Here is a 70693-nt window from a genome sequence, read left to right on the forward strand (position 1 = left end):
GCACCGTGCGTTAGCTTTTCGTGCTAAAATGTGGACTTGGGCTGCTGGCGTTCCCTGATGGCGTTGCCACCGGTGCTGGCTGAAAGTCATACAGAAGTAGCTGTCGCTGCGTGTCCTGTGTTGCGAAGTCGAGGTGCTTTCTGTGTTACATAGGCAGCTTGTAGGCTAAGATATTTCTGTTGAGCGGGATACTTCCCCCGTGTTGAGCACTATGGTGCTTTGTTGTGTGTGTGTATTTGGGAAAGACACTGTTCTCTGGTTGACTTTTGGTCTGTGAGGATCTGATGGAGTGGATTCAGAATTGCCATCCTGTGAGATGTGTAACAAGGACATGCAGGGGAGATGGAATCAAGAATGCCCTGATTGAGCATTCTTGAGGTTTTGAAGTTTACTTTTTATGTTGCCATTTTGCTACAAGTTGTGTTTCAGGAAGTACAGTTTTATCCCTTTTGCATACTTGAGTTAATGGCTTATTTTACAAGCTTGTTCATGAGTAAGTGGAGGCAACGGTTTCCAGGTTACTCTTGGCTTTCAAGCACAGACGTCTGTAAGGACCTTGATGCCAAACCATTGAGAGTCAGACTCCTAGCACAGTGCCTGGTACACTGACTATATCCTAGAAGTCTTGAGTGATTTAGCAATCCAGCTGTATGTACAACTACTGATGACTAATTTCTTTGAGACTGTAAACATCTGTGTAGCTGTGGTGTTGCCTAGTGTGAGTAACAGATCCAGTGGATACCTGCCTTGAACTTTCGTGGACTTTGATCGGCTAGATGAAAGTGACTTGTGCAGTGCTTCAGTGTCTGTCCACAACGCGTCCTCACCCTGACCCTGACCTGTGAGTCCTAGGGCATGGCCCACATTGGCATGCCTGTTAACTTGGAGTGGCTGCTCTATTTCTTGTAGAAATAAATGTGAGGGAGTCATGCTCTTTACGTTTTTCCTTCTTTAAAGTTGTGCTTGTGGGAGTTCTCTGTGAAGGTGGATTGATGGAAGAACATCTGTGTTTTCTGAGATAGAATCTCAAATCTCAGAAGCAATGTAGGTCTTGGCTGGTTTGGAATTTGTCACAATTCTATTTCCTTTGGGTGCTGGGATTATAGGGATGCACCACATACTACTCCAAGTCTTAGGAATAGTTTGTCAGTACCTTGTAACAGTTTTACAGAAACAAGCCAGTGGTGAGCTCTTACTCTATTCCTAAAGATTTGTACTGAGAGAATGCATCCCTTTTCCCTTAGGAGCTGCTGGAACTAATATGTTATAGCATCTTGGTCTCCTCAGGAGCTGCAGCTCAGATTGGAACTGGGCTGTTTGCTGCTAGTTCTCAAGACAAAGGCCAGCCTGCTTGACTTGCCAAATGTGCAGGGTATTTTGTCTTTTAGTCCCACATGGCTTAGGAGCTTCAGAGGGCTGTATGGGTTCTGTGTACTTCCTCCCAGCTTGTCTTAAGTGGGAAGGGGTGGGTGGCGGGGGCTGGGGGGGCGACCCTTGCAGAGAAGGGCTAGTTAGTACCTCAGGACAGTGCCAAGGGTACTCCTTACCTCTAGGAAGTCTGCTCGACAGAAGAGCCACGCCAGCCCCAAGTTTTATTACTGATTTGGTGTTTTGAAAATAAATCTAGTAAATTGGGAGTTCAAACTAGTTTTATTTAAAACAATACTAACAATGAGAGGACTCATCAAAAAAGTTCCGAGTATTCTGTGAAGTCTTGTACAGGTGAAAGATCTGGTTTGTGTGGTCTAGAGACGCTGCCATGAAACCAGGCATTTATTTGTATGTTTTGAGGAGTGTAGTTCCAACGTGACAGGGACAGTGAATAAATCAATAGTTTGGTACTTACCCATTAACGCCATGGTTTTGGTGAAAATTTTGTGAGTTGTGTGTGCTAAGGTTGGAGGTGGAATTTCCTTTAAACATTGGTAAGAAAGTTAACAGGAAGAGCTTGGTCATAAAGGTGATCAGAATCCAATGCTGCCTTTCACTAGATTTTATGAAGGATATCCTGTTGAGGAACCTCTTAAATTAGGACAATGTCATGCTTGTACATATTGGACGTAAGAGTGTATGTGGCATGCCATGCCCTCTAGTGCTCTGAGACAGGTCATACCTTTCTGTATGGTCCAGAATGCCCTAGAGTGCACTATGTAGAGCGAGCTAGCCTTGAACTCAGAGATGATCTGCCTCTGCCTCCTGAGTGCTGGGATCAAAAGGCTTGTGTGCTAGCTTTCCTGCCTCATGCCCCCTTTTATATAGTACACTTAGCATATAAGTCAGGAAAGATACATTTTAAAGCCAGGAGTTTGAGGCAGCAGGATTGCTGAGTTTGAGGCCAGTCAGGGTTACAGAACAAGACCCACTTTTTTTTTTTTAATATTTATTTATTATATATAAGTACACTGTAGCTGTCTTCTGACATACCAGAAGAGGGCATTAGATCCCATTACAGATGGTTGTGAGCCACCATATGGTTGCTGGGATTTCAACTCAGGACCTCTGGAAGAGCAGTCAGTGGTCTTAACCACTGAGCCATCTCTCCAGCCCAAGACCCACTTTTAAAACAAACAAAAAAATCCAACAAACCCCACAAGTAAAGCAGTTGAAAAAAACAATTTGAATTTGTTGTATTTATCTCATTGGCTGTATCACAGAAGTGTTAGGAACTACCAGTTAGTGGTTGATTGTTACTTACATCACTGTCCCTCAAGATGAATTCCCTATGCTTCATAGTGTGGTTAAGAGTGCTAAGGTTAAGGGCATGCAAATCTGTGAGAACTCGCTAACTGTAATGCTAAGAAATGATACCTTTTTAAAATACTGTGTGGATATGCATGTGAATTTGCTGTAGCCCAAGTGTGGAAAGCAGAGGAATACATGGGTCCATCCACCTTTAGGGTTGGTTCTACAAGGTTGTGGGGCTTTAACTCAGTTCATTAGGCTTGCACAGGTGCCTCTGTCCTGCTGAGCTACATTTTACATTCTCTGTGTTTTTGTGCTCACTGAAGTCTAAGGTGTCAAGTCTCTGGAGCTGAAGTTAGGGAATAGTTAGCTACTTGCTGTGGGTGCTGGCAACTAAGTTGTTCTTTGCTAGAGGATTCTGCACTCCTAACCTGAGCCATCTTTCCTTATCTTTTAAGGGTCTCATGTATCCCAGGTGGGCCTGGAACTTGCCATGTTCTCTGGAATATTGGATCTGCTGGCTTTACTTTTTCCCTAGTGCCAGAATTAAAGATGGATGTTATCTGTAAAGTTGATAGGGCTTATCTTGCATTTACTTTATAAACCCAGATGAGAAAGGGATCAGAGTCCGAGGAAGCATTAATTTTTGCTGCTAAACCAGCCCAACATTAAGGTGATAGTAAGGCATATATATGTATCTCAGTTTTTGTGGGTCAGGTATCAATCAGCAGTGAGCTGAGAGAGAGGCTCTGGGACAGGGTCTTTGAGTTAGTTTACTGTGGCTGCTGAATCTGCTTCCAAGGTGGTCACTGTCTAGCAAGTTGTGTTGGTTGGCAGGCCCCAGATCTTCATTGGATTGCTAGGTGTCCTGGGGTGGTTGGTGTCCCCCAGAGCAAGACTTTCAAGCCCCAGTGAAGAAGCAGCCATACACTGGTAGTGACTGTTGAGTGCCGCCTAGTGGCAGTGCAAAGGAAAGCCTAGCCTGACTGTAAAGCGGGAAAAGGCTTCTCAGTGGTGGAGTAGTTTAATAGCTGGCTCAGTTGTGGGTTTTTCCAGCTCCTGGATGTACTAGGATGGGATCAGAAACCTGAAGTCAGTTCGGTGTGTAATTAGTTGATTAAGCCAGTTTTTCTTTTCCGTTAAGTTTCTGGTTTCTCTGCTCAACCTTAACTAACTGTAAAGGGAAACTCAACAAAGCTAGTTACCTCACCTAAGGTCTGATCCAGTCTTTGAAAACTAAATTGTTCTGACCTTTATCATGAATAATTTGTTTGTGATGAGAAAATTGGTTGGCAAGTTTATTCATCTTTATTAAACGAGGCACAGGGAAGATCACTTACCCAGTCTTTCATTGAAGGCTTCTGATGTTTAGCTTTGAGTGTGTGTGTGTGTGTGTGTGTGTGTGTGTGTGTGTGTGTGTAGAATGTAAATACATATAATTTAACATATACTTAAATGACTTTGCATAGTCCTTTTAGTTAGTTATGTGTGTGTTTGCATGAGTTTATGTGCTTGGGCATCTGGTGCCTCTGTAATCCAGAAGAGGGCATTGGGTTCCTTGGAATTTGCACTACTGAACCTTCTCTGGTCCCTGTGGATTTTAAAGAAGGATTTATTAATTATGTCTGTATGTGTCACTATCCTGTTGCTGTGATAAGATACCATGACCAGAACCAACTAAAGGAAGAAAATTTATTTTGGCTTAGGGTTTCAGAGGGAGAGTTTCTGGCAGCAGGGGAGGCACAATGGCTAAACACTGGAACAGGAAGTTGACAGATCACATCTCAGTTACACACAGAAAGCAGAAAAAGCAAACTGGAGGTGAGGGGGAAACTGCTTGCCCTTAGCCAAACACTTCGTCTAGCAAGACTCTTATCTAGAAGGATTCAAAACTTTCCCAAACAGCATCACCAGTGTGACCACTTGAAATACATGAACCAGTAGAGACACCACCACAGTGTGTGTTTGGGTGTGAACATGTGTGAGTGCAGGTACCGTCAGTCAGAGCCCAGAGGGTGAAGGACGAAGAAAGCTATGGTATTTACGCTGACATGATTGGTACTGGGAATCAGCGTAGGGCAAGTGTATGTTACAGAGATAAACCCCTAGTTCTTTGACTTTTTTGAGATGGGGTCTTGCTAATTTCTTCCAGTCTCAGGTAGCTGGCAGTACATGATGTAGGTTACCAACCCAACTTTACACGGTGTGAAATTGTTATAGAAATGTTTTATTTGTTAATTAGTTGATTTGTTTGTTGACAAATTCTCATGCATCTCTGGTTGTTTCCAGGAAAGTGCACCACCATGCCTATTGTAAACTTTTACCTAGAAGACTTTCTAGGACTGGCTTTTGTTTACAGGTATAAAGAAAAGGAGGAGTAACATAAGTGTATCTTAGTCCCTCTTCCCCAGTTCTCTTAGACTTCAAAGTGATACATGGAACACTTGGTGGGTTTTTTGTTTATTTATTTGTTTGATTTGGTTTATCTGTTAAACTACCCTGACTGTCCTGGAACTTGCTGTGTGGACCAGGCTGCCCTTGAACTCAAAAAGATCTGCCTGCTTCTGCCTCCCAAGTGCTGGGATTAAAGATGTTTGCCAGCACCACTGGCTTCTTTTGCATTATTACATGAATAGGCTGTTTGCCACTGTGAACCTTGCCTGCCTGCCTGCCTGCCTGCCTTCCTGCCTTCCTTCCTTCCTTCCTTTCTTCCTTCCTTCCTTGTTTTTGTCTTTTTCATGTGCCACCATGCCCAGTGCTTTTTTTAAAAAAAGGTGAGATGGTTTCTTAGTAGCCTGGCTGGTCTGGGACTTCATGTATGGGCCTGTCCTTGCCCAGGAGTGTTGGGTCACTGTTAGGGTCTGCCACACTTTGTGAACTTTGTGGTGCCTGTTCCCATTTACTCCCCCCCCCCCCCCCCATGGTTCAGGTGGCTTGAACAGGCATTGAAACTGTTGGAAAAGATGACCTTGGACTCTGAAGCTTCTAATCGTGCTTCCACCTCCCAAGTGCTTAGATAACAGGTGAACATCACCACCCTCACCCCAGCTTATAGGGTGTTAAAGATCTAACAAGGAATCCTTCCCTTCTAGACAAACTCTCCACCTACCAATGGAGAGAAGTCTCCACCCCTAAATGTTGGTTACTTTGTTTTGTATTCTTTTATTTTGTAACCCTTGCCTCCTCCGTAAAGGTGACTGAGCTTTTGTGAACTGCTCCTTTAAAGGCTTGCAGTTTACAGTGAATTTGTAGTTGAAGGGTTAAGGCTGGGGGATCTAAGATGATTTTTCTCACAAGAGCTGAATGGAAGAGTGATTGTGGTAGAAAGCATCTAGGTATAGTTTATAGGTTTTGTGTGTGTGTGTGTGTGTGTGTGTTGCATGTGAATGTGTACTCACTTTGTACACATGTATTTAGCCTTGCTCTTAAAGATGCATTGGGGAGAGACAATGAGAGAGTATAGTGCATAAATGTTTCTAGTCTGTGGCACACTAGATAAAGCTAGAATGGACACTGACTCCTGAAGAGTGGGTGTGCAAATGGAGTTTTAGTTGGGCAACATCTACTTTGAGTTGTGTTCTTTTATTGGTGTAAGTTGTCATCATAAGCTACTTGGTCCTCTGGGATATATATTTCTGTGATTTCTCTAGGTCCAATCAAGTCACACAAGCACAAGCGGCAGGACAAATACCACAGCATTTTTACCACAGCAATTCCCCTCGCTGTGAAGCTGTGTATGGCTCGCCTGTGTTTTCGTGCTCTCCGTGTTGTTAGGAATAGGACAAAGGCGCTGTTCTGGGAAGGGTAGTGCTTGGTGTTTATGAGTAGTGGAGCCAGCATTTTATGTGTGGTTAAGGCTTCCTGGGCTGGGTAGGAGCCTCAGTGGGCGTCTGTGCTGGCGTGAGGCCTGTGGATCTGCAACACCACCCAAGGCACAGCCCTGGCCAGCCACTCTGCCTAAGTCGACCATTTCATGAAACAAGGTGAAGCGCCGCTGCTCAGATGGCTCATCAGGTCAAAGCTTGTTGAGCAAGCCTGGTGAACTAACTGAGTTCAATTCCTGGATCCCATTTGAGATGGTTTGTATATGCTTGGCCCAGGGAGTGGCACTATTAGATGGCCCTGTTGGAGTGGGTGTGTCACGGTGGTCATGGGCTTTAAGACCCTTATCCTAGCTGCCCGGGAGCCAGTCTACTAGCAGCCTTCAGATAAAGATCTGCCTGCACCATGCCTGCCTGGACACTGCCTAGGTATTGGACTGAACCTCTGAGCCTGTAAGCCAGACCCAATTAAATGTTGTCCTTGTAAGAGGTGCCTTTGTCATGGTGTCTGCTCACAGCAGTAAAACCCCAACTTAAGACACCAGGTAAAGGTGGAAGGAAACAACTGGCCCTACAAAGTAGTCTTCTCACCTCCGTGTGCTGTGGTGCACAGACGGCACAGGAAAGCAAGAAGGAAAAGGCTTTGCATTTACATCTGGTCTGTAAATGGGAGTTGCTTATCTAACATCAATAAGTGATAGTGGTCATTAATATACATCTGGAATAGATGACTTTCTATATACAATAAAGTTGGTTGCCATTGATTGGTAGAGTGTAGAAGTAATTTTATGGGGGAGGTTTCTGCCCCCTCTAGCCCATACAGCTGAATAAAAGACAACCTGGTGTTTTTTGTTAACAAGCTATAAGCCTAAATGGCTAGGTTCCTGAGATATTCTCCTAAATGGGCAGGTTCCTGCGCCAACCTACAGCTCAGCCATAGGTCGGCCTCCTGTTACACAGCAAACTGAGTCTTGTTTTATCTATTTCAGCGGCTGCCTTTCCCTTCCTTTTTTCTTCTAGTGATTTCTCCCTGAGACCCCCTGCTCCATCTCAAGTCCTACCTTTCCCTCTCTCCTGCCCATTTACAGGCTCCAGCCTTTTATTATCCAATCAGATTATTGGGGAGCATTCTTTACAGCACATCGGCCAATACAGTGCCCATGTCCAGACTGCAACCTGAACTTGGACACAACTCAGCATTTGGATCCAAGCACACAAGACAGAGGCATCATGGTTGTGACTCTGTAGCATTGCACCAGGGCTGAGTTGACAGGTGGCTAAGAAAAGGAAGTGAAGATGGATGGGCCAGTAGAGAGTCCCTGCTCATGGGAACCTTCACTCCAGGACAACCCAGGATGGTATCGGGTCACACACACTATAACTATTAGCTGCCATGTGCTCTTACCCTGAGCTATCTCTCCAGCCTGGAATCAACATTTTTAAAGTATTTTATGTATATTAAGTGTTTTGCCTGCATGTATGTATGTATACATTGCATGCCTGCCTGGTTCCTATAAAAGCCAGTAGATGGCATAGCATCTCTTGGAACTGGAATTAACACCCCCAAGTGCTCTTAAAAGTTGAGCCATCTCTCTGGCCCCAGAACCACAGATTTCTGTTCTTGGATTATATTCATAGTTAACATGATCATAACTTCATATTGTACTAACCTTACAGGAACTTGTTCGTTGAGACAAAGTCCCAGGCAGGCCTTGTGTGGTCTTACAAATGTATTACCTGGCTAAAATGACTGAAATGTACCTTACTTTTGTTAAATCCAGGTTTTTTTTTTTTTTTTTTTTTTTTTTTTTTTTTTTTTTTTTTTTACAGAATAGAGTTTATTCAAGTCATGGGGGAGTTAAGAGGGTGGTAGAGGCAGAGAGAGGAATAGAGTGGTAGAGGCCGGCCATGAGCACGTGGAGAGAGAGGGGGAAGGGGAAGAAGAGAGATGGTGGGGGGGGGGAAACAGGAGCAAGAGAGCTAAATCCAGGGTTTTACATATGCTAGGAAACTACATTCCCAGTGAGGTAGTTCTTCAGCAACCCATTTCAGGGCAGGAGAGATGGCTCAGAGGGTAAGAGCACTCATAGGTCCTGAGTTCAGTGTTCAACACCCACATGGCAACTTGTAAGATCTGGTGTTCTCTTCTGGCCTGTAGGTATACCATACATGAGTAAATAATAATCTCAATCTTTTTTTTTTTTTTTTAAAAAAAAAACCTACTTGAGAGATGATAGGGTCCAGAGAAGTCTCTTAACTTGCCCAGGCAGATGGAAACACTAAAGCAGATATCTAAGTCTGTCGGCTGTTAATCCTTGAATTTTCGTGGGTGATACAAATGTGATATTGTCCAGTCCCAGAAAGGCTTTATTTTTTGGTTTTGTTCTTGCGGTACTAATTCTAAAGATGCTTGTGGCCTTGGGTGTTGTAGAACTTGACTCTAGTGCCTCAGTTAAAGGTGTGCATCGCCACCACCCATCAGGTCAAAGTAGTTTTTCTTTATGAGCACGTGTTAGACATCATAATGGTTGCACTGTGACATTTTTACTAGGTAAACAGTTTGTTTTGCTCGTGTATAACTAAAACTTTTAAATACTTAGTTGAAAAGACACTTGATTTTTGTTATCACACTTATGGTCTGTCAATACTGCTTTTCTGTGTCACCTTTAAGCTGTATATAATGATGTAATACATTAAGAAATTGTCCATGGTCTACTGAAATGCAGGAAAACCAGTCTGCACTGTTTCTTTTGCTACTGTTTTTGCATTATATTTTCCTCATAAAACTTTATCCTAATAAATGTTAATGAAAATCTGTTCGTGTTCTTTGTCTTTTTGCAACACTTATATTGTGTAGGCACCATGGTTTTTCTACCTTATTAAAATTGTTACCATTTTTTGTTTAGATAATAGCACCTGACATTCACTGGGATTTGAAGTTAACTCTTGAAAATGTCTTTTAACAGGTAGATTTAATTAATGGCCTTGTCCCTTCACGTGACTTGTCTGGAGTTTTAAAGGCTGTTTGACCACAGCAGATGTAGGGTGGCTGAGATGCTGTTTGTAACGCCATGGCAGTCTTGTGACAGCTGGTTGATGCAATCTGGTACCTACTCCTTGGGAAACTTGGGTTCCCTTGGGTTATGGGGATTGCAGTGGGGACCCAGCTACTACATCTTTGCAGAGAGCTGGAAAAAAGGCCACACACTCACCTTGGCAGTACTCGTGAGCAGTAGTGTCAGCAAGATGTGACTAAACGTGTATTCTCTGCTGTAGTTGACCAAGGCACAAAATGAACATTCCATTCCATTTTAGTGTATGCAAAGTAGTACTGGATGTACACGTGTACACACACACACACACACACACACACACACACACACACACACACACACACACGGACTTGGTAGAGTCAAGGGGTGGGGGTGGGGTGGGCAGAACTATGCCTAAAAATAAGACGTAATCTTAGTGTCTTTTAAAAAAATTTTTTTCTGTTGGTGTGAATGATGCACAAGTCATGCACATGTGCTTGTAGGGAGACTTTATCCATGTTACAGATAGAAAATGTATTAACACTTAAGCCAGGACCATGATTCCGGAGTGGTTTCCAAAGTTGGCCTACATAGTCTTTGCTAAGATACTCTGTATGTTCAGGTGGTTAACTGTTCTTTAAATTATGATGGAATTCTTTTGAACTTTGAGTATGTTGATCCAAACACCATAGTCAGAATTTTTATTCAGGTAGCAATATAATTAAGAGCTGAAAGGATTATTATGACATTTCCATTTGTTTATTTTGAGTCAGTCCTGCTGTGTTTTTGTTGGCCTCAAACTAGGAAGTCTGCCTCTGCTTTCCCAGTGCAGAGATGGCTGGGTTTCCCTACATAGTCCAGAGCTGGTCTGGAACTTATAATCTTCCTGCTTTGGCTTCCAGAGCCCTGAGATTCCAGGTGTGTGTCCCATGCGCACTGACAGTTCCTGGATTTAAAGGGTTGAATAAGCGCCACCAGTAGGGAATGCTGGTTTTGTTGGCTGCAGACCTTGACTACTCCCTTGAATTGGTGCTTTCATGATCACAAGATCAGAAGATGACTCTCCCCAACTCGAACATTACCTGAGGAAGTAGGAAGTGAAAGTTACTTTCCCGGTAGAACGGAGCTTCTAAGAGAAAAAAGGGCCATTTTTACTTGGTTTACAACCCCCTGGTGATTCTTCATGTGTCAACTTGACAAAAGTCAACACCAGCAATGCAGGCAACTGATTGTCCCTGGAGAAAGCACTGCCTTTCTCACAAGGCTGCAGGGCTGAGGCACAGGCAGGTGAGTGGATGTTACGCTCCACATGGCAAACTTAGAATTAAAAGGAGCCAATGCTGTCTTTAAAATACGGGACCACACTTCATGCATTTACAAACGTCATCTAAAGCAACTATGAAGTAAGAAAGTACAGGGCTGCTCCTGACCTCAATGGTGATGAGGATGACAATCATCCACTCCAGGCGGAGTGCTCGCTTCTCATTGAGGTGATTGCGCATTAGGTCTGTTAGTTCCATGCAGTGTTGAAGTTTCTCATTCATGACCTGCAAGAGAAGTCTTAGTGTCATACACTTATATTTAAAGATAATACAGGTAAGAAAGATGTTAGGGGCTGGAGAGATGGCTTGGTGGTTAAGAGCACTGACTGCTTCCAGAGCTCAAATTCTGGCAGCCTGGTGTGTCTAAAGACAGTGACAGTGTACTCATACATAAAAGAAATCTTTAAAAAAAGGACAGCTAGGTCATCAAACTCTTGCTGCTTAGTCCTCAAAGCTGTTAGCAAAGAATGTTCAGTGGCTCCATCTGGAAACATCTTTGCAATACAATCTTGATTTATCGTGTATGTTTATAAGTGCATACGTGTGTAGATGACTGGTCACTCAGAGCTTGGACTAAGCATTTGTAAGCTAGCTATATGATATGGCTGCTGGGGTCCGTTTCTGGATTTGTTTCTGAGAGGGTTTCTCTGGCTGCCCTGATGCTTCCTCTGGTGCACCACCACTGCCCGGCAGGTGCTGGCATCTTAACTCTGGTAATCATCTCTCCAGCACTGTTTTGAGTTGGGGGGGGGTCTCATGTAACTTGGGGTGGCCTGGAGTCTTCTTGCTCCCACCTCCAGGGATGCTGGTATTCCATGAACCACCACATCTAAAGAGTGCTGGTGACTAAACTTGAAGCTTCATGCTTGATGGGCAAACAACCAAATGAGTTTTACTCCTTGGTCCTGTATTGCAGGTTCAAAGAAAAAATACTTTGCATTTTAAAAATAGGGTTTCCTAGAATTTTGTTACAAGAATGGCAAAGACTGCTTTGGCACAGGGGCCGTGCTACTCTCTAGTTTGAGTTCTGGTATGCTTGCTGAAGATAGCTTAAGCTACCTTTTTAGTGAAACATGTAGTGCCTGTAACAGAAACCTGCCACTAGATGGCACCACTAGCTAGCTGAAGTGCAAAGGTTCTGGGTTTGCCGACTTGGATAAGCTGGTTGCAGTGGGGTGGATGGGTGTTAAACCAGGTAGAATCTGACTTTAAACCTGGCAGCTATGTACTGACCTGGAGCCTGTGCACTTCTGGAAGGTGTGAAGTCAGGGAACGTTTATTTTTATTTTTTAAAGATTTATTTATTCATTTTATAAGTACACTGTAGCTGTCTTCAGACACACCAGAAGAGGGCATCAGATTCCCATTACAGATGGTTGTGAACCACCATGTACTTGCTGGGGGTTGAACTCAGAACCTCTGGAAGAGGAGCACAGTGCTCTTAGCTGCTGTGCCATTTCTCCAGCCTCAGGGAACGTTTATAGTCAGTACAGTTAGACATGGACTATAGCATGGCACAGTGTCTAACTGCATTACCAATGAGGTCAACTCACAGAACGCACCAGTTGATAGAGCCACCTTGTAGTCCTTACCTATAAATGTTTAGGATGGCACTATGGTCCGTCTACTGCTTCGTCTTGGTATAATGTACGTATTCATGTTTTAAGATCCTCACTCCTGACAGTCCTCCATTTCAAGTGTGACCACAGAACAGAGAATGTTCTCTCCCAACTTTGCTTTAAAAACAATTTGTGCAGTGTTGCTATAACAACTTTAAAGTCTCCTGGGCCTGGGAAGGGCTCAGCATTGGGAGTGATACTGCTCCCGCAGAGGGCAGCCTAGGCTGTTCCGAGTACCAGCTTGCTCACAGCTCCATTCCAGGGGTTCTCATGCCCCCCTCTGGACTCTGGGCATCTGCATGCATGTGTTACATAAGTTCACACAGACAGACATAAAACAAACATGAGAAACTTTCCTGTAGGTGAATATTATGAAATCCCAATACCCAGAGCAAAGGCAGGTAGATTTCAGAGTTCAAAGCCAGCATGATCTACATAGCAAGTTCTAGGTCAGCCAGAGGTATATAGACCCCCCCCCCCCATTTTAAAAAAAGAAGTCTCCTAATTAAACTAAGTTTTCTTTGGTTCAAAGCTGAATTAACCCAAGCATTTGGCACAGGCCAAAGCAATTCCAAAATCAGAATGTGTTTCCTTTTGAAATCTTAACCACCTGTTTATTCTACAAATACAGTAGTCATAAGGTTTACACATTAGTGGGAAGTAGCACACTGGAGAATGTCAGTGGAGGGCCTGGGATCACTTGGAGACCCAGGAAGGGAAATGTAGCTGGAGTATGGCTGCTGAAAATTACCAAGGAAAGGGCGGGGCCGGGGTCAGGAAGCGTGCTGGCGCAGGCAGCAGTAGACAGCCCTGAGCTCGTGGCTATAACCTCATCGGCTCTTTGAGCTTCTGTGGGAATGGCTGGTTCTCAGAGGAGTGACAGTCACACTGGCTCATTGTAACTACTGCAGTGAAGCCCAGGGAGAGACTTCAGAAGGGAAATCGCAATACTTGAGTGTGGCTGTGTCTAAAAACTTGTCAGAGACATGATTTACATAACATACACCCATTCTAAAGAAACCATGGTAACCACTTCCCAGCACCAGTTCACTTGTCCTCTGCAGCATGTTATCCCACCTGCCAGGCTCCCTACCCTCTGGGACCAGGTCTCAGCCTAGCTCACTGTGTGGCCAGGGTCCTATGGAGAGACCTAGGTGAGTGTTACAAAGTAAGCTGCTAAAACTAACTCCTTTCTCAAAGCTATTCTGGAAGGCGGATTCTAAGATACCTCTTGGAATGTGGGCGGGCCTCCTGACTGTTTTAAACAGAACACAGCAAAAGGACTAGCTGCCTGGGTCTGTGATTAGGCTGTAAGATACGGCCTCATGTGCTGTTCTCTAGCGCTCTTTCCATGCACAATAGTTGATGCTTTGTGCAGAAGCTTCTGTTGTGAGAACTGAGACCTTAGTGTAACAGCCTGGAGGGCCTGACTCTAGCAACCGCCATGTGAAAAGGTAGGAAGTGGATCCTTTCCAAGCCTGCAGCCTCGTGGGGGGTCCTGACCCATGACGAAACGAGAAGAAAGACCTTTAAGCTGCTAGTTCTGGGGAACCCTGTGTACTGCAGTTAGCACATACCAGTGCTGAAGAGGCTTCATTTGCACAGAACTGTGGTTTCTCCCTCACGTCTTCAGCCTGTGTGCTCTTCTCCAACTAGAGAAGCCGTCCTTGTTCCATTGTGCAGATGACCTGGATTAGCAAGTGTCTGACATCTGTATGTGGAACTACCTTGACCGAGCCCACTGAAACAAGCCCTCTGGCACCAGCAATCAGTCTCTGAGCCAGCTAAAAGTGGCATGGATTGTCTTTGCCTGACATTTGGCAAGTATCTCTACTCTCCTGCATTAGAAGGAACGCAAAGGAACACCAGGATGAGTGGGGGCTGTGGGCACCTTGGGTGGGAATATTAATGCAAAGGGTACGTGTCTGGGCTGGAGAAGGGATATATTCATAGCTTCCAGTGAACTGTGCAGCGTTTTTAGAAATTGCATCCTTTTCTGGGTGGCACGTGAGATGACAGAAGCAATGATGAAGGTAGAAGGACACAGCTGCAGTGCTGCAATGAAAGAAGCTCAAGGCTTTAGAAAAGGACAGAATAAGAGGAAACAAAACACCTTTCAGACTATTAAGAGGGAGCAACGGGGTAGAGGTCCTTGCTGCTAAGCCTGCACCGAACTTCAATTCCTACCATAGGAAGGAAGGAAAGAACTGAGTCCTAATAGTTGGCTTTCGACTTCCACATGCATACTCTCGGCAAGGTGTTCACCCACTGATGTGGACACTAACTGGGCAACAGAGGAGGCTCAGCTGATAAAAATGCTTCTCATACAACCTTGGGGACCCGACTTCAGGTCATTAGCACCCAGATTAAGAGAAAAAAAAATCTGGGCATAGAGCCTACAAGATGGCTCAGCAGGTAAGGGCACTTACCAGTAACCCTGCCAACCTGGATTCAAAAACCGAAGTAGTGGGAGGAGAATGTGTCCTAATCTGCATGCGTGCTGGCAGGAATGCAGGCACACAAGCAAATGCCCATAATCCCAGAGCTGGGAAAGGGGTTGAGGATGGGAAGACCCTTGGCATTTTTGCTGGCCAGCCATCTTAGGAACTAAGAGCTCCATTCACAGTGAGAGAAGAACCATATGAAGAGTATGGGGAGTGGGGAGGAGAGATGGCTTAGCAGTGAGGAATGATTGTTGCTCTTCCAGAAGACCTGAGTTCAGAGTTAGGTTCCTAGCAACCACACTGGGTGGCTTCTAACAACTGCCAGTCATCCTAACTTCAAGGGATCTAACACCTGGCTTCTCCACTCACACACTCATTGCACAGGTATGTGCACACAGATGCAAAGGTACAGACTCTTTCAAGGTGGACAGCAACAGAGAAGACTGGAGTTACCCTCTAGTACCTACAATGCATGTGCACATCTACATCTACAATGAACACAAGTATGGATCACACACATCGTGCAACACACAAACATGTTAAGCTACTTGGGAGGCCTAGGCAGGAGGCTTCCCAAGTTCAAGGTCAGCCTGGCAATATAGTGAGACTTTGATTTCCAAAACAAACAAGGAAACAAGCATTAAAGACAACAGGGCAATATCAGGAGTGAACCTTGGACACAGAAATCGGAGAAGTGGCGTCAAACGTGACTCATGTTTGTAACCCAAGGACTAGGGCTAGGAGAGAGGATCATGGAGCTTGAGGCCAGCCTGGGCTACAGTGTGACACTTCATATCTAAAGCCCCTCTTATAACTATTATGGTTCCTTCAGGTGCTCAAGGCTGAAAGGCAGCTCTAGTCCAGATTGGTCTTGAGCTCAAAAGCAACTGTCCTGAGAAGAGACTGGAAAGTGACTGCAGAGAGGAAATGAGGAACGGGATCCAAATGGTATCTCTCCAGATGCTGGAATTTCCAGTCATGCTAACCGCAGCAGACGCTGGCCTGCTTCAGCCTCCAGGGTGTTGGGATTTTAGGCCCGCACTGCCACCGGCCCGCGTACCTTAACTCTTCGGTTGATGCTGAGGAACTGGCAGGTCTTGTCATAAAGCTCCTCCAGGTTTGCTCTGTCCCAGTAGAAGTCGGGGGTGATCAAGAAGTCCGAGCTCAGGTTTATTCGGTGCCTAAATAAAAAAAAAAGGGGGGGGGGACAGCTTAGCCTCTTATTTATGAAGAATTAAAAATCAGCTACTATATAGCCCCTATTTCCACAGTGTAATGTGAGCACTCTTAAAATTTTGTCACTCTTAAAAACATACTGGAGAAGTGTCCTCACATACTCCTGTGCACCCTCAAACAAAGCCAGGAAGAAACAAGGTAACACCAGTGAACCTCATTTTCATTATTACCTGCAGCTTTCCCTTCTCACTGACCACCTTTAAGCTTCCTCTATATCCTTTCAGTCATTATGCAAACGCAAGACAGGCACAAAGACACTGGGTTCCTTTCTGCTAGCTTTGTAGGCTGGCCTGGAACTCACTACGTAGCTCAGTCTCTAGTGTATTATGTTGGGTGTGTGCTGCCACAGTGGCTCAGCCTCTTAATTTTACCTATCCTTTTTAGATGTCTGAGCTTTCTTTAAAGTTACTTAGTTTAATAGAAATTGATGTTGTATAGTGTGCTGGCTGGTTTTGTGTGTCAACCTGACACAAGCTAGAGTCTTCAGAGAAGGAGCCTCAGTTGAGAAAATGCCTTCATGAGATCCAGCAGTACAGCATTCTCTCATTTAGTGATTGGTTGATACAGTAAAATAAATACAAGTAGCTGTTCATTCTAAAATATATGTTAGAGAAGAAAGCAGAAATATAGTGGGTCTGTTTAACCCACCAAACAATGCAAAAACCCTTTACTCTCCAAGGATAAGGCAGGCCTGCAAACAATTTTGTATGGCTATTTCTCCATGTACAGATTGTATATATGTTTATATTAAGAGAAGTATTTTTTGCTATGCAAATGGAATAATACCATATAATAATCTGCAACTTGTTTACTTTTTCCTTTTTGAGACAGGCTCTCCCTTGGCTGACTTGGAACTTACTGTATATATACACCAGCTTGGCCTCTGCTTCCTCCTGCCTCCAGAGTAATAGGATTAAAAGACATGCACCACCATATGTGGTAATTTTTAACTTTTTAAAGACATGGTCTCAGCCAGGTGTGCTAGTGCATTCTTTTAATCCCAGCACTTGGAAGGCAGAGACTGGGAGATTTCTGAGTTTGAGGACAGCCTGGTCTACAGAGCTCATCTCAGAAGAAAAAGAAAGGGAGAGAGACAAGGTCTCTTGTAATCTACCCTGGCCTCAAAGTTGCTTACTAACTTAAGAATCATCTTGAACTTCTGACCCTCCTGCTTCCACGAAGTGCTGGGGCTCAAAGCCAGGACTCTGCATGCTAGGACATGCTACCAACTGAGGTACAACTGCAGTCCCAAAACCTAACTTAAAAAAAAAAATTATTTATTTTATGTACACTGTAGCTGTCTTCCGACACACCAGAAAAGGGCATCTGATCACTTTACAGATGGTTGTGAGCTATAATATGGTTGCTAGGAATTGGTCTCAGAACCTGTGGAAGAACAGTCAGTGCTCTTAACCGCTGAGCTATTTCTCTAGCCTCAAGACCTAACTTTTTACCTAAGATACTTAGCTTTGTTTTCTTTTCACAGATCATTATATCTCTTTTTTTAAAAAGGGTTTATTTTGATGTGTGTCTGTGGTCTGTGTGTAGCTATATGTCTAACTGTATGTGTAGGTGTGTGTGTGTGTGTGTGTGTGTGTGTGTGAGAGAGAGAGAGAGAGAGAGAGAGAGAGAGAGAGAGAGAGAGAGAGAGAGAGAGAGAGAGAGATGCAAAGCAGGTAGAGGTTAGAGGACAGCTTTGTGGACTGCCTCTTTGTTTCCAAGCTTTTATTTGGGTTCTGCAATCAAACTCTGGTTGCCAAGCTTGCTGGCAAGCACCTCAACAATGAGCCACCTGCTGGCCTGTTATACTCTTTGTAATAACACATAAGCACTTACATTGTAAAGATTAAAACAACAGGGTAAGGAAAGTCAGGCTTTGTAGAAACTATTCGATTTGATAATTAAATCTATTTAGTCCTAACTTTTGAGTTTGGGCATTATAATTTGCTTATAGGTTATGCGTATATTGAAGAATGGGGGAATACAGACTGTCTTCCTTCTCTCAGGACATAAAGTCCGTACGGCTCTATTGGACGCTTGTTATGAATGGATATGAATGAGCGTTCCTGCAATGAGAAACGGATGCTGAGTTGCTGGACCGCTCTGCTGTGGTTGGTCAAAGCTTGTGGGAAGACAGTTCTCAGGAAAACATGGTCAAGGAGCTTTGGGCACTCCACAGCCCAGAGAGACCTCTGCAACAAGGATGCATCCCTTCACAAAGACAGGAACTCGACACAGTTAAGTGACAAGCCCTTCCTCACCTGTACCACTGTACCCTGTCAGCCTCAGTAAAGGATAAGACTTCCTGGAACTATTGTCCTGTTTTCCTGGGGGTCTTGTGCTGATTGACGAGTTTAATGTAGATGAGTTTTGCTCTTTGGAACCCATCAGGTTTCCCGAAAGTCCTAACAGCCTGCCTGCTCCTCATGGGAGTTGAGGCTGGAGGTGGGGGGAAGGACATTTTTCCTGCTTATAGTAAATGCTTTTTCGAAAAGGAATTCTTTCATTTACAAGAGAACATTTTACCTGAGGGCAAAGAGCTCACCCATTTTCTGCATAACTTCTTTATGAGACAGTTTGACTTTCTTCCCAGCTTTTAATGCCTGTTTGGAAAAACAAAACAAAAACCCAAAACCACATACACAAGGTCCGAGTATGTAGGATGTGCCTCTGTGGATCCCATGAACCACGGTCAGAAAGTACTAAAAACCACACCTCTTCCAGCAGGCACATAACAACATCATAGCAAAGACTGACATTTTACACAAAGATGCCCGTGCAAAGCTTTTGTACCCTGGGTGGGGAGGACTCCTGGATAGTCTGTCAGTCCTCCAGGCACCAGCGGAACACCGCACAAACAGCGTTCTGATAATGCTAGGTCTAAGTAGCCAGTTCCCTGTGAATAGTTTAGATGCCTTGCCCAGGTGAAATGTCTTAAGGCAGCTCAAGAGCTCAGGCTGTCCATCCTTTCTGAACTGCCCACACTGTGAATGGCCACAGAGGTCATCTGCCCAAGGCTTTATCCACAAGCTGTGGCTCTGGAGAATGGAAAATGTTAGGCCACTGGCTCCACAGCCTTGAAGGGCTACTGGGATCCTGTGCCTCCCTTCTTGCTGCTCCCTGGCCACTATGAAGTGAGCACCTTGTCCCAGTAGGTGCTCCTGGCCACACGGTGCTACTTCACCAAGGCCGAAACCAGTGCACCTACTTCACTACAGAATGAATCTACCAAACTGAACCAAAATAACTCTTTCTCCCTAAAATGTTCCTTTTCCTAGGTTTATGTTTACAATAAGAGAATATTAATATTATCCTTTTTCGCTTTTCAATGATAAACATCCTTCATCTCTCATTTTAAAGAGATTTATTTTTATTTTATGTATTTGCTTGCATGTACATCTCTGCATGACATGAGTGCCTAGTACCAGTGAACGTCAGAAATGAGTACTGGATTCCCTGGAACTGGGGTTATAAGCAGTGTGAGCCGCCATCTGGGTGCCGGGAACCCAGGTCATCTGCAAGAACAGCCAGAGTTCTCAATCACTCGTCCATCTCTGCAGCCCATTCTGTATCTCTTGACTGAAAAGTGGGCTTTGTTCCCCAACAGTGATTAGTCCTGTTCTGTATGGTAAAAGCCTGGGACTGTGTGCTGTGCGACTCACAGGGTCACAGTGTTGTCCCTTACCGAATCACTCCGAAAACATGGCAGTCACAGCAAAGTAACTTTAAATTTTCAAGTCAAGACCAGTGTGGAGTTCCTGATTCTTCATCGTTTTACATGTAACTGAAAGTGTTTTACTGTGGTCTCTGGAGCTTTTCTAGTTACTATTTACATTCAAACATGCACGTTATCATATAGAGCAATTAGTACTTTCCCTCAAGAAAGCAGTTACTGATAAAAAGCCCAGAGCTGACGTAGTTACCTCCGGAATGGACTGAATAGATTCAATGAATTTGTCCAGTGTTGCTTCCCAAATGGCCAGTTTCACTGTGGAAAGAGCGAAGGGAGGGGGGGTTCTTACATCATGTCCGCATACTCCGAGTGCACGGTGTCTCTGCTGCCCGTCACTAAGAGGCAGATGTGAGGCCAGGCATGGAGCTCATACCTGCCGCCTGAGCCTTGATAGTTCGAGCCCGACCCAGGCCATAAAAATGATGTTTTCACCATCTAAGTATGACCCAGACAAGAGAAGGCAGTGAAATGTCACATGATGTTTTACTTATTCAATTAATTATTTTTTCACTTACTTTTGGGTTTTTAAGACAGCATTTCTGTGTGTGTAGCTCTGGCTGCCCTTACTGCCTGAGTGCTTGGATTGAAGGTGTGTGCCATCGCCCAACAATGGACTTTTTAGTAATTTTAATACAAAACCAAAAAGGAAAAAAAAGCCAAAGAACTAAAACTATAAAGCTAAAGAAGATCAAAGACAGCTGTGAGGAAAAGAAGGGAGGGATTCCACTTTCCTAAGTCTGTTGGCAGAACACAGCATATCCCTAGAATTCCCTGTTTTCTCATGCCTCAGAAACCCAAAGGATGCAGGTCCCATGAGTCCTTGCAGGCAGTGCTGTGTGCGAGGCGGGGATTAGACTTTCATGGTCTTCCCTGTACTTCTCAGGACTGGGAGTGAATCACAGCACCTCGAGGCTGCGCAGAAGCAGTCCTTCCAGCCTTGGTTTCCAGATCTCAGTACACGGGGCCGGGCTGTCTCTGAAGTACAGCACTGAGTAGAGCAGCCGTGGAGAGGAGAGGACAAGGCAGCCCCAGGAAGCTTTATCAATACAGTAACAAGGAACGGCCAATCAGCTGACAATACAATTCTCACATTTTAAAGAGAAAAGGAGTATCCGGGCTGTCCTGAGAATCCGGAATCATTATCCGGTGTTTCCTAACTTGATGTGTCATCTGCACGGCAGCGCAGTTTACCTGAGAGGCAAAGAGCGTTGGAGAAAGCAAACTTCTCTAGGATGGAGTCATCCAAGTCCAGCTCAGAATTTAGCTTGATTTCCCCTCTGTGCAGTTTTGATTGTCCCCTACGAAAAGAAAAGAAAAAGCATGTTCCAAATCTTAAAGGCAGCTGCTCTTCTGAAAAAAAGAAAAGAAAAACACCTCACCATTTTACTAGAAGCCTCTTTGACGCTTCTCTGTGCAGCCCTGGCTGTCCTGGAACTTGCTCTATAGACTCAAGAGATCCACCTGCCCCTGCCTTCTGAGATTAAAGGTGTGTGTCGCCAGCCTGGCAACAGTTCCTTACTACATTTTATAAATGCCCTCCTACCCTTTGACCCACACAATTCTATCCCTAGGAATTAACCTGCAAAAGTAATCAGATAAAGCTTGTGTACTGCGAACTTTTTTACTATAGTCTGGCAGTATCACACTGTAGCCTAGGCTAGCTCAAGCATGGGAATTCTCCAGCCTCATCTTCTGAGTGCTGTTAACATGTCTGAGCTACTCTACCTCACCAATACACAGCTGTTGAGCCACTATGTGGGTGCTGGGAACTGAACTGGGTCCTCTGCAAGAGCAGCAAATGCTCTTGACCACTGAGCCGTCTCTTCAATTCCACAGCAAACTTTATTGTCAAATGTTCATCAGTAAAACATCAGGAAAAAAATGACCCAATAGAAAAATATAGTAGATGAGTAATCCCACAGAGCCAACAGACTAGACCTAATGGGCTAAGCCGGAAGTCACAGCACAGAGGCTGAGGAAGATCCCCAACTACAATGAAGAACTCAGCCAGGCTGTTGCCCTGCCTCACCTGAGAATGGCTGTCAGGCCCTCACAGTCCTCAGAATGCTTCTCTGTACCCTCATATACTCTGTCACAAAGTCAGCTGGAAAAAACACAGATTTACTTCAAAGTAAATCCTTCCTGGAACAGTCTAAAAACTCATCCTGGAGAGAATGTGGTGCTATGTTGTTAATTTAGGTGGCTTACAAAGAACAAGCTTTGAAGTGTGGAGTAAACTTCTGTTTGTTTGAATGAGCTGATACTGTGAGAAGCTGAAAACAAATCCTGTTCTTCGGTGTGGGTGCTGGGTGTGTACCAGTAGCTTGAAGGCTCTCCACAGACTCGCAATGGCCTCTGCGTGGCTTCACAGCTCTCCCACCCTCCTCATGCACATGCAGAGAAACTGCTCACTCTGTTTTTACGTAGTTCAGCTCTTCATTCTCCCAGTGAACCAGAGCCACTTCGTAGGGCTGGGTTTCGTGTCTCTCTAGAACTTGCATCACATGCTTCATCTAGGAGAGAAGGACATTTGCTTGCGTTACATCGACTCCCTCATGAACCACATGGGTTTATCTACACGTGACGCTCCCTCCACTTCAGCAGCATGTTTTCTGAGTCTTAGCTTTTAAGGAAAAGACAAGTTCACCATGACAAGTAAACTAACCTATGGGATATTTATTTATTCTGACATTTGGGAAGAGCAGATGAGCATACAAAAGAAAAGAAAAATGACCATTATTCATCAACTGAAAGAAAATCACTCCTACCACTAGTTTATTAAGTCTCTTTTAAAAAACTGTACAGACAAATTACTTGTAAAAACTAAAGCAACAGGGACTGGAGAGATGTCTCATTGGTTACCGTATTTGTTGCAGAAGACCTGGGTTCGGTTCTCAGTACCCACATCCTGATTAACTATAAACCACTATAAACCAGTTCCCGAGGACCTGATGCTGTCTTCTGACTCCCTTAGGCATCCAGCATTGACAGGACGCGTATACAAACATGCAGGAAAAACACTCACACACAAGCTAAATTTAAGAACAGCTAAAGCAACATAAAGGTGTAGAAAATGGTCCCTAGTCCTGATCCTGAGGTAGCTGTGATTAAACACTGAATATTCTTTACATATTTGCTTCTGCAGGGCTAAGGGCAGATCTCACGTGCATCCACCCGTTTTTCTATGAGCATGTGTGTAATTTGTTTTTAATATGAATGAGATTATATTGTAGATTTGTTTTTTGCTTATATTATGTTAATTGAGCTACAAAATTACAACTTGCATGTCTGCGTGTGAGACACAAATGGTCCCTGCTTTGAGCTGGTTCTAATTGGTAAATAAAGTTGCCAGTAGCCAATAGCTGGGCAGGAAGACAGAGGAGGAGAAGTAGAAGGAAGAAGAGAATTGTCATTGTCCTGAAAAAAGGTTCCCACCTGTGAAGTGCAGGGCAGAGAGACCAAGACACTGCCCACATGTTGGGGACGGGGCGGGGGGATGACATTTGAAATGCAAATATATAAAATAACCAATAAAAAAGAGAGTTGGGGATCATGGCCCATGAAGTCTACTGGCCTGGGTCCATGGAGGGCAAGATAGAACGTAGGTTTTAATAAGTCATAACTCAACAATATTGGAGGGAGCGTGTGTTAGCCATTATGCTGTTTAAGGCACATTAAAGTAGAAGGCTGCGTGTGTGTATGCGTGCATGCATGCGTGCGTGTGTGTGCGTGTGTGTGTGTGTGTGTGTGTGTCTGTCTGTCTTTCAGGAGGTTTAGTGGATAGCAGCACCACCACTCCAATACTACACACATGGACATTCTGTCCTTGTGGGATGACTTCCAGTCTCTGCCTTCTCAGGGCGTCAATCCTGAGGCTCATGTCTTCCTGCTGTGAGGTATCTCTTGAAGAGCTGCTAAGGGCTAAGGTTACAGCCCAACTTCCTAGAAGTGTGACTGTTAGTACTGAAAAGAAGGGAACAAGGGGAAGGGGAGAGAACACAGAGGGTGGGGGAGACAGACATGCATGCTTAGAATCCTGGTAAGTATTCCAAATTACTCTCCAAAGTAGCTTTTCCTTTTAGAATCTTAAATGTTCATGAGTTCTCATAAGGCGGGGCCCGTTATCAGCCTCTCTGTCTCTATAGCGCCAGCCAGCCACTTGGACACATCCTCTTTGTTATCCCGCCTTCCCTCCCCTGTGGTGCCTGTATCTCCCTCCTTTTAGTAAATCTGAGAACACAGAAGGATTGCTCTGAGACTGTTCATGGCTCCCTCTGAGGATTGGGATTTCAGGGGGAGAGAAGGGGTGTGGTCCTTTCATGTAACCCCTTCTATTCCAATTTCCAAGCGCCATGATTACAGGCATGTACCACCATGCCTGTTTTTCTTTTTGAAGGCAGATTTTCTAACTCAGGTACTGGCTTCTATCTCATAATCCTCCTGCCTCCACCTACTGAGTTCTGGATGACAAATAGTGTATCATGTATAGAACACGTATAAATAATGGAAAGTTTTGTAAGATGAGGAAAATGGGATAAGTACTGTGTGGTGCACAGAAAAGCTGTGCGTGATGTGTGGCCCTGTACTCCAGGTCAGACTGCTGAGTGCCAGTGACAAGTTAACCTTCGAATACTATAGTTCTACGTTTCTATTTATTATACTTACAGTTTTGTCTTTTACATTCCAGAACACAGCAGCTCCTTCCCTGATCCAAGAACAGGACAGTCAGCCTCAGCAAAGGGAAAACACATTCTTTTAGGTTATTTCTTTTGCCTCCCTGTCTGTATGAGCACTCTATGAGTGACTGGTGCCCACAAAGGGTCGGATAAGAGGGACAGATCTGGAACTGGAGTTATAGATGGTGGCGAATCACCAATATATGTGCTGAGCACTGAATGTGCTGGGTCCTCTGCAAGAATAGCAAGTGCTCTGAACTGCTGAGCCTCTCTAGAGCCCAGAAGACATTCTTCAGAGTCACACTGAAAGCTGTGTTTAGGTAGCTCTGTTACAGTGCTTATCAACCTCCCTGATGCTGCGACACTTTAACACCATGTTGTGAGAACCCTTAAACATAAAATTATTTTTTTTGTTGCTACTTTAGAACTATAATTTTGCTACCATTACAAACCATAATAAAAACATCTGTTTTCTGATGGTCTTAGAGAACCACTGCTCTAGAGCACACAGAGAATGCAAGTGAATAAAATTACTTGACTGATCATAAGACTGGCTTGAGTATATGGGTGTGAGTTACTGCACTGGGTGTGAGTTTACATTCTAAAGCATATCCATCTTTCTGTTCTGCTAGTTACTTGTCCCCAAATGCATCTGACCCTCCCTTTTCTCAGTTACAAAATGGGACAGCATGTATTTTATGTGGCTGCTACTGCCACTGTCACTCATTCCGATCTTGAAAAGGGAAAACTATGTGAACCAGCGTCCCTTTCTTACATAACTGACAGGCAAGCTGAAATGCCGCAGAAGGAAAGGAAGGGCCCCAGGAATGGAGCCTCAAAAGGGCAAAGATGATTTATTTGTTTTACTAAAGTTTGTTAAAACTTATTTTTAAAACTTTCATTTTATAAGATGACTTCTATCGGGGCTGGGGATGGCTCAGTGGTTAAGAGAACGTGCTGCTTTCCTTCCCAGCTCTTGTTTGAACAGTTAGTGCTGTTCCCAGCACCCACCTATCTACTTAAAATTATCTGCAACTCCAGTTCCAGTACCCTCTCCTGGTCTTCTCAGAGAGGCATGCATGTGGTATACAGACATATATGTAGGCAAAAACACTCATACACATAAAGTAATAAATAAACCTTTTATAAAAAGATGACCTAGAACATTCTACAACCTAGAGTATTAGCAATGTTGTCTCCATAGGAAGATCCCAGGAGAGGCGCACCCCATCCTAGACACTAAAGTATCTGGGTGCAAACCACCTTCCCAAAGCCATACCATTCCTGTCTTACCTGAATAAGAATATTGTTCCGGAATCACCTTCTTTTGCAGAACTTTCCACACCCATCACCAAGATATTTGCTGCATCTGTGACGTAAAACACCAGTCAAAGCTGCGTCCTAGTGACACGGGCGACTGGCAGCCTGTGCACGCTTCAACCTGTTCTTAGGATCACGTCCCATTCCCAAGTGCTCCACAGTTATCACCTTCTGCTTAAGATCCTGGGCTTGAACACGTGAACATGGTTAAACGACTGTTTGCTGTTCTTGCGGAGAACCTGTGTTTGGTTCCCAAACCATGCTGTATGGCTCACAACTACTGTAACTCCAGCTCCGGGTACTCAAGGGCCATCTTCTGGCACACACATGTGCATGCACACGCAGAGACGTGCACGCTAATAAAAATAAATGGCAGAGGGCTGGAGAGATGGCTTGCAGGTTAAGAGCACTGCCTCGGTTTAATTCTGAGCACCTCACAGTGGCTCACAACCATCTGTAGCTTCAGTCTCAGGGGATCTAATACCTTCTGGACTCTGGAGGGCACCAAGTGTGCACACAATGTACAGACAGAAAAAAACAAAACACTCACACATATAATAAGATGCTTTTTAAAATAGAAGTCTTAGAAAATGAAGAGAAGGTGAGAAACTACTTCCTCAGAACGTTCTCGAACCGACAGTACTAGCAGTGTTGTCTGCAACTGCTCATTTACATGGAGGCTGAGTCAGTAGCCAGTAGTCCAGTTAATGAGTGTCATAATTTAGTTTCAATACAACTATAGGTCAAGAATTACATATCTTTCTACAAAATTAAAACGAAATACACAGAGTTAGTACATTATTTCTTTAAATGACTTAGAAATCTCCTACTTTTTTAGACAAGGTCTCACGCGCTTCAGGTTGGCCTCCAAGGCAGCACGTAACTAATGACCATGACCTCTGGTCTTCTGTCCCCACCTTCTGGGATTACAGGTGTTCACCACCATGCTTGGTTTTTAGTGACGTTGGCGTTCAAACCCAGGGCTGTGTGCATGCTAGGCAAACAGTAACAACTGGTTTACATCCCCAGTCCTATTAACTTTAAATTGTATAAAGTTTGGACAAAAGGAAACACAAAGAAAACAAGTGTGACAATGTCAAAACCTAGCTAGGTTAATCATGAAAATTACAAGTATAGTCACCTGTAGCCATATAATTTTTAGTCTTTCAAATGTTGTAAAATGTATCAATATTCATTTTAGATATACTGGTGTAATTAATTGTTCTTATAAGCATATATTCTGTAATGTAAGCTGTGAACAATATATCCCAATTAAAACACTGTTACTAATTTATACACAGTTATGTACAATTTCTTCTTAGTTCTGGTGTGTTTGAGACCACCTAGCCATACCCCAGCCTGGCCTACCCCTCACAGTTCTCTACAGCCTCTCGAGTGCGGACATTACACTTGGTTTCTCACATCAGGATTCTCAAAGCCTAAAGTTCCTGGCTGGGTTTTTGATGGGGACAAAATCCTAACAACCTTTCAGAGCATATGCCCAGCTCCCCTAAACACTTTATACTAACAAGACAGTTTACCTTCATAGCCTCAAGTATCGAAAGCGCAATGTCAACACCAGAGCCACACCAGTGACAGCCTTCAACATCAGTCATGGCTGCCCCCGACCAGGTTTTCATCTTAGGGTTTCTGGGCAGAGCTTTGTTCTTCTAAGACAATTTGTTCTGTCATCAAATACAGCCTGTTCATACAACTAACAATGGAAACACATGTCATTTCAACCCATTATGGGTTAAAAGACCAATGAGTCTTTTTTGATTTGGTTTCTGAGTCAGGGTCTCTACATAGCCTTGGCTGTCCTGGAACTCACTGTGTAGACAAGGCTGCCCTTAAACTCCCAGAGATCTGATTTCTACCTGTTGAGTTTTAGGATTAAAGGTGTGCACCACAACCTGGCTGAACCAGTCTCCAAGGGTCCTCCAAACTTTCCTACAATACTAAGGTAGTTTTCTTTCTTATATTCATGTGCTTAACTTTTGCCTTTTCTCTCCTTAAGAGTATTAGGCTAGGGATGGAGAGATGGCTCAGTGGTTAAGAGCACTGACTGCTCTTCCAGAGGTCCCAAGTTCAAGTCCCAGCAATCACATGGTTGGTTGCTTACAACCATCTATAATGGGATCTGATGACCTCTTTTGGTGTCTGAAGATAACCACAGTGAACTCATATACATTCGATAGATAGATAGATAGATAGATAGATAGATAGATAGATAATTCTTTTTAAAAAAAGTATTAGGCTAATAATTTCTTTTAAAGCCTCTCTCAGGTCCTGTCTTTTATTTTAAAGCCATATCCTGGCTTTAAAAATAACTTTTAAAAACATTTATCAGTTAATATCATTTGTCTTAATCCAAAAATCCTCTACAAATATGTTTAATCATGTCATTTGAATAAAGGCCTTTGAGACCATTTTTCCCCCTGAGATAAAGCCTCACTCTATAGCTCTGGCTGTCCTGGAACTCACTGTGTAGACCATGCTGGCTCTAAACTCAGAGATCCGAGTGCCTCTGCCTTCCAAGTGCTGGGTTTAAAGGCATGCACCACAATGCCTGGCTAGGACTATTTTCATAACACAAATCAGAGGAAAACGAAATGGGAACAGATGTACACTAGAAACGCCATCACAGGAAAGTCGCTTCTAACACCTAGTGTACTTGGCGCTAGTTCAGGACAGTACCTCTAGGCAGGCTTGTCACTTCCACATAGCCACAGGAGACCAGCTCTTGAGACAGACTTCCCAGGTGATACTCATCTGCTGTTGCAAACGCCGTGCACTGCATCAGGTCCTGTTTTGGGGATGATCACAGACTAAGGTTAGTGAAGGGCTCAAGCACCTCCAATGGCAACTGGACGTCGCTAGGGAACTCTGCAAAGCCAGCTCTGCAAAGCATGTGTGAACCTCAGAGGTGCACGTAAAGAGTTTAGTGAGGACGAGTTACATGGAGGCCGATCCCAGCTCCCGTTAGAGAAGAACCCACTTCTGCTAGTGAAAAAGGTGGGCTGCGCATCTCTGAAAGAGAAGCCACATCACACAGTGGTGGGATCAGGCACACAGTGGAAAGGGGAAGCCGGGTTGAAAGAAAAGACACTTCAGTTCTCTAGTCCTGGGGATCTGTGGCTCCATTCACATCAGCATAAGCAGCTAATGTCACTATCCTTGCAGGAGCCGAGGTCCCTCAGTCCACAAAGGATCCAGTTTTCCCTGGCATGCAATAACTAGTGGCCTGCCTATCTGAGGGCGTGACCTGATTTGTAGTACAGGACTGATCGGAGGACAAACTATGCTATATCCTCCTGGCCTAACTAGCCCTCCTCAATAATGATGAGGCCTCTCAGCGCCACACTTCTGATATAGGCAACTGACTCCAGCAAGTTAAGCTTTTCACAGGTCTGACTATGTTAGGCTTCAAAAGTTTTGTACAGAATTCTGAGCTGGTTGCCCAGTGTTCTTGCGCCAGCGGTGAGCTGTGGTGCAGCACATACTGGGTTAGTGGGCACAGGAGGGCTGGTGCACTTAAGGGCCTCAGCAATAGTAGGCTTTACCTCATTCACAGATAGATCTGGAAGGTTGGTCCTGGACGGCTGCCGGGTCCGGGATGCTTTCAGCGGCCTCTTGATCTGTGGAAGGTCTTGTTTGGGAACAAGTGCTTCATTTGACACAGACGATTGGTGTCTTTTCACTGCTTTTACAAACCACTTGGGACACAAGAGATCTGGGTTGTGGGCCACGTTCCTGTAAGTCCTAAAGGGGTGCGTGCTTGGCCGGTGTTCTTTCCCATCCAACCAATGGACAGCATTTAATGGAAAGAGTCCGCTTGTGTCCGATATTATCCGGCTTGTTTCCAGGGTCTGTGGCTTATTCAAACTGTCAGCTGTTATACTTGGGAAAAAGGAGTCTAAATGTTGCTGCATTGCCAGGCCGTTGTGGCATGCTGTACTTTCAAATTTCGGAAGTGGTCCTAATGTGAGCCGAGTAAGTCTCTGGCACTGATGAGCCTTTGCTGATGCGCTGTGAAAACTTGCCAGGGTTTGGAGAAGTCTGGCTGGCATGATCACATCTTAAGCTGAAAGAAGAGTTAAAAAATCAGGCTGGGCTTTGAACATATGTTTAAAGTACACACATTTCCTTAGGAAATACATTGTCTGTGAAAATTTATCCTACATGGGCTGGAGGCTCTTTTCTGTTTGGTGTCAGCGACACAGGCTCACACTATGCAACCTACCTGGCCTGGGATGCAAACTCACTGTAGAACAAACTGTCCTCAAACTCATAGAGACCTGCTTGGCTGCCTCCTGAGTGTGAGGATGAAAGTCTTGTGCCACCCATGCCACCCACACTTGTTCCTGTAGAACACCCAGGTTCAATGCCCAGCACCCACATGGCTGCTCACAACTGCCTAACTCCAGTTCTGGGGATCTGATGCCCTCTTCTGATATGCACATGGTGTACAAACGTTCATAAAACAAAACAAAATACTCATAAAAATTGTAAAACAGAAATATTGTGACCTGATACTAACTAGCTAACTACATACACACATTTAATATATACTACATATTAATAACATTTTATTGATATACATTAGTATATATCATATTAAAATACATGTAGCTGAGACCACAGTTTGGTGGTACTTATTTAGGAGAAGCAAGGCCCTAGTTTTCTCAGTCTTGCAAAACACTTTTACTTTTCCATTTACTCATCTACTCTAAATAACAAAGATGCTAAAAGAGAGGTGATAGAACCTCTTCATTACTTTGCAAGAATATCAAATACTTAGGAGGCAGAGACAGGTGAGTTCAAGGCTGGCCTGAGAAATACATATGGAATCTCTCAAAAACCAATCAACCAAAGAAATAAAAACTTCAACAAAACCAATATATATATGCATATGCATACATGCACATACACCAACCTGTGCTTAAACATTCCTTTATGGCCCCACGTTTCTATTTGTTTCCAAGGATGGTTATAATAGCCACTTACCTGCTGAAGATGGTTGACCTTTATCTGACCAGCTTTAGACTCACCATGGACACACCCTTATGCTCGTTGACAGACTTTCTGGAGCAGGTGAAGAGGAGGGAAGACCCACTGAAATGTGGGTAGGACTATCATGGGGTGGGTTGCCAAGGCTTCATCACACCACTTTCTAGTTGAACAACGCATGGCTCCTGCCTCCATGGCTAATCTGCCCTGAGGGACTGGAGCCGAGTAGCAAACCCTTCCTCCCTTCAGCTCTTCTGGCAGCTTGTCACACAGAAGGAAGGCACCTGGTACACTGGTCCCCTGCCTCTGTTCTCAGCTTCCTACAGCTTATTCAGAACGAACTCCAGCAAAAATTCTGAGACCTTAACTACAATCCTATCCCTTTCCAGTGTCAACCTGGATGATGGCTTTACATTTCCAATAAAAGCCAAAGCCCCTACGACAGCCTTCAGAGCATATATTTTCCTGGCCTTCTGCACCATTGTGGCATTTCCTATAGGAATGTCCCCTCTCCACTTTCCAGTCTTTATACTCACCAGTCCTCAAGCTCTTCTCCCAAGGACTCTTTCAGGTCTCCCTCAATGACTGGGCATAATAGATATAACCAATACCCATCCATTTGGGATTTTCGAGATGGGCTTTCTATGTATAACCTTGACCTTCTTGGAACTTGCTTTGTAAACCAGGCTGGCTTCTGCCTCTGGAGTGATGGGATTAATACTTAAAACCAACACCCACCCATTCTCTCACCATTGTCTACTTTGTTCTCGTATTCAGCATCCCTTACATACTTCATGTTTTTAGTTTATTAATCCATGCAATGGCTATAAATGGAGCGAGTCCTTACCATGTGCCAAGCATTATGCTATGCTCTGGAAATGGGCATACATCCCTTATACTTGGGAGTGGCAAATGTTTTATATATATTACATATAAAATTATATATATGATATATAGACATATATTTTCCTTAGATAGAAACAGTGATATCGGAAAGCAATAAAGGAGTTTTGTTTTGTTTGTTTTGTTTTTTGTCTCTCCTCAAAACAGATTTCTGTGATTGTCCCGTATTCAGTGACAGTAGTGTCCTTGGATACAGAAGTGTTAACTAAATTTTTAAAGTAAAACAAGGCAGCCACCGTTCTTGGGCATTTATCTTTAAGAATAATATGCCCATGTGCCTAAGGATAGCACTAATTGCACTCAGTGTTTTATATAAAAGACCTTAAGCTGGGAGTGGGGTATGGGTAGGCATAGGGGGTTGAAGGAGGGCTAGGGTTGGTGGTGGACCAAAATACATTGTGTATGTATTTTGTAAATGTGGAATACCATCAATTCAAAAAGCGGCTGCATCCGGGTTAGATTCAGCGGGCAAATGGTGCTGACCTTTGGAAGCACGTCTTCCACTTCCTAAGTTCAAGGTGATTTCATGCATCTTGGCAGCTACTACCATGCCCTGCTTCCAGCGCGGGCTCGGGAGTGTTTGTCCTAGGTGCCTCGGACTCCCGGCTAAACCCTGAGTCCCCGACCGGAGCCCACACCTCCGGCTGGGACGGCGCGAAGCACTAACCTGTGCGCGGAGAAGACGACCGCGACGCCCACGCGCACGCTCGGCAACACACTCCGCCCCGCCCCGCTGCGGCGCAGGCGCACAGGGAGCCCCAGCCGGGGCACGTGACTGTCCGAGCACGTGACCGCTCGCTCACCCCTTTCCGCTCGGTGGGCGACCGCCTCCGGTACTCTAGGGCTTCCGCTCGCGTAGCCGGAAGACCCTTGCGTCCCGTGCTCTGTCCTTGTCCGGGGCACCAAATAAAGTTTCTGAGTTCAAAAAAAAAAAAAAAAAAAAAGCTCCAGCGCTTCCTATCCGGGCGCCGCCGCGGCCGTTGCACACCGAGCGACGCCAGTGAGTGGCGTGTGGCGCCGGCGCTATGGCCGAGTCCCCGGCGTTTCTCTCCGCTCAGGACGTGGGGTGCGTCTCGCTTTTTCTCTTGCGCACTTGGGAGAGAAAAAAAAAAAATCCGTGTTGGGTGAGGAAGCTGTGAGGGCGGTCGGGAGTGCCCGATCTCTAGGCTGAGAGTTCGAGTCCCGCTCGGGTGGGAGAGAGCCGACTCGCAGTGCTAGCCAGCGTCAGGACCTAACTAGATCCGCTGTGTACCGTCTTCCGTGCTGTCACGTATTCCCAGCTCTTGAGAAACGGAGGCAGGAGGATGGCTGCGATTTCAAGCCAGCTTTCGCTAGTGGAGAGTTCGAGCCCGCTATGGGATTCTTTAGGGAAAGCTTGCCTCTTTAATAAGCGAGGAGGAAAAGCTCTGCGGGGGCTAACAGTTAGGACTCATACCTACTACGGTGTGTATTAATGGTATGGGTCAAAACTAATACTCTTACAACATTTAAATACGGCTTAATATTGTGTGCGTGCGCGCACGCCATTATTCGCAAAAGAGGTCAGAGGACAGCTCTGTGGAGCCGGTTTTCTTCTTTCAGCTCCCAGGAGTTCAAAGAGAACCCAGGCGGCCAGATTTATCCAGCGCCTTACCCACTGAGCCATCTCGCTGGCCCCCAAAATAAATATCATTAGAAGTAGCTCACTGTGGAAGCTCGCGAAGTTCATATTTAGACTTTTCTCCCCTATACACACTTCTCGTGAAAATTATGGTACGCACAGGAGATTCGCCAAAACAGCTAATAGCAAAACGGAATAATGAGTGGAACGTTAGTTTAATTTAAGTTCAATTAAAGTTGTTTAAAACCTACGAATTGTTGAGTGCTGGGATTTTCCACTTGCAGTGTTTTTGGACTGGTTGAGTGCCCCCGGGAAGGCAAACCCGTGGATAAAGGAGAATTACAGCATGCTACAAATTTGAGGGCAAAGTTATAAGTAACAGCAAAAATAAGCATTTTTGTTATTTAATAGCCACTTTTTTGTTTGTTCGTTTGGTTTTCTTTTGACATCGAGTTATTGAATTAGGTAGTAGAGGGTGACCTTGAACTCCAGATACTCCTGCCCCTAGGGATGTCACTATATATAGGTTCTGGTCCCTTCTCTTGGTGGCAAGTGCCTTCCCCTGCTGAGGCATCTCACCAGCCCTTGGGATCCTTTCATGTGCTTAGGTGTGGCCTTGCCTGGGCTTGAGTTCAGTGTCTGTGCCTCCAGAATTAAGCCTGCACTGTTTTGGGAATGTCACTAGGAGTCTCCTGGCTTCCTCCTAACCAGAGGATGGGGGTGGGGGTGTAATAGAACAATAGGGCTTTGCCGGCACCTCAGCTTTTGTTTCTGGAGCCTTAGGAAACAGGTGTTGATAGGCTCCCTCTCTGTTTTGGGCACTATCACTGGTAAACATTCAGTTCTAATTCTAGGAGTTAAAAAAAAAAGCAGGTTCAGAGTCTCAAAACGTCACACTCCAAATGTTTTTTGTTCTGTTTTTGTGTTTTAGTTTGTTTATAGCTCCCATTCAAAGAAGCTTTCTGAAGAAATGCTCAAGGGAGCCCACTGGTTTAAAAGAACAAGGCACTTCCATTTGTAGAAATGTAATAAATTCAACGGAGGAGATTTGGGCAGAGAAAACTGTTGAGCTAAGCACTGTACACTACATTAAAAGGTTACTGTTTCAGGAGCCAGACAGAGGGCCCAGTCATCAAGAGAATCCTGCTCTTGCTCAGGACCCAAGTTTCTTTCCCATAGTCCAGGTCTAGTGGCTCAAAACTTCCTGTAACTCTAGCTCTAGGGGACCCACAGCCTCTGGCCCCAGCAGGCACCTGCAAGTACCCCGCCTACGTCAGGGAAATGCAAATCAAAACTACTTTGAGAGTTCTCTTTCATCTTTCTAAGCCATTGACCTAGGACTGTTTGATTTCGAGACCAGTCCTGGTTACATTGCTGAAGTAGTTTCTGATTTAGAAAAAGAAATTGAGTAGAATAGAAAATAAAGAGAGTCAGTCAAGTTTTGGGGCAGAGCCCAGTATTACAGTCTGCTCAGTGGCCATGACATTGAGTTTCTACCTTTTTTGTCCTTTCTTCCTTCCCTTCCCCTCCTCTTCCCCTCCCCCTCTCCTCCCCTCCCCCCTCCTCTTCCCCTCCTCCTCCCTCTCTCCCTCTTCCCTTCACTCTCCCTCTATCCCACTTCCTCTCCCCCTCCTCTCCCCCTCCATTCCCCCTCTTCCTTCTTCCTTCCAGATGGATCTTATATAGTTATGACAGGATGGCCTTAAATTATTGACCCTCCCACCACTGTCTTCCTGGGGCTAGTGCCACCGTGTTTTACCCTGTTCCGGAGCTTCAGACAAGTGAGCTACGTTCTCAGATAATATCTGTAAAGCAGATAAAACTGGTGTGCCTTTAGCAGTCGTATGAAAAGGAGTTTGAATCCAAATGAGGTGTTCCAGAAACTAAAATTGGTCATGCCTTCTGGTGTTAAAGCTCCTGAGTGATGACATTGGACTGTCTTTCCTAGGTCCTTTGCATATATCACGATTAAGGACAGAATACCACGGATCTTAACCAAGGTTATTGATACATTGCACCGACATAAAAGTGAATTTTTTGAAAAACATGGAGAGGTAAGACTTCTATCTCAGCTTTAATTTTGTGCTAGTTCTTCATGAGAATAGCAGTTATAGAAGGTTCCAGCTCTCACGTAAAGATCTGGGTCTGGCACAGATACTCAGCTGCTTTTCTGTGTGTTGAGGTAGCTTCCGGTTGACCTGTGTGCTCAGAGCTTTAGCCTCACTAAACCTTAATGGTTATAAGTGATGGATGCCCTTGACTTCTTGGAAGAGCTTTTGAGGTTTCACAGATACCTGCGTTACAGCATCTGTATTACTCATCAGAGGCCTTGAGTCCCTCCAGGGTAAAACTGAAGGGCAGTGTGACTCACTGTGATTGACAACACAGCCTGATTAAAGTGCAGGAAAGGCTGGGGTAGGGTAAGACTTTAACAGTCACCTTGCCTGTTCAATCAACAGATGAGAAAACAAAACAAATGTTACTGTGTATAAAGCCTCTAAAACTGTGACTCCAGTTATCTTTGGATTGTGCTCTATGCACTGTGCCTTCTTTTCCTTCTTGTCTTTCTTTTGAGACAAGGTTTCGAGTTTCTAAAGATCTTGAATGCTTGGATTAGTTGTGGGCCACCACTTGCAGATTCTACAGTGCTGGGGAATGAACAAAAGAGCCTGCGCCTCCCCTTCTCCTCCTCTCAGGTGTACTTTACCATCTGAGCTGCACGCCAGGTCCTATAAAGTTCTTGAACACATTGCAGCAGAGATTTATCGTGGTGGCTACTGGTTTGTTTGTATTTTTTGGTTTTTCTAGACATTTTGGTTTCTAGTATTTTGGTTTCCCCATGTAGCTGTGGCTGTCTTGGAACTTAACTCTGTTAGACCATGCTGGCCTGGAACTCACAGGGATCCACCTGCCTCTGCCACTTGGATTAAAATGGAGCAAAGGTGTGGACAGGTATTTTGAGAGTATAGAATTAGCTTTTGTGTGTGTGTGTGTGTGTGTGTGTGTGTGTGTGTGTTATCTATGTTATGGGTGTTTGATCTCTGTGTATGTTTGTGTCCCACACACAGCATGTAGTGACCATAGAGACCAGAAGAGGGCATCAGGTCCCCAGGAACTGGAGTTACTGATGGGTTCATGTGAATGAGGGAACCAAACCTAGGTCTTTAGCAATTTCTTTTTAAACAAATTCTGGTATAATACAGGACCATCTTTTGCTTTCTTCTCTCTTGAGACTATTCAGTTTAGGCTGGCCTTGAACTCAGAGCCTTCTGCCCTGTTTCCTGGCTAGGGTCAGAAGCTTACACCCCCACATCCCCACACCCCCACTCCCTGTCATGTTGGACACTGACATTTGGGCTGATGGATGTTCCCAGTGTTTTATCACATACGTGCAACTTATTTTGGATAGATGTGTGTATTTACTTAAGTAGAAATGAGCCAAATCCAGGTGCTTTGCTGAAATGTTGCCTCCTTTACTTAAACACAAACATGTGAAAGTAACTTTTATTCTCCTGTTGTAGTTTTTCTCTGGGAGGCTTCTGCCTCCCTCTGCTCACCTAGGCCTCGTCCTGGAAGCTTCCAGCCTCCCTATAATCTAATCTAGATCTCGAATGTTTTCAGCCTCTGAGACTTGCTACTCAGTAAGCTCACCCTTTCTCACTCTTTCTAAACTCTTGATGGCTGGTTCAGCTCAGCTGTTCTGGCTCAGACTCCTCTCCACGCTGACTTACTCAGTCTCGCTTTTTCTCTTGGCCTCTGAATTGGCCTCAGACTGACTCTGGCAGTCTGTTCTAATCGTCTGGCTCCTCCTCGTTCTCTGGCTCTTTCTGTGTGTAGCCTGTTCTCTCTTCAGTCTGTCTGTGAAACTGTCGGGGTAACACGTCCTTCTCCCTCTCACCTCTACAGCACTGCTCTCCACTAGCTGGCTGCATCCTGTATCCTATACGGTGCTCTCTTCCTCTTGTGCCGTCCACACCTTAAGTGCCTTCCCTTTGTTCTTTCTTCATGAGGATCGGGCAGATCCTATTCTGTCAAATCTTTCTCTGATTCGTCATTTAGTCTGCCACCCAATTAGACATCACCTTCAACCATGAGTGCTTCTTTCTACACACTAAATTTACCTTCATTGTTTGGGATTACAGCTGTGTACTAAGGGCATGACTATATTTCAGCCAGAGGGATTGTGTACTAAGGGCTGAGCCACACAATAGAAACATATCTAAATATCCTGTAACAGAGCCAACCAGAAGTCTTTTATAATTTGGATTTTTTTCAACTGGAGTGACTAAAGATATAGTAACTGGCCACATCTTATAGTGTAGCTTCAGCCTCTTGCTCCTGTGAGCAGGTGGCCATGTTGGTTAAGCATTTGAAAGCAAGGTCTGTTGTCAGTGCAACCTTGTCCATTTCACTGTGCTGGGAGCACTTGATAGCGAAAAGGTTTGGGTGTGGGTGTAGCATAGTGACTGAGTGCTTGCCGAGCATGCAGGAAGTGCTGGCTTCCATTCTGAGCAGAGGAGGAGGGAGAAGATGGGTTGGCAAGCAGGTGGGATTGAAGCACAACAGGGGCTTTCCTAACAACCGTCTTATAAAAACCCTCATCTCTCCCAGCCCAGGCTGCCCTCAGCCTCTATACAGCCTTTTATTAGCCCTTTGGTCCTGGTGTCTCAGCTCCACAGAACTGGGATTACAGTAGCACCCTCCCTGTCTCGGCTGTCTCTTGTGTTCCATGCATCTTGCTGGTGTGGAGTTGAGATGCTGTATGGTTATCGCACTGTGTGTCTCCTCTCTGATGGGCATCTGCCTGGCACTGACCTGGAAGCAAGAATATAGACTGGAGAGCTGCCAGGAGGAACTCTGGGAGTCCAGGTTTGCTTCCTAGTCATGGCACTGGAAGGGTATGCAAGTGGGAAGGGTGGCCCTTCCCTCTGCCTTGGTCAGCCTTGAAAACGGAAAGGCCAGGTCTTTCTTAGAAAGCAGGAAAGAAAGGTCATTGAGATCTGTGTGCCGTCTGTCTGTGGGTTTACAGTACTGTTTTCCTTCTTCACTTAGGTCCATAAAGCCACACGCCCTGAAGGATGTGTATCCACGTGTGCACCCACAAACAGCAAAGCTTTTCTTGTCCTTTTGTACCTTCACAGGAAGGTGTTGAAGCTGAAAAGAAAGCCATCTCTCTCCTTTCTAAATTACGGAATGAACTGCAGACAGACAAACCAATTATCCCCCTGGTGGACAAGTGTGCTGACACGGACATGTGGAACCAGTACCTGGAGTACCAGCGGAGCCTTTTAAATGAAGGTGACGGGGAGCCACGCTGGTTCTTCTCGCCCTGGTTGTTTGTAGAGTGCTACATGTACCGGAGGATCCATGAAGCCATCATGCAGAGGCAGGTGCACAGCTAGTAGATAACAAGTGTTTATGTAATCAACAGTGATTTTTAGTAGTCTATCAGGGGCCGGCAAGATGGCTCAGCAGGTTAAGGGCTTGCTGCCAAAACGGAAAAACCCACATAGTGGAAGGAGAGAACTGAACCCCCAAAATTGTCCTTTAATCTGTCTTCTATAGGCAAACCATGTCACATGAACACCCCTACCCACTCCCACTCCAGAGGTTTTCCCTAGAACTGGAGTTACCAGGGGTTCTGAGTTAATTGATTCAAGTGCTGGAAACAGACCCTGGGTCCTGGAAGAATAGGAAGTGCTCTTAACCACTGTATTCTCCAGCCCTGCTCTTTTGTTTTTAATGGCTAGATCAAAGCAAAACCTAAATCATATATTCCAAACACGTATTCTATTTACCTTTTCTTAAGAAATTCTGACGTGCATTTGATTTATAATTAAAAGAAGAGGTAATGCGAAAGGTTAGTTTATAGGTTCTGAAAACACAAATTAGATGTAGGAGCAGCCCTTTAGTGCCTGTTTGTAACACCATGGTGAAGCTCAGGCCCCATGACCAGCCTGCAACACTGGGTGCTCTCAGAACTGGGGAAGCAAGCAGGAGTGGTCGAGAATAGAGACATCAGGCAGCTAGTGAGCAGTTGAGAAGACTCCCCAGGCTGGCTCCAGTGAGACAGCATATTTAATTGGGAGGACAAAGGCTGTTTAAACCTTTAGGGAGTGGGTGGGGTGTTCGGGGAGAGTGGACATCATTGGTGGGGGCCAGAGCAGTGAGGATGCCAACCTTACAAGGAGAGGACGCTCACCCTGGCTGCCAGACTATGTGACCTCCTCCAAGGGGTGAGGGTGGGGGCGCAGGGCTGTGTGGGCCGGGATATGCAGGCCTGGGCCAGGTGGGGAGCTATCCCTGCTGATCTCAGATCCAGATTTCTGGGTTTTGGACAGATCTCAACCCCACTCTTGCTCCTGACCAGCTAGCTGCCCCAGTCCACGGCTTCCTGCCCCACAATCATAGGAAGATGTATAGTAATTGATCATAGCCAATCTGAGAAAATGAGGCAAGAAGGGTGTATGTCTGAGGACAACCTGAGTTGTATGGCAAGTTCTAGGTTATCCTCAGCATGAGACCCTGTGAAAGAAGGAAAAAGTGAATCAAATCCATCAACCAAACCAATCCTAATTACAAATGAAATCATTTTAAGAAATAGTACAACTTTGAGTCTAGCTTTTGCTGAAAGATACATCCTAGAACTTTGTTTTGTCCTTGGGAGCAGCTCCCTGACCTGGGTCAGGTTTGTTGTTGTTCGTCTCATTTTGGTTTTTTGCCTGCTTTAAGGCTATGTATTGATTTACTGATTATATAGAGAGTTTTTCTTCCTGAGACACGGTCTCGATGTCTTTGAACTCACACAGCCCAGGCAGGCGTCAAAACCACAGTCCTCCTGTCTCAGTCCCGAGTGCTGAGATTACAGGTGAGTGCACCACACCTGGCTCCTAAGCTTTAGAACCGAGCTGGTGGGCTCATCAGTACGGACGCACATGCGCAGTCGTGCACATGCTGAGGAGTACTGCACGTTGTGAGCCCTCCTCTGGTCCTCTGTGGTGCTGAGAGCTTAGTTGTTCCACTTTGGACTTTTATAAAGAACAAAGCTACAAACATTGTAATATGGGATTTTTGGGGGGGGTTAAATTTATTTTGTTTTAGTTTTTACTTTGTGTGTATGTGTGCTTTGTCTGCATGTATGTCTGTGTACCACTTGCATGGCTGGACCTGCAGATGCCAGAAGAGGGCGTCAGACCCCCTGGAACTGGAGTTACAAATAGAGCTGCCATGTCGGTGCTGAAAATTGAACCTGGGTTCTCTGGGGAGTAGCCAGTGCTCTTAACCACTGAGCCCCGTTTTATCTGCCCAGTTCTAACATGTTTTTGATGATGATATGTGTTTCTGTTGGTAATAGTTTTATGTGTAAGGTTTGCTCAGGGCATATGGCCATACGCACCTCATTAGATTCTGAAGTAGTGAGTGTTCTGAAATGAGAAACTGTGCAAATCTATATGATATTTTTTCCCTTAATCATAAACAAACACTTATGTTCATACATGAACTGTGACTTTAATCAGTAACTATTAGTTAAAGAACGTGATTGACAGACTTTCCGGTAGAGCGCTAGAGTATTTCTGCTTCCTAGGCCAGTGGTGTCCCCATGATGTGTTGTCCCCATGATGTGGTGGTCATAGCCCCCATGTCAGCGTGTATTCCAGCGCAACCCTGAGTGCCCAGCTCCATACGGCACAGGATACAGCACCCACCCTCTCCCTCCCCCTCTCCCTCCTTTCCTTTGCCAGTCTAGAATTCACTATGAAGCCCAGGCTGGCCCTAAATTTCAGAAAATCCTCCTGCCTCAGCCTTATATAGGCATAGACCACCATGCCGGACTGCTTCTTCTCTACGTAACTAGGTTTTTGGGTCACACAGAACAGGCCTCACTGGGTCTGTGGGCTTTTGTTTGCCACCCTCCATATTTGAACTTGTTCCATGCAAATGGCCTCTTGCCCTTTTCAGTCACCTCGAAGGACTGACTGATTTCAATACCGCTGTCATTGCTAAAATACCCTTTTTTTAATGGTTCAAAAGCAATCTTTATTTTACAAAATTAAATAATATTTACAAGCATCTTAAATACCAGCTTTAATACTTGACACTTTGTTATCATTTCAAATTAGTTTCCCACACACTTTTAAAAGGAAGACATTTCCTTCCTAAGTGAGCTGCTGCCGTCTGTCTCTGCCTCCCAAAGTTTTTACTTTCTTAAAATTGTCCTTTCTGTGTGCTTCCTAAATGCCTAACCTTAAAAACAGTCAGCAGGCTTCCAAGCACAGCTGTGGGGGTAACTCCATGGCTTCTGAGGTGAACCCCTTACTGTCCTGCTCACAGTGATGCCTGTGCCTGTTCTAAAACTCGGGTTCCAGAGCTCAGCACGGCCATTATTATCCTGTACCGGCAGGACTGCTCTGTCCTGGAGAAGCACAAGCAAGGCCAAGAGCCCGCTGGCACAGACCTGCTTCCCAAGAGCATGTCCCTGCTCTCTGGCAGCCTCGGCTCATCGGAGCATCTTCATCAGAGCAGCGAAGCCAGAGGAATGGCAACACATAAGACTCATATACAGTTTACTGCTCTGTTCCAGACCTGGAGATGTAAAAAGGTGTCCACGGAGCCATGCATGCTGGTGGCAGGAGGCAGCAGAGGGGTGTGGGCATGAGGACAAGGAAGACTTGTTTACACATTCAGAGCAAACCCCTCCTAGATCTAAGATAAAGGCATCCTTAAATAAAACCCAAAATCTCTGCGTGGAGGAGAGGCAGGTCCGTGAGTGGCTGGGCCGACAGCACGTGTGGTACAGTGCGAGCTCTCACTGCGGCGCGTGTTGTTGACCGTGGCCGAGATGCTTGTCTTCCCTGGGCAGAGTCCACATCCTCACTCTTTTCTGGGCCACTCCCATGCCCAGGCGGGAGAGGTGCCCACAATGCTTGGCATCATCAGTATTGTCCTCAAAGAGTAGCTCTTTCATCCTGAAGAAAGCTATCCCGTCAGCAGAGTGTGAACCTGCTTGATGCCGCCTTCCGATGCTCTGCAATCCAGCTGCTCAGCCACCTCCCTTATGATTTTTGCAGCTCTTCCTCAGGAATTTCACATCATAAATGGACGGGAAGAAGATTCAGGATGTGGAAAAACTCGTGCTCGTCTTCTTACAGTCTAGAATCTGTAAGCAGCTTAACCATGTAGCCAAATCATAACCACTGTGAAACGAAAGCCTCTTGACGTCACAGAGAATCACTCCCGACATCATAAGCAGCTCTGCAAAGTGCGGTGTTTTGATCCCTTCTCTGTTGTGTTTCTGGAACTGCAGGCCAGAGTTTGCAAGCAGGTCTATGGAATCCTGGGAGTACATGTCCTGTCACGTTGAACTTGAAGTTGAACTGCCACGTGTTGACTCCAGAAGGGTCCTCCCCTTCTCACTGGTGACGTTAGGTCAGCTGGATGAGATTTAGAAGGTCAACATTGCACTGCAAAAGCTGATGCTGCTAATCTATGGAGCTTCGACATTCACCAATTGGTCGTACAACAACACCTGGAAACTGTCCATAGCGATATAGCTGTAGCTGAGGACAGACAGTCTCACGCATCTTCTGCATCACTCCTCAAGATTGCTGACCCTCACCTCACAAATACCTTCTTTTTTACAAGTGCCGCAGGCATCCTGAACACACCTGAGGAGCCACTGTGTTTGATTTAATTGTCCACACTGGATCCAATCCTGGCTGCTAGCCCCGCAGAGTGTGGGTGGCAGTGGCCCTTGACCCCGAGCTATCCTCCCTCTTACCCCAGATCTGCTCTAGGAACCCAGCACGACAGCCCTAAAATACTTTTTAATTCTTTGGAATTTCTTCCCAAGCCCATTTCCAGTCCTCAAAAAGGAAAACTAGTTTTGTTAATTTTGAGTCACTCCAAGTTTTTTTTTAAAGATTTATTCATCTATTATATATAAGTACACTGTAGCTGTCTTCAGACACACCAGAGAGCATCAGATCTCATTACAGATGGTTGTGAGCCACCATGTGGTTGCTGGGAATTGAACTCAGGACCTCTAGAAGAGCAGTCAGTGCTCTTAACCACTGAGCCATCCCTCCAGCCCCACTCCAAGTTTTTTAATCAAAATGTTTAAATTTAATCAACTCAGCTTGATTGTGGTGTATTCTACTGACATTTCTGAGTGACGTTTGCCTGTCGCCAAGAGAGCTCCACAGTCACTGACTGAGTGTTTAATAATATGCCACAGGTTCTGAAGAAAGTTCCCAAAGAGTTGCTGCAAAGTGCTTTGGCAGTGACAGCACCCTCGGAGTAGAGGTGTGGCTTCCCACACTCACTGCTGGTCAGAAGGAGCAGCAACACCTGGTATGTCATTTATAAGAACAGTCTTGCTCAAAGTTGAGGCAGGAGGACTTGCCATGAGGTCTTCTAGGCCAGCGTGGACTACACAGTGAGAGCCTGCCTCAAAAACAAAATCAAACAGACCTCATATGAGACCTCCATATTTTTATTGTTTTTATCCTAACATGGATGGCCTATGAAGAATATAGCTAACTACAAACATCAGTTAACAAGGGTGTCTTTTCAGTTTCTTAACGGCTGTCATATTGGTACTTGTATCTTGTTAGTTATTTTCTTATACCTTCTCGTGAAGATGATAAAGCCATAACACAAACGTCGCCTTGGGTCAGAAGTTTGATACCCTCCAAATCTGTACAAATGATCTGTTTTGACAGAGTATTCACCGCTTTCCTCAAGGGCTCTCTGGCTGCGACTCTTGGTGACCACTGTGGCATTGATGACCTGTGTTGTTATTAGGAGCCCTCTACATAGGGATGAAAGGATGTTGAATTGAAGTAGTCTAGTTTTGCTCTGTTACTTTCTTTGAGATAGGATCTCACTATGTAGCCTTGGTTGGCCTGGAGTGCACACCAGGCCTCCTTGAACTCATAGAGATCCGTTTGCTTTTGCCTGTGGTGCAGCAGGGTTAAAGGTGTGTGCCACCAGCCATTCCTGGCCCAGAGATTTGCTTCTCTGTGACTAAGTGGTTGGTGCTGTGTCTCTGATCTTTAGTTAGTTACTGAGATGGCAGTGCTGTCTTCCCCTTAGGGACTGCGGTCACTCAAGCCAGGGCTTCTTGTTTGTTTAAAGGCTAAGGACTCGCAGAAATGCTTCACTGTGTTTTTCTCCTGCCACAGCCCTCCCATCCACAACTTCGATGTGTTTAAGGAAAGCAAAGATGAGAACTTCTTTGAGTCGCAGGACTCCATTGATGCTTTGTGTGCACACTTGCTGCAGCTGAAGCCCGTCAGAGACCTCGGGGAAAACCAGATCCAGGATGAGTTCTTCAAACTCCTGCAGGTAAGCGTTACGTCATTCTAGTACTTTTACATCCAGTCTGCCAAGAGTACTGCACGCATGACTATACACATACATGTTATTTTATACAGATATTCATGCATCAGTAACATGTTTTATGATTCTTTTTTAGCTACATTTGTTCCTTTTTCTTTGATGTTTTCTTTCTGTGATCTGTCCCTTATGTTAGTCTGAGATTTAAAAAGAGAGAGAGAACCCTACAAGCTAGCTCATTGCTCCTGACAGCTCACTCTTTCAGGAAATACTTCTTTTTAACCTGTGTCCTTTGTCCCATAAGCAGACCCAATCTTAAAGGAGAAGGAGTCAGCCATTTGCCTCCTGTCTCTGATCTCACTGCTGTCCACACTATTTCTGCTCCCTCATAGAGAAAGCCAGAGTTGTCTTCTGTTCTAAGAGACGCCTGAAGTTCTTTTAGCCTTTTGGCTCACAGGGAACAGTGTTCTGTTCTCAGAGCTGAGAGCTCTGAGACTGTCCATGTAAATAATTTTGGACCTTTTAAAAATAAAGTTGGTTAATTTAAAAAAAGTGTGAATGAAAGGCTGACAATTAAATGCATAGTAAAATGTGGAAATGATGAAATAAGTTTTTAAAACCACCAATAAAGAAAATAAAATTACATTCATATACAAAGATAAAAAAATAATAATTTGGACCTACTGTGCTAAGCTCTTTTGTAGACATAGATAGGATTAAATAAAAAAAGGCCACCTTTGCTGCCCTAGCACCTATTTAGATTTTGAGACAGTTGTACTCTATCCTGACAGGCCTGTAATTCCTGTAGTGTAGGCTAACCTCAAACTCACAGCAGTCCTCCTGCCTCAGCCTCTCAAGTGCTGGGATTACAGGTATGAGACACTACTCCCAGCTTAGTGCTTGTGATGCTGAGGGCACGGGTGACCTGAGGTGGGTTGGAAGGCATATGCAGAGCCAGAGGGCGCCGCCTCAGCTGCAGACTGTCAGGAGTGCCATGTGCGTGTGGGTGCTGCAGGCTGAGGGAAGGGTGACTTGGAGTTTTACAGTGATTTCTGGGGCACAGTCTTGCCACAGTGTACAGGTGGAGAACAAATTTCCAGGGTTGTCTGTCCTTCCACATGTTGGGTTCAGGGACTGAATCCTCGGTGGCAATGCTGTTACCTACTGAGCCATCTTACGAGCCCTACTTTAAGTTTTATTTAAGCATTTTGTCTTAAAAAAAAATTCCATTAGTTAATCTTAACGATGCTCTTGGTTGAAGATGTATTTAGTATTTCGTTTGTTCTGTTTTGAGCCAGGGCCTTCCATACTGTGCAGGCTGGCCTTGGACCCCATGGTGCAGGCATTCCTTTTGTTTGAGCCTTCTCCCAGATAGCTGGGAATGTAGCCGTGTGCCACCATACCTGGGCATTTTCCTAACTTTAAGAATGACAGCTGGATATGGTGGCACACACATTTCATCCCAGCATTTAAGATCCTGGTGAATTCAAGGCCATTCAGGGCTGGATAGTAAAAGCACATTTCAGAAAAAGTGCATATAAATGAGAGTAGAGTCTCTCTGGACAATAGTGTGTGTGTGTGTGTGTGTGTGTGTGTGTGTGTGCTTGTGAATTAGTATATGTGTGTAAATGAGTGAATAAATGTGTGTATGTGAATTAGTATATATGTATGTGAATTAGTGAGTGTGTGTACATGTGTGTGTACAAGTGAGTGTGTGTATGTGTGTGCCTGGAAGCCAGGAAGGATGGCAGATTGCTCAGAGCTGGAGTCTGGGTGTGATATGTGGGTGCTGGAATCAAACTTGGGTCCTCACGATTACACAGCCAGTGCTCTTGGCTGCTGAACCATCCCTGTAGGCCCTTGGGTGATCTTTAAGAGCAAAGTGTTAGAGGAAAACAGTTGTCCATTTCCATGTGGTCTGTGGCAACTTCCCTTCTGACCTCTAGAGCTGCCGGGTGTTACAGAGACTATGTGGTCCGTGTGTTTTTGTGGTGATGCTGGGGTTGAACTCAGGCCCTCAGGTGTTTCAAGCTAGTGCTGCAAGTGTGAGCTTCACACCAGCCGCTGTGCAAAATGGTTCTATAGCCAAGACTTTGGTGTGCCATGACATGCATCATGTCTCATTGGGCTTGCCGAACCTGAGCCTTAGGGACCTTAACTGCTGGTGATCTGTAAGGGACGGTGTTTGAACACGGGTCCGGCTCCAAGTCTGCAGTCCTGGACGTGGAATTTTGTAGTTTACAACCCACAGGATTACATATTATTCCCTAGAAAACAGCACTGAGCTTTGCTTCAGTATGTAGCTAAATGATAGACAGCTACATTGTGCCTGAGGCTAACATCACCTTGTCTTGAGGATTAGGTCCTGAGAGTCTCTGTCCAGTTTCCACCAGCAAACAAACACACTTGGTCTCAGGTTCCCAGGCCCTCCTAAGGCTGTATGAGACGTACAAAGGATATAACAGTTTGGAGAGATGCAGAGTGGAAGAGCTGGGCTTTTCTCTTGATTTCCAGTTATAAAATAGATTGTGATCCTCTCTCTTAGAGCTTCTGATGGTATTGTGACATCCATGTCTCTAAATTAGTAATATAGGTGCTAATGCTACTTATACTTGTATATGGTCACCAAAATGTCATTGTCTCTCATTATTAAATATCAAGTATCATGTAATACATTCTGTGTTAGAGAAACCATAGACTTGGTGGACATTTTAAGAACTTTATAGAAATATTATGAGTATTTTGGATACCTTCTTGTTCAGTGGAGTTCTTGACTATGTAAAAGAGTAATGACATTTTGTTTTCTTTCTTTATTTCAGATTTCTCTCTGGGGAAATAAGTGTGACCTGTCTCTCTCAGGTGGAAAAAGTAGTTCTCAGAAGGCCAATATAATCAATTCTTTGCAAGACCTAAAACCATTCATTTTAGTAAATGACACAGAATCTCTCTGGGCATTGCTCAGTAAGTTAAAGAAAACAGCAGAACCCCGAGTAGTTAGAGTAGACATCGTTCTGGATAACTCTGGGTTTGAACTGATTACAGACTTAGTGTTTGCAGACTTCCTGTTAGCCTCTGAGTTAGCGACTGAGATCCACTTTCACGGGAAGACTATCCCGTGGTTTGTGTCTGACGTCACTGTGCGGGACTTTGATTGGATCATTGAGCATATGAAGAGTAGCAATCTGGAGTCTACGTCTGCCAGTGGGGCCAGCTGGGAGGCCTATATCAGGATGGGGAGGTGGGTTTACCACGACCATGCCTTCTGGACTCTGCCTCACCCATACTGTGTGATGCCCCAGGTCGCCCCTGACTTATATTCGGAACTGCAAAAGGCAGTCCTTGTTTTATTCAAGGGAGATTTGAATTACAGGAAGCTGATGGGTGACAGAAAGTGGAAGTTCACCTTTCCATTCCATCAGGCACTGAGTGGCTTCCACCCTGCACCTCTCTGTAGCATAAGAACACTGAAGTGTGAGCTTCAGGTTGGTCTGCAGCCTGGGCAGGCCGAGCAGCTCACAGCCTCTGACCCCCACTGGCTGACCACAGGCAAGTATGGGATATTTCAGTTTGATGGGCCGCTTTGACTCCACCCAGAAGTTCCTGGTTGCAGAGAATGTTCTGAGTATCTCTCTTCAGCCTCAGAAAACCAGCATGGAGTTACGCCTGGCTTCTGATCAGTGTGGGAAGGCCCATTTCTCAGTTCTCCTATCTTATGTACTGTAGATGAGGCTTCCTTGGAATGGTTTCCCCCACTGCTTTGTTTTGAGTTTTAAGCCAGTTACTCTTCTGTTGGAATTTTTGTCACTATTGAAAATTAAATGCAAGCTTTCAGGTGGTTTTAATGAACTCATTTTTAATTTCAGAGAATGCAAAGCTGTGAGGGAGGGGCCTTTGCTTTACAACTAATTGTTTGTTAACCTTGTTTTCTTAAACTGAATGATTATTTAATATCTAGGAAGCTTAAGTATTATTTTACTTAGTTTTGGCTTTTGAATTCGTGGCCCAGAGCCTTGTAAGAGCTCTCCCGGGAGGCATGCGCATGATGCTTGAACACACAGGACAGAATTACCTCAGACCTAAACTACAGCCTGCTCTCTTGCACGCACTAAGTTTTCAAAGCCCATTTCTTTGCATAGATTTGTATTTCGATTGACCCGTGGAATGGGTCAAAGCCCAAACTGGACGTCGTAAAAGGTGATTGACGAGGTGTGAGTGTAGTTGTGTTCCCATTGTCCTTACGACTGCCATGTTGGTATCAGCACCACTGCGGTGTCCAGATGAACACAACTTCAGTTGCGGTAGCAGAATGTTAGATGGAAATGACTGTTATGTGTTGTTTTAGATACTGCCAAGCTGAGCTCAGTCTTCTTATCACACATCATGTGGTCCTCGCCTCGGACATGGTCAGTCTGTAAATTCATGTTACTTTGTTTCAAAACAAATTGGAAATAAAGTTGAAATGCTCTCTTGTACTGGAATAATAAAATGAATTTTACAGAGAATTCTCACTGGTTTTTATTTGCTTTTGGGATAAGTGAAGACAAGTAGATTAAACATGAGATCTACACAATACACTACTTTAACTGTTCCCTACAGTCACTGAGACGGTGTGGCAGTGAAGCTGGACTTTGCTCTTGAACAGGTGGGGTTCTGCAGGACGTACAATGGCCATTCCTTCTTGGTGTTTAGGTTCAAGATGGTATGACTCAGATCAAGACTGTATAAAATAGGGGTAATTTCAATGAAGCTAAGCACAACCTGATGACAGAGACTAAGCCAGAGCAATCCTTGTGCTTTCCTATAACAACGTGTGTTTAATTGGGACTGGCTTACAGGTTCTGAGGCTCAGTTCATTATCATCATAGCAGGAAGCCTTCGTCCAGGCAGGAATGGTACAGGAGGAGCTGAGCCTTCTAACAGCTTGGTCTGAAGGCAAACAGAAGGTTGACTTCCCCAGGCAGCTAGGAGTAGGCTCTCTTCTGCAATGGGTGGAGCCTGAACATAGGAGGAGACCTCCAGAGCCCGCCCACACATGGCACACTTCCTCCAACAGGACCACACCCCCTAACAGTCCACTCCCTATAAGCCAGGCATATCACTGTGATAACTTCCAGTGTGGCTTATTTGCTCAATATGATCATCTTCACCTCCATTTTCTTCTATATGGTTGAATAAAACCCCATTGTATGAAAGCCATGTTTTCTTTATCCATTCATGTTTGTAGCTACTTAGTCTGATCTTGTAAGTTGTCTATTATGAATGTTGGTTTCCCCACATATTAACAACAGATAATAAAATAATAAACATTTAAAAAGCACTCAACTCTTTTTTTATTAGTTTTTTCTGAGACAGGGTTTCACTCTGTAGCCCTGGCTGTCTTCATGTAGACCAGGCTGGCTTCAAATTCACCAGATATCCACCTGCCTTTGCATCCCCAGTGCTAGGATTAAGGACATGCACCACTGTACCCAGCAGCCCCCGACTTCTAATGGCATCCTATCAGCCATTCGTTCAACACCTGATGTTTGAAGGAGATGCATTTAAATCATGTTGCTGCGGTCCCTTAACCTTGTCACCCAAGCCGTAACCTCAGGGAATCTTGTGAAACTAGGGATCTTCTTTCTTGTCTATTTGGGCTACATCAAATCTCAATGCCAGGTTATATTAGGGAAGCTGTGAATAAGGAAAAAGGTACTAGCATTCTTGTATCCACTAACGGTCACCAGAATATTCCATGTTGATTTTTCCTGCCTTTGAGACCTACATACGGGGAACCTTTATGGCTGCGGACCCTTGGCCTACACTGAGTGGTCACAGCAGAGACTCCCGTTCAGTTTGGTCTCTTTGCTCTGCTTTTGCCTTTTGGGGATGTATCACATTTCCTTGCAGTTTCTTGACTATCATCTCACTCCTTTTTTAGACTTTTTACGACATAAACAAGGAAAATCGCTCATACTGAGGAGTCTTTTTAACAGGCTGATTAAAGTACTCACTCATTTCCGGGGACAGCCACAGCCTGTGCCTTTGGTGATATTAGCTCGGCTGGAATTCAGTACAAAATTTAGGCACAAGGGGGAGATCGGTTAGCACGGCAGAGCGAGTGGCCGGATTATGCACAGAGAGTTAGTGAGAAAAGCTAGCAAGACAGGATTTTCATGTTGACTGCAAGAATTTTTGTGTCTCAAACTTTAAAATGGCCGCAGTGGAGCAAGGCTTCTGCTGTGGTGATTAGACAAGTGTAACATAGAGGGGCATATACTCACCTATTTTGGGGCCTCATTCTGGCATAGATTTCTTGCAAAAATATATTACAACAATTTGTCATTAGGTAGACTGGGAAATAAAATTCAGGAAGGGGGAAAATGAGAATTCCTTAATGGTGCAAAAAAAGGAGGAGGAGAAGAAGAGGATGAGGAAATAAAGAAAAGCAAGAAAAAAAGCACATCATAGAAAAACTTTATGAAAATAACTTCTCATTCTGCCTGACTTTGCTTGAACGTTACACATGGCAAATTAAAGGGAATGAAGAAGACACTGAATTTCCCCTAATTTATTCATTGTGATGTAACACGTGATTTAAAAAATAAAACAACACAGTTGAATGGCCTTATCCTCTGGACTATCTTCATTAACACACACACACACCAATATGGGCTGTGGTAGCACACTCCTTTACTAATATGGATGGTGGCACACACCTTTAGCCCCAGAGCTTGGGAGGCAGAGACAAGTGGATCTCTGAGTTGGAAGTCAGCTTGGTCTACATAGCAAGTTTCAGGACAGAGGAAAACTGCCGTGAAAACCCCTTTAAAAAGACACCCATTGTGTGAGAGGGTCAGCAGGGAGCACTCAAATGGGACGGTTTATAACTCAGCTGGGGATCATCCATATTTTTAGTGTCCTCTAATTAAGATGAGGTGTTGGAGTTCAGGGCACTATTAATTAACAAGGCCCGTTCAAATGTGCAACAGTCTGAGTGTTCGATTGTGTTTGTTCATCGTGCCCTTTGCACATAAACACTAAACTCACTTTTATCTCTGTCTATAATTTTAGTATCTAATTGTGCTGTGTGTGTGTGTGTGTGTGTGTGTGTGTGTGTGTGGTTGTGGTGCTTGTTTGTTGAAACGTACCAAACAAGACAATACTGTTTACCCTTTGGAAGTTGGCACTGAATAAAAGAAACCCCACATCCTTTTCCTGCTTTGTGCTGTTTTTCTTTATGGAAAACTCTCGTGAGAAGATGTGATGATTGCTGATGTCCACTTGTCAGGATTTAGAGCCTTTAGGAAGTCTGGGGGCATTTGATTAGGTTAATTAGGGTGGGAAGAGCCGCCCACGTGTGGACTGTTTAGCACCTAATCACCTGTGGGTCCTGGGAGGAAGGAGCCGATAAATGACGCAGACTGAAGTCTCATGCAATAGCTTACTTTATTCAGAGCATCGGACAGTTTATACTCAGAGGGTTAAGAGGTGTCATGGGGTACCTGGGGAGCCCACTCAGCGGTTAAGACCACTGGCTGTTCTTCCAGAGGTCCTGAGTTCAATTCCCAGCAAGTACATGGTGGCTCACAGCCATCTGCAATGAGATCTGACGCCCTCTTCTGGCCTGCAGGTGTACATGCAGACAGGGCACTGAATTTACTTATTCATGTATGCATAAAATACTTGAATAATAAATCTTTGAGAAGAAAAGCGGTGTCACGTGAGTAAAGTATACAGTACAAGGACGTTCGAGGTGTATAAACACACAATAGTCAGCTGTAACGAATATGCTGAAGTAAACTCACTCCTATCTGCTTGCTGCACCTGGGGGAGGGGGTGAGAAAACACCATCCAGGAAAAGTTCTGGGTCTGTGAGGAAACTGAGGTCAAAGACGCTTGTCTCCCGCTTCTTCGAGATTTCTCACTCAGAAATCTCACCGGACTCCATTCTTGGACTCTTCCAACAGTGGACCATTCTCTAGGCAGGGGATCTCGGATGAGGGAAGAGAAGGAGGTAAGTGACCGTATGCATGCTTTGGGTGCCTGTGTCTTCTGACTTCCAGATGTGCCTCGATTAGTGGCTTCAGACTCCTTGTGCCTTGACCCGTCCACACCAGGATGAACTGTGATGGAACGGTGAACTGTTGTGCCTGTCTTCCCTAAGTTTCTCTCCGAATATTTTACCACAGCAACAGGGAAGTCAAATGACAGACACTCAGCCGGGACAGATTAGAAGGACCTGTAGTGATTTGGGAAGATTAGGAATTTGGGAAAATTAAAATGGTTCCTATAAAATGAATCATGAGTTCGGTATGGTTGTGAACATCTTTAATCTCAACACCACGGGGAGTGCGGGGGTGGGCAGAGAGGGAGGGGGAAGCCAGGTGGAGGCGGTGGGGGTGGGGGCAGGAGAGCGAGAATCAGAGGAGGTAGGGTGGGCAGAGAGGCCAAGAGAGGCAGAGTAAGGGGCAAATGGAGCTCTAGAAGTTCAAGGCCAGACTAATCTACAAAGCAAGTTTCTGGATAACCAGGGCTCTACGGTAAAAACCCTGTCTCAAACAAACAAACAAACAAAATACAAATTTAAAATAAGGGAAATCATGAGGGAATAACTAGAAAGACATTTCTCTTTCCATCCTTTAAGGTTTTTAGGCATGGGAAATAATGTTGTTTTTCCTCTATTTTACAAATGAGAGACCACTTGGAGGATAGAAAACTTGTTTTCAAGGTGACCTTTTAAATCAACACACCATAAATGTGGATTTGGAGTGCAGTGCTATGACTCTCAACACATAGACACGCAAACTGCACCGTTAACTTAGATGTAAAAATGTTCTTTTACCCCTAGGGCTGCTGTGCTCAGGCAGCCTGTCTTCCTGTCTTACTGTCCCACTGTCATTCTGGATCTCAGATCTGCTCTTACAAGTAGTCTCCTTTTGATTTGATTTTTTTTTTTTTTTTTTTTTTTTTTGAGTCAGGGTCTCATTTTTTAAGCCCCGGCTGGCCTAAAACTCTCGATGCAAACCAGGGTGGCTTTGAATTCATGATCTGTCCTTCTGCCAACTATCTCTCAAGCGCTGGGATTACAGACACAATGGCAGCATGCCCAGTGTGCTTTTGTCCTTTTGAGACTGTCACATAAATGGAACCTGACACTATAAGCCTTCTTCGGATGGCTTCTTTCACTCAGCATACAATCTTTTCGAGTCATCGATGGGTATCATGATTGACAAGGTCTGGGAGGGGTCATGAGGCTCTGGGAAGGAACTTCAGGCAGTCCTGTGTGTGGGGCTTGGGTGGTTCTGAGGTAGAAAGAGAAGGAATCAGGTGCTGTAACCTCTCTGGGAAATTCATTCATTTATTTTTTTTATGTTGTTGTCTGTTGAGCATCAAATAGGTGCTGGACACTGGTTTAGTGGATAAAGAATATAGTAATGAACCCTAAGTGCCATCCCTTGAACTGGAGGTATAGGTCAGTCTGAAAGGTGACTGTGTTCATGTGTGAGGCTCTGAGTTCGATATCTAGCACTGGGAAAAAGAAATTGTCTTCAAGAACCCTGAAGAGGAACAAACCTGCAAACCTTCCTAGGCTTAAATGCTAGGAGGGATGTGCCCTGGGCAGCAGGAAAGAGGCTTAGACAGAGTGGTCTGGGAGTGTCTTAGGGTTTTATTGCTGGGACGAGACACCATGACCAAGGCAACTCTTATAAAGGAAAACATCTAATTGGGGCTGGCTTACAGTTTCAGAGGTTCAGTCCATTATCATCATGGTGGGAAGCATGGCATAGTTTAGGCAGACATGATGCTGAAAGAGCCGAGAGTTCTACATTTTGATCTGTAGGCAGGAGAGGTTTGTCTGCTGGCAAGCAGCACGACAAGCCTGTCTCACACTGGTCAGACTTGAGAGCATATATATGAGACCTTAAAGCCCTGCTTCCACAGTGACACATTTCCTCTTACAAGACCATCTCTCCTAATAGTGTCACTTCCTATGGGCCAAGCATATTCAAACCACCACAGGGAGCAACAGAGTAAATCAAATTAGACCAAAGATTAGGAAAAAATATGTAAGTAAACTGCATAGCCATGTGGGGTCAGAAGGGATCCGGCCTGGGGAAGTGGTCTTTATGTTTCAGGAAGTTACACTGAGAGTCAGAGCTGGGGTACCAGTGGACCATGGGAGGCCTTGGGTACCTCTGAGAGGTCTTTAGAGTTTTCTCACTATCGGGTGACTTTGTGGAGAGGCACAAGAAGGTTAGATCTATGTTTAATATAGGTTACCTGGCCAGAGAACAATTTCTTAGAGAACTGTAAAGAACATGACTTAGAAAGGGGACAGAAGGGGTACTGAGGCAAAGGCAGTAATGCAACATTGGCCTAAAATGGGCAGAGCAAGGATACACACACACACACACACACACATTTTAAGGAAAAAAATGGAATTTGTTGCACAGGAGGTTATCCAGGTGAAAAATGTCAATAAATTCCAAAATGCAAACTGGTAGATTGTAGGGCCATTCTAAGTTATAAGAGCAGCTAAGTGTGCTCAGCTTGACTCTCCCTAATGATTGTTATAACTGTGACTTTAAACCCTGCTCCCAAGGGCCCCTGGGATTTCCTTACAATGTCAAGGGGGCCAGAAACAGAACTGAGATCCTCGAGCCCTGCTTCAACCAAGGCAGCAACAAGGTGGTGAGTTTTGTATGTTTGTCTCCCTATAAAAATACCACTAGGATACAATGTTGCAAAGTGTTACTGTTACACAACCAAACTCTTCCTGTGTGAACAGGTCTTAGTCACTCCCAATAGACAGAATCTACTGTGACTTCCTAGCAAACTGGGGAGAGGGCGATGAAGTTATTTACAAGTGTAGCTATATTTAGAATGTAATTATACTCATTATCGAAATGTTTCCGTTTGGCTTTTAGCAATGAGAGTGAATTCACAGTAATCTCCTTTTCTAAGTACATAACGTTCCTCCAAGAAAACTAAACATAGGTTCATTTACAGTAGTCCCCGTTATCCATGGAGCACACCCACCAAGACCTCCCTCCACATCCCACCCCAATGCCCCAGTGTTGCAGGCATTAAAAGCTGGTTAAGGGAGGCGTTGCCCTTGTCATTGTCTCCTCCCTAAAGAATTAATCCAGGTGGGCAGGTCAATGTCCTGGCCAAGAGACCACTCCGGTGAAGGTGGGTTCATTATTGCTATGCTAAAGAGACGGAAAGTGAATCTCAATATATTTTTCTTTCCCAGAATTTTTGGGTCCTCTGATCCCTTCTAACTCAGTCTGCTTTTCTGAATGAGTCAGAAAAGACATCAACAATATACTCACATATGAAATAAATAAATCTTAAAAAAAGAAAGAAAGAAAGAAAGAAAGAAAGAAAGAAAGAAAGAAAGAAAGAAAGAAAAGCATAATGTGGGTTTGTGCCAGAAGCTCCACACAGAGAAGGTAGTGGCTTCTCCCTCTGCTGCTGGACCCGGCTGGGCACATCGGTTCAGGTGAAGAGGGGAAGCCCCAGACAGGGAAGGCGAGAACCAATTCCACTGCTTCCGCTGCTGTCCAGCCTGTCCCCATTTCTGCTGCAGCCATGAGGCACCTGGCCAGGCTGAACCAAGCCAGCGGGAGGCTCTGCCTCAGGGTGCAAGAAGCTTCGGGAGAAGAAATTTCTTCCCAAATGTCGTTGTTAACAGCTCTTATGACAGAAGCTCTCAGACAGCGGAATGATTCTTGCACACCTCTACTCTTGAGCAGCACCCCCCCCATATATGTAAATACAGTTTTTAAAATTGTTTGAAGTCTGACAACCAGTACTTCCTATTGGCGTGGCTTGAGGGCTTGGGAAAACCTTATCTACGTATTTGGGGGTGTGGTCTTGCTTCTGCCTGGAGCTTCTGTAACCTATGGTGGCGTCTTCACCTTCGGAGGAGGGACTTGAGGCGTGGCTAATGCCACTTTGAGGAGGAGGGCGCAGTGCGGTGCTTACGGCAGCATGAAGGGGCCAGATCTCCCAGGAGACTAGGAAGCTCCTGCCATCCCTTAGGGTCCTCTGGGGCTTCACTTACCTCGACCGAGAACCATGGTATCCTTCACTGCCCGCCAATTGCCCCACAGCACAACTTTTCCTTTTCTTCTGTCTTTTTAAAAAATTTTATTTATGTACAGTGAGTACACACACGATCACTGTTCTCAGACACACCAGAAGAGGGCACTGGCTCCCATCACAGATGGTTGTGAGCCACCACCTGTGAATGAGTTGCTGGGAATTAAACTTAGGACCATCCCTCCAGCTCCCTTGGCTCTTTTCTAAGCATGTTTTGTTGAACACTTTGGGCATCCTCATGCTTTTTTCCTAAAGCCCATTTCTCCACATGTTAGCCATGTGGCTTTACCTCCCTGGCTGTGCACACCAGCTTAACCCAAACTGTATGACTCTCTTCTTTTCTATCTTCCTTCTTGGGGTTGCTAAGATTTATGCATGCCCCGCCCCCCTTTAACTGTAATAAAATTTTCCTTGAGCTTTCTTCTGAGTCTGTTCTTAATTTATTTTACTTTATTTTATTTTTTGTAATGGCTCTGAGAGCCCTCAAAGGAAACCCGGATTTCCCTGGTAACACAAGCAACCCCACTGGGACTCTAAAAACATTTCTGATAACAAGATGTTTAAAACCCATTCTAAATGCGCTATGTTACATAACTTGCCCATGATAAGGTTTAGTTTATAAATCTTATAAAGTTCGTGAAGCGCGGTAGACTAGAAGTTATTCGTATGAAGTCCGCTCATCTGGGATGTGTGCTCGGAAGCATCCGGCTTTGTAAAGACAAGAGAAAAGGCTCCGGAGGGATCAAGAACTTTGGGGAGGAGCGGCCAGCCACAGGGGATGTTTTTCTGGGCCATATACTTAGATCCCCAGGTTCACACCTAACTACTTTCAGTGAACAGAAAACCAGTCGGCTGCATTCTGGCTATGGTAGAAAAGATGAAACTATACATCCGGGGTCTGATTTATGTTTTTCGCCTTGGGGCAAGTTAAGCTGCCTTTGGTGTTTTGTGTCTGAGTACACATACTTATGTGCATAAGCGCTGAGTGTGTGCTTATGGGCGGTCCAATTGGTTGTCCTGAGGGTCCAGCTTATTTGTGAGGGAAGCTCTTCTCTGTTGTTGACAAGGTATAATATCTGCTTCCCTGGGAAGCCATTTTTCTAGCCTGTCATCAAACTATTACCGATAACATAACTATCAAAATGGCCGCAGAATGGGCAAAAAGAGCAAAAATCTCTTTCAACTCAGTGGTTTTACCGACAGAGCTAAATTGCCATGCCAGAGATTATGCTGGAGACTGAATTCGCTAGAGGGAACAATTTTTCCAGACTCTGAAAATACCTTGGAAAGTTTGAGAAATACAGGATCGGCTGGTTTGCCTCTTGACCTGGACATTCCAAAGTACTTGCAGGATTTATTACCACTCTGATTTGTACTGGGCCAGCCTCAGTTCACTTCTGCCTCTCAAAGAATTCTAAATGTTGCCTCCCATTTCTTCAAGTTCACCTTCCCTGTGGGAGAAGCTAGGTCCCAGTTCTTTGAGCTGGGCTCTTCTGCACCCAACTTAAAAAAAAAAAAAAAGTCTTTGTTTAAAAATATAAACAAAACAAATGGAGATGCAATCTACATACCTTTAATTGGGAGGCAGAGGCAGGTGGATCTCTTTGAGTTCAAGGCCAGCCTGGTCTACAAAGGTAGGACAGCCAAGGCTACACAGAGAAACCCTGTTTCTGAATGCAAAAACAAAACAAAAAACCCTCTTTGATCGCCTTTTTAAACAGCATAATTACTTTGAAGTATGCTGTTTCACTCTTTTTAGCAACTTTGCAGTAAGGGATTAGGGTTATTTTGCTTTCCAAATCTCTCAGTAATCTGAACTCAAGAGGGTAGTAATATTAATTATTTCCCATGCTCCTTTTTTAACCCATTGGCTTTCTGACCAATGTGTGTATTTATCAACAGGCTGATTTACCAAATGAAATAAAAGGAGTCAGTGCTCTGAATTCATTGCTTTGTCTCTGGGAGGAAACTTACAGAGCTATGTCAAGAAAGCCTGGGAAGGCTCAAGGGCTAGCTTAGTTTTAAAATGATCATCTGATTACCAAGCTTCCCGAATCTTGCTTCCTTCTCTTTCTTTTTTATAAGAGTTTTATTGACCAAGTAATTTCATGACTGGCAATGCAAATTTATAAATAGATTTAATTGAGATCAACCCATGAATCGTCAGAAGATAAGGATCTCTTACCAAAAAAATTAGACCAATAAGTTATTTGGATATTTCTGGGAGGATGAAGAGAGTCGCTTTATAGACACAGGCATGTGGCTAACCCACAGTTGCTTATAAAATCTGGTCTCATGTGAATTAGAAAAAATATCAAAGGGGTTTAGAATGCTTCTATGTAAACCTTGGCAGGAACCTAAACTCAGCGCAAGAAGCTCGGCAGGAAAGCAGTGGGAGGATTGGAGGTCCCCCTCCTGATTTGAAAAAGCAAGAACTGTTTCTTGTTCGAAAGTTGGCACAATTTTAAAAGCAATTCAGAACATGTCTAAAATGGGGTCAGGAAGATCCCACAGTCCCCTCAACTGCACTCAGAGCTGTGAGATTTTCCAAAATGATAAAGACATTTGAAAGGTCCAGAAATACTTGGGGGTTTCTGCTTAATTTAGAAATCACGCTTGCTTTTAAAACTTGATTTTAACCGAATGTTTGGTTGATTATCTTCATGTTTTGAAGAACTATTAACTTTCTTTCCTTTGAGAGCTCCACACTTTGCTGGCAAGAAGAATCCTGGGTGCGGGGGGATGGCTCAGTGGGTAAGGATGTTTGCACAGGTATGGTGACCCAGGCTTGGTCCTGGGAACTCACATAAAAGTGGAAGGAGAGAGCAGGCTTCAGAGAGTTGTTCTTCAACTTTAAATATGCATGCCATACCCTGAAATGATAGCACTATTACTAATAAACCAAACTTAGTAAGTTTTCATCATTGTCTTAGCGTAATCTTGACTAACTTCAAGAACATTGCTATAAGTCTGCTGCTAACCTCCTGTTTTTGGCAAATAGCCTCCAGTGACATTTTACAAATGGTCAAGAATCCTAGGGAAGGCAAGTTAGTGGACAAAGGAGTCACAACATTGTCCACTGGTCTCTACTGTGTGCACTATAGCAAGCATTCAACCACCCACTTGCATATGACACATGTACATAAAACAGAGCTCACATAGACGAGCTCATGGCATTGAAGAAATAATAATAATAATAATAATAATAATAATAATAAATAATAAATAATAATAATAATAAATAATAAAATCTAAAACATTAAAATTATCATTAGATAATTTTATAGATGCATATGCTGTATTTTGATCACGTTTTATCTCATTCTTTCGTTCTTTCTTTTTGTTGTTGTTTTGTTTTGAGACAGGGCTTCTCTGTGTAGCCCTGGCTGTTCTGGAATTCACTCTGTAGACCTGGTTGGCCTTGAACTCAGAGACAGACTGCCTTTGACTCCTGAGTGCTGGGATTAAAGGAGCGCACTGCCATTACCCCCCTCCCTAACCCTCTCCTATCCCTTCTTATCCCCTGGATTCCTTCTTCCTAATATGTTTTCCTCCTCTTATGAGTATATGAATGCATATTTGTACATATGTATATATATGCATGTTTGTGTGTATACATGTATGTATGCATGTTTGTATGTGTATATGTGTCATTTTTATGATCCACCGAGTTTCATTAAGGTTGTTTACATGAGCATGGGTGTGGTGTTACTGACTGGATCGCGGGCATTTTACCAGTAGCTCCACCCCTGAGGAAAAATGACCCTTTCAGCCCTCAGCATCTGTAACTGCTAATGGCTCCTCAGCCAGGGGTGAGGCCTGATGTACCGGTCCGCGGCAGAGACCAGCTGCCGGGGCTTTGCATGCCCAGATGTCAGCATTTCCCCGGGCTCCTCTCGTCATCTGACTCCTGCATTCTTTTGGCCCCCTCTTCCAGATGTTTCCTGAGATGCACGGAGGATGTGCCACAGCTGTCTAGTTTAGAGCTGAACACTCAACAGTCTCTCCTCTGCGGTGCCGTGGGAACCGCTGTCCACCGTAAAAAAGACGCTTCTTGGACCAAGGCTGAGAGTGGTGCTAACCTATGGTGTGGATCTGGGCACAGTTGTGCAGGTGGCACGGAGTTCCTAAATCCCTCTGGCTCTCGAAGCCTCTGTTTGCTGCTGTGTTGAGAGTAGAGCCTTTATCTTTCAAAGCAAAATGCCTACTTATTATTTTAGATGATAAACAAAGCTACCAAACGGACCAGGCATTACTGATTGAGGTCCCCAGCTTCCACTGTGGACCATGTGACCCACGTTGACCTTATATATTCCTTGAATACGACGAGATAGTTAATTAGGGTAAGGTCATCTTTTGGCTCAAGAGACACTATGCATTTAAAAGGCATTCTGCGTATCTCTGCTGTGGTTTAAGAAGAGGAGGCCTATAGGTTTGTGTTTTTAATTTAAAAAATTAGAAAAATTTAAATCACGTATTTTCTTGGGTGTATGTATGTATGTATGTGTGTGTATGTGTCTGTCTGTCTGTATGTATATATTATGTACTTATGTATAAATGTGCTGCCATGGAAGCATATAGAAGTCAAAGGACAACTATAGGAGTTGGTTGTCTCTTTCCCCTTTTGGAAGAAGGGCCTCTCTTGTTTCTGCTGCTTCGGGTACTCCAGGCTAGTTGGCCAACAAGCTTCCAGAAACTTTTCTTGTCTCTGCCTCTTCTCTATCAGGAAGAATGTTGGGATTATAGATCCATGTTCTTTGCTACTTCTTCCAAGTTTCTGCGTGATTGTGAGGACTGAGTGTGTGTCATCAGGTTTGTACGGCAGCAAATACTTTTAACTGTTAAGCCCAGGATGCTTGTGAGGCATGACCTCAGGTAGCCTTAGATTCCCTAAGTAACCATGGGTGGCCTCGAGCTTCATGAGTCCACATGTTACATGCATGTGTCTCCATGGTCAGCTTGATGTCAGCTCATAGCAGTGTGATGTTTACAGCCGGGCAGTGGTGGGTGGCACACACCGTTAATCCCATCACCTGGAGGCAGAGGTAGGTGTATCTTTGAGTTTGAGGACAGCCTGGTCTACAGAGAAAGTTCCAGGACAGACCGCTGCACCAAAAACCTCTCTCTCTCTCTCTCTCTCTGTGTGTGTGTATGTGTGTGTGTGTGTGAAAGTAAGATGTTTTCAACCCCTTTCTAATAATTATTTTCTCAAAGCAAAGAAGATGATTTAAAATTTTTTCCTGTGCATTTAGTTAAAATAGTTTAAGCAAACAATCTTCCAAAGTTGCTGGTCGAGTGGAATAAGAACAAATGCTTTGCTTTTCCAGGCCCTGTTGGGAGAGCTATCTGTTCTGTGTCATAAGACAGTAATGCTCTGGAGAGCTCTCTGTTCTGTGTCATAAGACAGTAATGCTCTGGAGAGATCTCTGTTCTGTGTTATAAGACAGCAATGCTATGGAGAGATCTCTGTTCTGCTGTAAGACAGCAGTGCTAACAGCCAACACTTACTGACTTTGTCCTGAATACCTGGTACTTTGCACATGTTAAGTGTCCCCAGTACCTCTATCCAGAACACAGATAACAAAATTGACTCAAGGACGTTAAGTTATCTTTCCAAAATCCTAAGACTGGGAAATAGCAATATCAGAATTAGAACTTGGACAGCCTGGCTCAAGAATTTGTCCTCTCTGGTAACCTGAGGCCCTCCAAGTCCAGGGATAAATTTAAGAACTTTCCATATACATATACATACACATACACATTACATATACATGAACATACATATCATATACATATACACACATATATATGTGTGTATATATATATATATATATATATATATATATATATATATATATTATGACGACTCTCTTGCAAAATAACTTCCCTGTTCTTCTCCCAATCTTGTTGACCTGGTATGACCTTGACCTCAGTTGGAAGTAAGTGTGTTCCATTTTCTCACAGAATTGGAATAGAGGAGAAAAATCATACAATTGTGATGACTGGTTTCTTAAAACCATGACCTTAAACCTCAGGTGTTCTTTCAATGCCACTGGGAAACCCCATTGTTTCCTTCTATGTGTTTCCTAAGTGCTGGTCATTTCCCTGTTGCCGAGAGGATATTTTTGTGTCTGAATATTTCCTATGCAGTGATTACCATGGGGTAGACCTTAATTTGATTCTGGTTGGAAAAATAAAGCTGGGTGTGGCAATCCTCACCTGGAATTTCCACTCTGAAGGGGGAGTATTACTGCAAGTCTGAGGGCTGCCTGGACTCTGTAGTGGGTTCCAGCAGGCCAGCCAAGGATACATCCTGAGAGCTTGTTTCAAAAGGGAAACAAAATAAATCAGTAAAAGGAAATGTATCTAGACATGGAAGTCCTTGAGTTTACACCAAGAAGCACCAAGGAGGCAGGAAGTCTGAACCAAGTTCTAGGAATGTTGAACACACAAGGTCATCTCTTCGAAGGGAGAGATGTATAACTTGCTTTCCTCCCAGAAAGCTAAGAGCGGATGTGACTAATAGTCTGGCGATCTTTCTGCTACCTGCATGGCTAGGCCACTTCAGCGTCCTGATTCTTATCATGACCTTGGTGACCTTGAGCCTGTTTCTATAGTTATGGGACCTGTTTGTGGATGATGTCACATGTACTTTACACGAGTTTCAAGAAGTCATGTCTTAAACTGTGTCTTACACATGGGATTGAGTTAATTATCACTATAAAACCCTTCCCCCTTAAATTGTGCTATGCTTAAATATGCCTAAAGTAAACTACTTGGGGTCAGACTCTCAACATTTGAACCAACATTGACTACTGAGTTTCCTTTTTGTCTCCCCAGATTGATACTCTTTTGGATACCCCCATCTCCCCCCACCATAGATCAGGGGTTATGGGTTGGAAGCATGGCCTATAGGCCAAATTCAACCTATAAACAGTTTGTGCCCGTCTGTGTGTTCTTGTGTGCACAGGTGGGCCAGGTGACAGCTGCTGGTGCCTTTATTTCTCATTGACCTAGACTTATCAATTAGGCTATACCGACTGGGCAGTGAACCCCTGAGATCTGCCTATCTCTGCCTCCCCAGAGCTGGGATTACAACTGAGTACCATATACCCATCTTTGTTTTATGTGGGTTCTGGCGATCAAACTCAAGTCTCCAAAGCTTGAAAAGCAAGCACTTTACCAACTTCAAAAAGTTTTATAATTTCTTAGATACTTTCCCGAACCATTTGCCCATGGCATTGGTCTCGTTTTGAAAACTTTATTTTATTTTTGCTTACGTACACGTGTGTGCATATGTGTGTATTTTCTCTGCCTTGTTTGAGAAAGGGTCTCCCTCCTCATTTGCTACTGTGCTATAAACTCCAAGCTAGCCATTCCAGAACTTTCTAAAGTGTTCTTCTGTCTCTAACTGGAGGGTTAAGTTACAGACATGGGCCATTGTATTCAGCTTTTTCATGAGTATTGGAGATCTAATCCTCAGGCAAATGCTTTTAATTGATGAACCATCTTTCCAGCTTTGATTTTGTTTTAAATCCACACCAAACAAGACAGTACAAATACATCTATTGTTATTGTGTTTTAAAGCAATGTTTGGTCTATTTAAAATTTATTGGGGGGGGAGTGGCTGCATCTTCCAGTATGTATGTATTTGTGTGTTTATGTATGTGTGTGTATGTATGTTTTTGTGTATTTGTGTGTGCATATATTTGGGGGGCTGTATCTTCAGTGTTATGTAATTGTAAATGTGTGTATGTATGTGTGTGCATGTGTGTGCATATGGATTTGGGGGGCTGCATCTTCAGTGTTATGTATTTGTGAGTGTGTGTATGTATGTATGTATATTGTATGTATGTATTTCAGGGTGGTTTATGTACGTGTGTGTGTGTGTGTGTGTGTGTGTGTATGTGTGTGTGTGTGTCTGTATGTGTGTGTGTACTTGGGGATTGCATCTACCTGTGTGTGCATGTGTGGGCAGAGGTAGGTGTTGAGTGTCTTATTCCATTCTATTTTTTTTGAGATGCAACCTTTTATAGAACCTGAAGCTTCCACTATTTGGCTAGGCTGCTGCCCATTGGGCCTTCTGAGATCTTCTGGGGGTGCTCCCAGAGCTTTGATTACAGATGTGTGTTGTTGTGCCCAGCTTTTCACTTGGGAACCGAACTCTGGTCCTCAAGCTTGAAAAGCAAGAATACTACCCACTGAGCCATTTTCCAGGCTCCCACCTTTTAACGTTATCCCACTGAACAGAGTATTCCAATATATGAGCTTGGAGAGGTACCAGCATAGGTCATAGCATTTTGGTTGGGGAAACATCTAAATTGAATGTGCTCTTCGAAATAATCCTTAGATCACTCAAGTGTCACAGGAGCAGTTTGAATGTCACATTTTTTAAAAAAAAACATAGATGAAAACCCCCAAAGTTATCACAGTAAAATGTTTCTTTAAAATTTGTTCTCATTCTATTTTATGTGTGTGAGTGTTTGACCTGCATTTGACTCTGCGCTGTGTCATGTGCATGCAAGTGCCCATGAAGGTAAAAAGAAGGAGGAGGAAGAGGAAGAGGAAGAAGAAGAAGAAGAAGAAGAAGAAGAAGAAGAAGAAGAAGAAGAAGAAGAAGAAGAAGAAGCAGAAGCAGAAGCAGAAGCAGCAGAAGAAAAGGGTATTAGGTATTAGATCCCCTGGGACTAGAGTTTCAGACAGTTGTGAGCTGCCACGTGGATGCTGAGATCTGAAGCCAGGTCCTCTAGAAGAGCAGCCAGAACTCTTAGCCATGGAGTCATCTCTCTGGGCTGAGAAGCATGAGCATTTGTAAAACACATGAAGAATCAAAAGTCACGATTTAGAACACAGGAAAAGATGTCAGAACTGACACAACTTTCCACCTTCCTCTCCAGGAGCTACTTCCAGGCTTAAAAAAAAAAAAATCTTGTCTCAGATAGCATGTTTACTTAACATGGATGTGGACATCCTGGGCTGTTTCATGACAGGGCTAACACCACTGGAGAATGAATTGTCTTTTCTGCTTTAAGTTGGATGCGCCCAAGACTTTCTGTTCCGCATCACAAAATATCTTTTGGTCTTCTCCTCTCCACACCTTAGGCTAAATTTGTTCCTAACTGAACTTCTTCTCTCCCTCCTTTGCTTTGTCTGCTTGTTTGTAGGTCCCTATGATCCCTGTGTCCTGTGAGCTCAGCTGGAGGTGACCGCACATGCCAGTCTTCTCTCTCCCCACCACACCTCTTCCTTTTATCTAGGCTCACCTCTCACCTTCCCTGTGCCAGGCTCCTCCCTTGACTTCCTGTGTCCAGCTCACTGTATCCCTGGTGCCTTCATGAAGTTTAGCATTTACTATGTTGCTCTTCCTAGACATAATACCTCTTGTGCCACCACACATTTCAGATTCAGCCTGAGTCCTAGTTAAGAGCAGTCCTGTTCTATAAAATTAGCTACGTGGTGCGTGCAAGGTCGCACAACTGTTAGCTCATGTTTCTGTTGTCATTGTAAAGAAAAAGACAAGTGTCCATGGGGGTATTAACGGCCAGAGTATATTGCTTACCCAGGGATTGCTCCCACCCATTGAGTTATGTGAGAAGGCCCAGTGGAGGTAGGCTTTCTTTGTTTTACTTCCCTGTTTGCTAAACCTGTCATCACAATGGAATGTTTCAAAGCCCAGCCCAAAGTGCTAAAACACCAAAGGCCCTGTGGTCTACAAAGTAGCCCCTTTCCAGATCTCTGAATCCACCAGCCTAGCTCCCTACACATCATTCCATTCTAGCATCAGATGTAGCCATCAAGAGTCATGAGGGGGTGAAGTGGGGTGGGGTGGGGGTGGTGAGAATGGGGGCATACTGGTGAGATGGCTCAGCAGTTAAGAGCACTGGCTGCTTTTCCAGAGATCACAAGTTCAATTCCCAGTACCCACATGGTGGCTCACAACCATCTATAGGGGGATCTGATGCCCTCTTCAAGCAGTAGAACACTCATATTAAATGAATTAATAATAATAATAATAATAATAATAATAATAATAATAATAATAAAAAGAGTCACTGGGTTCATGTTTTCACACCCAGGAAAGATCAAAGGTAAGGGTTTTCTGATTCATTACCATAAGAATACATGGTGTCTTCACATGGAGACTAAACTTTTCATAAGGAGTCTTGAGAACCCCTAAAAGCTGAAATCTGCTTTCATGGAAAAAAAAAAAATTCAAGGTTAACCAAAGCGACCAGAAACAGACTTTTAGCAAATGGAATTTTGCAGCAATAAACTAGGCTGCTGCTTCTAGATGTATCCAGCTTTCATCCGCTTTGAAGTTCCTCGGAAGGAGTCAGCTTGTTGAAAAGGAAGCAAATCCACGATGATTCTACTGTGAGGAAAACTTAACTGGGAGATATGTGTTCTGTGAATCCCACTGTGAACTGGAGATTCCACAAAGCATAGTTTTCCCCCGAGAAAATTTACAAATTAATGTAGCTTCAAATGAAAGTACTGACATGAGTTTACATTGGATATATGACTGAATACATACATATATATATATATATTAGATATATATAAGACACATATTGGATATATATAGGATATATGATATATACATATATCGGACACATAGAATATATAGGATATATAGGACATATAGAATATGTATACACTGGATATATAGGATATATACATTGGATATATAAGATATACAGGATATATATTAGATATATAGGATATATGAGATATATAGGACATATATACATTGGATATATATAAGATATATATAGGAAACATATATATTGGATATATAGGATATATTGGATATATAAGAGATATATAGGATATATACACATTGAATATATAAGAGATATATAAGATATATATATATATATATATATATATAATATACATTGCTATAGCGCTACAACCCACTGTAAAGTATCACATGGTACCCCATGGATATGCATGGCTCTCATGTGTCAATTAAGACCGTACAGCTGGTTTTTGCAGAGCTAGTCTCAGTGTTTAAATTATGGAGCCCACCTACGTCTCCAACAGCAGCGGGCTGATAAAGAATGTGTGGCACACACACAGCGGGATTTGTTCTTCAGTTATAATGAAAAAGGCAGGAAAATGGGCGCAACCGAAGACAGGTACAAGTGAATTAAGCCAGCTCCAGAAGGACACATTTTCTCTCACTTGTAATTGCTAGATTGTGTGTGTGTGTGTGTGTGTGTGTGTGTGAATCATGTATATATGTGTGATATAGGAATAGAAGAAACTGTCTATAGGGCGAAAAAAACCTCATGGGAGACAGAAAGATACTGGTGGGGGAAACTAGGAGAGAAATTATGCTTAGCATCCAACATATACTTGTACAACAGCCTCAAAAAGTTAAAAAAAAAAAAAAAAAAAAAACACAGTCAAGGCCGCGCAACCCCAAGAGACAGCAATAGAGGCTTCTAGAATGGCTGGATGGACTCTTAAGAAAAGCAGCCTCAGCCCTGATTTCCTGTGAGTTTCGAGCAGTCCACGCGTCCCCGGGGCTTTTAAGCGACGTGGCTGTGGGGTCCACTTTTAGTTTCTCTCACTAAGGCAAGCTCCTCCGCCAAACTTGGTTCTTCCGGTCTGGGATGTTTTCACTCCTCCACATGGCGGCTGCGTGTGTCCTTGGCTTTTGTTTTTATCCCATTGTGACCGTTTGCTTATTTGGAAAACGGATTATTCTAATATTCACTTCCAAATCTCGGGGAGGGGGGGGGGGGACACATGAAACTGCTGGTCAAAGGCCACCTACCAGGATGTCGAAAGAAGCCACGGGGCTACCAGCCACATCTGTGCTTCTAGGCAGAGTTGTTGAGAAGGCAAGATGAGAAAAAGAATGTTCACTTGCCAGGACAGGCCACATGCTTTAAAAGATCCGGGTACAAAGTGTGTGCACCACTCTTGTGCAAAGCAAGCAAGCAAATTAAAAGCTAAGATAGGATGGACTTGTGGCTCAGTTGTTTGAGTACTTGCTTAAAATGAGGCCCTGGGTTCAGTTTCCAGCACCGTCTAAAACCTGCTGTTTGTGATAGTGTGCGTGCACCCTTCCCCCTTAAGAGCAACCTTTCTCCCTAAGTGTCCTTGGTAGCTAGTAGGACTTGTCCCTAAGTGATAATTGCCTTGTAGCCTGCGGGTCTCAGAGGAGGCTTTGGCCACTGGCTAGTGCAGGCAACAGGCGCCGCCTCCAATTCTGTTTACTTGTTGCCCCAGGAGACGCACCCGGGCTCGGTGCGCTACAGCGCTCCTGCGTTGGATCCCAGCAGCATCTCCAGGCCCAGCCATCATGAGCCACAGCCGTTCTGTGGGCTCCGGGAGTCCGGAATGCTCCCGCCACGCCTCGCCGCCAGAGGTAGAGTTCCCGTAGCTGCTGCTTGGGAGGGGCGCCAGCATCTTGGGTTTGCGCGGTGTTCTGGGTCGGACCGGAACAGCTCAGTTGAGGCAGTGGTCTGAAGTGGCAGGTCCTAAGGTGGTTCCACGCGCCCTCTCTAACCACTCACTGAAACTGGCTGAATTCCACGGATTAGCCTTTCCTGCGGTTCCTCCTCCGCCCTATCCCCAGGGAACAAAGGGATTGCTTCACTGAACCAAATTTTTCGATTTAGAGCAGTATCTTTCTAACTTAGAGGTGGTAGTGTTAGTGCTGTCCCCAAATAGTTAAGTTTTCTCATTTCTCCTACACCATATTTGGCACTGGGGAACATACAGGTGTCACACAGAAGTAGGAAAGTTCTGAACTCTCTCTCTCTCTCTCTCTCTCTCTCTCTCTGTGTGTGTGTGTGTGTGTGTGTGTACATACATACTGCCTCTTTAACCTGGGAAGGGTCCTCAGAGCATACCCACCATATATCCTCTTGACAAAATTAGACTTAAAACACAGGTTGGATTCTCCAGCATTGGATGAAAATTCAGTTTTCCAGCACACTTGACTATCCTCCCCCCTCCCCCACTTTTAGGTTTCTCTGCTTTTTCACATACTGGTAGGAAACCAGTAAGATAGGCAAATAAATCTAGTTTTATTCCCTGATAACTTTACATTTGGTATTATATTTTATCCTAATACTGTGAATTAATATGGTTGGATTATATATAAGTATGTGATTGTCATTTGTCTATCTTTAGTGAAGCCCATTCAAAGTAAACCACAGACCCTGCCTCCAAATATATTCTTGAAATAATAGGGGAATTCACCTTATAATCATATTATCTGATGTACATTATCTGCTAAATTTTGGCAGTTATCCCAAATATAAGATACCCCCCCCACCCACATTGTGTTTAGTGTCTCTATATTTGAACTAACTCCCCTGCTTTCTGGGTATGTGACTCCCCATGAGCTGATTATTGGTAGGAGATTATGTAGGAGATATTGTATCTTGGTACATTGCTTCAGGAGCTGGTTAATATTAGCATGCTCATTAATGGTGATGCCCCCAATATTGGGGACTGTACCTACTGGATAGGTCCACTGTACACTTCCCCTCAGTGGTAAGTAAACCATTATAGGGCTGAAAAAAAAGATGGCTCAGTAGTTTAGAGCATTTGCTGGCCTTATGCTAACATGATGACTCACATGTTACCCTAGTTCCAGTAGCTTCGTCACTGCTTTTAACCTCTGTGGCATCAGGCATACACATGGTACACACACACACACACACACACACACACACACACACACACACCTGCTGTGGTGGTTTGAATAGGAATGCCCTCCCCCACCCCGTGACTCACATATTTGAAGCTTGACCCATAGAGAGTTGCTGGAATAGGTGTGGCCTTGTTGGCGAAAGAGTGTCACTGTGGGGTCAGGCTTTGAGGTCTCCTATGCTCAAGCTATG

The 70693-nt window shown here is 44.3% G+C and overlaps 3 protein-coding genes and 1 pseudogene across 8 annotated transcripts in view; 2 read left to right on the forward strand and 2 right to left on the reverse strand.

The window, feature by feature from the left end:
* Positions 1–10221: 10221 nt before the first annotated feature.
* On the reverse strand, positions 10222–32515 carry RMND1 (required for meiotic nuclear division 1 homolog). Of its 4 annotated transcripts, none has more exons than XM_080941648.1 (12): positions 32466–32515; positions 29449–29969; positions 28583–28691; positions 25859–25934; positions 24555–24594; positions 22302–22402; positions 21081–21187; positions 20080–20144; positions 18683–18759; positions 15981–16101; positions 10966–11082; positions 10222–10617 (listed from the first exon to the last, which is right to left on the reverse strand). In XM_080941648.1, the coding sequence occupies exons 2-12, from the start codon at positions 29953–29955 to the stop codon at positions 10585–10587; spliced, it is 1353 nt and encodes a 450-aa protein (XP_080797774.1). In that variant the 5' UTR covers positions 29956–29969; positions 32466–32515; the 3' UTR covers positions 10222–10584. The 4 variants fall into 4 exon arrangements, with proteins under 4 accessions (XP_080797774.1, XP_080797775.1, XP_080797776.1 ...); XM_080941649.1 differs by lacking the exon at positions 32466–32515 and adding an exon at positions 32282–32410; XM_080941650.1 differs by lacking the exon at positions 32466–32515 and adding an exon at positions 31432–31552.
* Positions 32516–32761: 246 nt separating this feature from the next.
* Positions 32762–49225, forward strand: ARMT1 (acidic residue methyltransferase 1). Its single transcript, XM_080941599.1, has 5 exons — positions 32762–32864; positions 35347–35452; positions 38540–38784; positions 44582–44744; positions 47555–49225. The coding sequence occupies exons 1-5, from the start codon at positions 32824–32826 to the stop codon at positions 48317–48319; spliced, it is 1320 nt and encodes a 439-aa protein (XP_080797725.1). The 5' UTR covers positions 32762–32823; the 3' UTR covers positions 48320–49225.
* Positions 42102–43036, reverse strand: LOC308439770 (CCR4-NOT transcription complex subunit 8-like; annotated as a pseudogene). The gene has a single exon. The product of its transcript is annotated as a CCR4-NOT transcription complex subunit 8-like (transcript).
* Positions 49226–69141: 19916 nt separating the features above from the next.
* Positions 69142–70693, forward strand: part of CCDC170 (coiled-coil domain containing 170) — a gene marked incomplete at its 5' end in the record, with an annotated part of 68352 nt that continues 66800 nt past the window's right edge. For both annotated transcript variants that reach the window (XM_080941990.1, XM_080941991.1), the window contains one exon: positions 69142–69207. In XM_080941990.1, the coding sequence (XP_080798116.1) occupies positions 69142–69207 (66 nt within the window). The remainder of the gene's footprint in view (positions 69208–70693) is intronic.

This window comes from Micromys minutus (genome assembly GCF_963924665.1).
Source record: "Micromys minutus genome assembly, chromosome: 30".
In the NCBI taxonomy this organism is placed as follows: Eukaryota; Metazoa; Chordata; class Mammalia; order Rodentia; family Muridae; genus Micromys; species Micromys minutus.

Bases quoted from the DNA above. Each gene is read 5' to 3' on its own strand.
- RMND1 (XM_080941648.1), bottom strand. From the start codon at position 29,955: ATGCCAGCCAGACTTCTCCAAACCCTGGCAAGTTTTCACAGCGCATCA. The intron at 18,760-20,079 runs GTAACTACGTCA...TTTTCCAAACAG, and splicing joins CTATTCAGTCCATTCCGGAG to GCATTAAAAGCTGGGAAGAA. The intron at 10,618-10,965 runs GTCAGGAGCAGC...CTACTTCCTCAG, and splicing joins TCATCCTCATCACCATTGAG to GTAATGTTCGAGTTGGGGAG.
- ARMT1 (XM_080941599.1), top strand. From the start codon at position 32,824: ATGGCCGAGTCCCCGGCGTTTCTCTCCGCTCAGGACGTGGG. The intron at 38,785-44,581 runs GCAGGTGCACAG...CTCCTGCCACAG, and splicing joins CATGAAGCCATCATGCAGAG to CCCTCCCATCCACAACTTCG. The intron at 44,745-47,554 runs GTAAGCGTTACG...TCTTTATTTCAG, and splicing joins AGTTCTTCAAACTCCTGCAG to ATTTCTCTCTGGGGAAATAA.